We start from the raw sequence: 72,089 nt of genomic DNA on the forward strand, positions 1-72,089 counted from the left end.
GTAGTGGTGTTGTTAGGATTGTGCAGAAAACACCTAGTCATAAAGTTTGTGATGTCTTTATGAGAAGACCGTACGATGGAGCGAAAAACAACCAACACATACATGAGTGTAATTTTTGAGGTACCACTGCACTTATACACATTAGACCCTGTATGTGGGACACCCCCCCATGAACCATGGACCTTGCCGTTGGTGGGGAGGCTTGCGTGCCTCAGCGATACAGATAGCCGTACCGTAGGTGCAACCACAACGGAGGGATATCTGTTGAGAGGCCAGACAAACATGTGGTTCCTGAAGAGGGGCAGCAGCCTTTTCAGTAGTTGCAAGGGCAACAGTCTGGATGATTGACTGATCTGGCCTTGTAACAATAACCAAAACAGCCTTGCTGTGCAGGTACTGCGAACGGCTGAAAGCAAGGGGAAACTACAGCCGTAATTTTTCCCGAGGGCATGCAGCTTTACTGTATGATTACATGATGATGGCGTCCTCTTGGGTAAAATATTCCGGAGGTAAAATAGTCCCACATTCGGATCTCCGGGCGGGGACTACTCAAGAGGATGTCGTTATCAGGAGAAAGAAAACTGGCGTTCTACGGATCGGAGCGTGGAATGTCAGATCCCTTAATCGGGCAGGTAGGTTAGAAAATTTAAAAAGGGAAATGGATAGGTTGAAGTTAGATATAGTGGGAATTAGTGAAGTTCGGTGGCAGGAGGAACAAGACTTCTGGTCAGGTGACTACAGGGTTATAAACACAAAATCAAATAGGGGTAATGCAGGAGTAGGTTTAATAATGAATAGGAAAATAGGAATGCGGGTAAGCTACTACAAACAGCATAGTGAACGCATTATTGTGTCCAAGATAGATACGAAGCCCACGCCTACTACAGTAGTACAAGTTTATATGCCAACTAGCTCTGCAGATGACGAAGAAATTGAAGAAATGTATGATGAAATAAAAGAAATTATTCAGATTGTGAAGGGAGACGAAAATTTAATAGTCATGGGTGACTGGAATTCGAGTGTAGGAAAAGGGAGAGAAGGAAACGTAGTAGGTGAATATGGATTGGGGGACAGAAATGAAAGAGGAAGCCGCCTGGTCGAATTTTGCACAGAGCACAACATAATCATAACTAACACTTGGTTTAAGAATCATGAAAGAAGGTTGTATACATGGAAGAACCCTGGAGATACTAAAAGGTATCAGATAGATTATGTAATGGTAAGACAGAGATTTAGGAACCAGGTTTCAAATTGTAAGACATTTCCAGGGGCAGATGTGGACTCTGACCACAATCTATTGGTTATGACCTGTAGATTAAAACTGAAGAAACTGCAAAAAGGTGGGAATTTAAGGAGATGGGACCTGGATAAACTAAAAGAACCAGAGGTTGTACAGAGATTCAGGGAGAGCATAAGGGAGCAATTGACAGGAATGGGGGAAATAAATACAGTAGAAGAAGAATGGGTAGCTTTGAGGGATGAAGTAGTGAAGGCAGCAGAGGATCAAGTAGGTAAAAAGACGAGGGCTAGTAGAAATCCTTGGGTAACAGAAGAAATATTGAATTTAATTGATGAAAGGAGAAAACATAAAAATGCAGTAAGTGAAACAGGCAAAAAGGAATACAAACGTCTCAAAAATGAGATCGACAGGAAGTACAAAATGGCTAAGCAGGGATGGCTAGAGGACAAATGTAAGGATGTAGAGGCCTATCTCACTAGGGGTAAGATAGATACCGCCTACAGGAAAATTAAAGAGACCTTTGGAGATAAGAGAACGACTTGTATGAATATCAAGAGCTCAGATGGAAACCCAGTTCTAAGCAAAGAAGGGAAAGCAGAAAGGTGGAAGGAGTATATAGAGGGTCTATACAGGGGCGATGTACTTGAGGACAATATTATGGAAATGGAAGAGGATGTAGATGAAGATGAAATAGGAGATATGATACTGCGTGAAGAGTTTGACAGAGCACTGAAAGACCTGAGTCGAAACAAGGCCCCCGGAGTAGGCAATATTCCATTGGAACTACTGACGGCCGTGGGAGAGCCAGTCCTGACAAAACTCTACCATCTGGTGAGCAAGATGTATGAAACAGGCGAAATACCCTCAGACTTCAAGAAGAATATAATAATTCCAATCCCAAAGAAAGCAGGTGTTGACAGATGTGAAAATTACCGAACTATCAGCTTAATAAGTCACAGCTGCAAAATACTAACACGAATTCTTTACAGACGAATGGAAAAACTAGTAGAAGCCAACCTCAGGGAACATCAGTTTGGATTCCGTAGAAACACTGGAACACGTGAGGCAATACTGACCTTACGACTTATCTTAGAAGAAAGATTAAGGAAAGGCAAACCTACGTTTCTAGCATTTGTAGACTTAGAGAAAGCTTTTGACAATGTTGACTGGAATATTCTCTTTCAAATTCTAAAGGTGGCAGGGGTAAAATACAGGGAACGAAAGGCTATTTACAATTTGTACAGAAACCAGATGGCAGTTATAAGAGTCGAGGGACATGAAAGGGAAGCAGTGGTTGGGAAGGGAGTAAGACAGGGTTGTAGCCTCTCCCCGATGTTGTTCAATCTGTATATTGAGCAAGCAGTAAAGGAAACAAAAGAAAAATTTGGAGTAGGTATTAAAATTCATGGAGAAGAAGTAAAAACTTTGAGGTTCGCCGATGACATTGTAATTCTGTCAGAGACAGCAAAGGACTTGGAAGAGCAGTTGAATGGAATGGACAGTGTCTTGAAGGGAGGATATAAGATGAACATCAACAAAAGCAAAACAAGGATAATGGAATGTAGTCTAATTAAGTCAGGTGATGCTGAAGGAATTAGATTAGGAAATAAGGCACTTAAAGTAGTAAAGGATTTTGCTATTTGGGGAGCAAAATAACTGATGATGGTCGAAGTAGAGAGGATATAAAATGTAGGCTGGCAATGGCAAGGAAAGCGTTTCTGAAGAAGAGAAATTTGTTAACATCCAGTATTGATTTAAATGTCAGGAAGTCATTTCTGAAAGTATTTGTATGGAGTGTAGCCATGTATGGAAGTGAAACATGGACGATAAATAGTTTGGACAAGAAGAGAATAGAAGCTTTCGAAATGTGGTGCTACAGAAGAATGCTGAAGATTAGATGGGTAGATCACATAACTAATGAGGAAGTATTGAATAGGATTGGGGAGAAGAGAAGTTTGTGGCACAACTTCACCAGAAGAAGGGATCGGTTGGTAGGACATGTTCTGAGGCATCAAGGGATCACCAATTTAGTATTGGAGGGCAGCATGGAGGTTAAAAATCGTAGAGGGAGACCAAGAGATGAATACACTAAGCAGATTCAGAAGGATGTAGGTTGCAGTAGGTACTGGGAGATGAAAAAGCTTGCACAGGATAGAGTAGCATGGAGAGCTGCATCAAACCAGTCTCAGGACTGAAGACCACAACAATAACATGTGGGACACCCACGCAATCTCGTCATTTCGCCAGGAAATGATTGGATAGGCATTCATCAACACGCCGCGAAATTTCGACGAAGCCTCATCAGTGCCAGTAACATTCACGCACTGGTACAAAACATTTAGAAGGTCAAGAGAGAAAAATGACGAGTAAGTATTATTATTATTCCCAGCCAGATCTTTGAAACTCGTAATGTTATTCTGTAATGTAAAGAGCTTTGATAATAACAGAGAAAAGTAAAAATTCATTTGAATCTGCCACGAAACAATAAAAAAATTGGACTTTAAAATAGGTCTACTTCAACGAGATATTAAATTATTCATTACCACAGTGGTATTTAGTATTGCAAAATTCTAAATTTAGGAACCTGTGGTATAGCAATGAGGGAGAGTACTGTAGTATACTAGAAAGTAGGATGCTTTCTGGGTCCTACATCTGAATAAGTGTCACAGGAACAGTCCATTGTTAGTAAACTTATTTCTTTCCGTAATAAGTAATTTATCATATATGTATTGTTTCTCTTAGATTCTAAATACTTTTCTTCACAGATTTAACGTCCCACTGTCCCTTCCCCCACCCCAACCCCTGATTAGTTAAGGAATGAATCTCCCATGTATACAACATCTTCATCATTACTTTACAAATGAGTTAATATTTTCCATATTGTGCTAAACATTTAATGTAAGAATAGTCGTACACGCCTTAATGACTTTATTATGACAGCATTTTAAATATCTCAATAATTACACTGAATATTCGTAATCAGTTTTTTGTGTATATTATGAGAATTTTCACGTGCAATGTACATTGTGTCTTAGAGCTAAAATAACTGACTAAAAATAATCAAGAAATAAATAATGATAAAAAAACTGCCATAACAATCGTTGCTCCTGCTATGTCACCCAATAACAGGTTCTCACTGCAGGCATTCAAAGTGCTAACTCCCTGGTAGTTCCCTGCCCGAGTGTGTGTCTCTCATGACATGAATATGAGCCTATGTGGTGATACATAATCTTTGGATAGTTAATTCCGATAGTACAAAGCATAGTAAAGTATAATATTGACGCCAAAGTGTTTGAGAAAGTACAAAATACTGAAGTACGGAAACAAAGAAATTATGGAGCAGAAAAAAATTGTGTGGGTTTTAGTCTTCTGTACTGATTCGACTGTTCCTGCAGTGGCTGTTAACCTGACAGCCACCTTAAAAATATTGCTTCCTTAAAATGTTACTTCCATCCTACGCTACATCAATTTCAGACCATTTCATTTTTAAATGTTTTAATCAATGTTTTTCTTGTTCATTACGAACCTACAACTGAGAGACAGGCCAAACATTCTGCGTCGTTTCTCACAATCGCAATTTACATATCTGTCACCTCCGAGATGTTATTGTGGTGATCAGGAATGCCGAGCAAAGCGCAATAAGAACTTTCAGCCATAACTGACGAGGCAAATGGACTACGTGTTCTTGTGAAATAGGTTAGTGCTTCCATGGATAACAATATTCAATAACGAGTAATGTGGCTTCTCCTCCTATTTGTAGTCCTTTGCGGGTGCTAAATTTGAGTTTATTGAGTTGGCAGGCGACGATGTTTTCGTCAACTAAAGCTTATCTCCATCTGCTGAAGCAGTAGGCAAACAATTTTTTTTTATTTACCAAAGCTCGAATACCAATCAACTGAAAGAACATTACTCAAAACAAAGAATACTTATAAGAATCAAAGTGTAAAGCAGATTGTCAGTGTACTCGTCGCCACAGAATAATACTGCATTTCATTGCGCATTCAGAGATGTTCTTCTGGCGACTCCCACAATGTCTTCGATCTCCAGGGTCATGTTCAGTTTATTTTTGTTTAAAACTGGGAGTACGTATCAGAAACTTCATTATAATCACATGAAACAGTAATAGCATACATAACGTAGCTTCAAACAAATGACAGTCGCCGATCGCTCTGTGCTGAAACTTGTTTAACTGCTGTTGAATTGAGAATGAATTCAAAATAATTGTAGGTGAAGTCTAGTATTTTTAAACCAAGCAGCCTCAGATGTAAAATCGTAGCACTTCAATAACAGCACATATTAAAATCCATAAACAACGAAGCTGAACCAGAGATTACTTTTGATTCTGTTTTATTTGTAGCTCATATGTAACGAAACTTCCACAAATAACATTTTTTAACAACAAACATAAATGTAACTGACATTCTAACTGGGAGAGTGCTAATAGAACAAAGGATATCGCTGCAGTCTAAAACATACACTTATACCACCAAAATCAAAACACTGAACAATGTAACGCCTACTTGTTATTCTGAAGCCGTTAGCTTCTTTGAAAAATCTAAATTATTTTATTATTGTTGTGGATTGGCAAGACAGCCAACCCACTATGAGGAAGCCGAAAGGCACGCGTTTAAGCTCACGCAGGCTGGCGTGAGGTCTGGAACAGGACACGGAATTTATAGTAGCAAAGAACGTACGTATCTGCTGGAATACTTAACTTTAATCCATATTTGGTGAACATCGCTCTTGACGGTACATGTTTTACAGCATCAATAGTAACTGGTAATGGCGCCTTGCTAGGTCGTAGCAAATGACGTAGCTGAAGGCTAGGCTAACTATCGTCTCGGCAAATGAGAGCGTATTTTGTCAGTGGACCATCCCCAGCAAAGTCAGCTGTACAACTGGGGCGAGTGCTAGGAAGTCACTCTAGAGCTGCCGTGTGGCGGCGCTCGGTCTGCAATCACCGATAGTGGCGACACGCGAGTCCGACGTATACTAACGGACCGCGGCCGAATTAAAGGCAACCACCTAGCAAGTGTGGTGTCTGGCGGTGACACCACATTCCTCCCCCGCAAATCGGCGGACGGTTGTGGCATAAGGCTTCCGCCCGCCGTGGAGAGGACCCCATGTTTTCGTATGCGACGAGGTGGGGAGCCTAACAGCAGGCGAGACTGTGCCACCCGCACCCTGCCATTCGGACCGAGGGGAGCTAGAAAACGCCTGAAAACCTGCTTCAGGGTGCACGCCAACATGCGGTGTATGCGCCGGTAGAGAGACAGGAGGAGCCGAAGGGTCGACCTCCATCGGGCTGGGGCACCCGACGGGCGAAGACGACATATGGTCCGGAACGGGTAAGAGTTCCATGGCGGAGGACAACTGGTCACGGGAAGAGATCGGCGGTGCGTGACCCAGGGAGGCGCCTGGCGGTTGCAGCGACGCGTCCACTGCGGGCGTCGCCGGCGGAGAACAGGCGGCGGCGGCGTGTCGCCATTGGGCAAAATGGAAGGCAGCGTCGGTAATACCTGGGGCTGAGGCGAGCCAGTACATGGGTCCCCAGGGCGCTGACCGGACGGCCCCGTCGCTGAAAGCAGACGGGGAGTGGCAGATCCCGTGCGACGAGAGAGGCGCAGCTGATTGAGATGCCGACGCATCTCACCAGAGGCCCCCAAAACCAAATACATAGTGCGGCCGAGGCAGCGAAGAATGCGCCCTTCGAGCCAACGCCGTGAACCTCGATAGTTGCGTCATTAGACAACGTCGCCTGGGGCAAAAGCAGGTGTCTGCCGCTGCACAGGAACCTGATGCGGCGGATGTAGCAAAAACATCAAAGTTCGATTATGACGACCGTGCAACAACTCAGTCGGCGAGCGACCATCTCGGGGCTGAGAGCGATGCGAGGACAAAAAGAGCAATAACGCGTCCTCCCGAGAATGCGACTCTTTCAACTTCAATATCTGTAACTTGAAAGTCCTGACCAATCGCTCAGTGGCACCGTTTGACTGTGGCGAAAACGGAGCGGACGTCAGATGTGGAATACCATTGGCATTGCAGAATGACTGAAATTCTGGGGACACGAATTGTGGGCCATTGTCGGAAACAATAGTCTGTGGAAGACCTTCAATGCAAAAGATAGCGGACAACGCTTGGATGGTGGCAGATGACGTCGTGGAAGACATCCGGACAACAAAAGGAAAATTACTGAATGAATCTACCACAACCAACCATCGAGCATTACAGAATGGACCAGCAAAATCGATGTGTAAGCGTTGCCAAGGGGAAGTGGCTTTAGGCCATCCAAAGAATTTCCGCGGCGGTGCGGATTGTTGTTCGGCACACGCCATGCAAGAAGAGCACATATTCGTAATCACAGCATCGATTCCGAACCAAGTACAGTGCTGACGAGCAAGTTGTTTCTTTCGCACTATACACCAATGCCCTTGGTAACTGTAACGAACGTGGGACCACGACCCTGGACTGATCATTATCTGAACGCAACAACAAAACACCACGTCCTACAAATAGTCTCTCCTTGTGAGCAAAAAATCGGCGAACCAACGGATCCCCGATCCGTGACTTTGACAAGGACCATTGCGTAGCAACAAAACGCAGAACGGTAGCAAGGACAGGGTCAGCAGCTGTGGCTGTAGCTACACGACGAAAATCAATCGGAAACGATTCGACCACGTCATCGGTTTCCGAATCAATGAACATACAGGCAAGTTCGGAGGAATCGAATACTCTATCCTCAGCAACAGCGCATCAGCGTTTCCGTGCTTAGCAGTGGACCGATACAAGATATCGTAGCGGTACTGCGAGAGGAAAACAGACCAGCAAATGAATTTCTGCGCAGTACGTGGAGGTACAGGCTTGGTCGGATGAAAAAGCGATGTCAAAAGTTTGTGGTCGGTGATGATGGTAAAGTGACCACCATACAAGAAATCATGAAACTTTGTAACACCAAAGACGAGAGCCAATGCTTCTTTCTCGATCTGTGAATAATTTCTTTGCGCAGACGAGAGCAATTTGGAGGCAAAGGCAATAGGGCGATCATGCGATCCATCTTTGTGCGCAAGCACAGCACCGATCCCGAAATCCGATGCATCCACCATCAACAAAAGGGGTTTCTGGTGATCGAATGGCGTAAGGCAAGTATTGGAAAGCAACGCCGATTTCAACTGGCGAAAGGCGCGTTCGCATTCCGTCGTCCAGACGAACGGTACACCTTTACGGCGTAAGCGATGAAGCGGAGCTGAAATGGAAGAGGCTTGGCGCACATAGCGATGATAATAATTTATTTTACCCAGCACACTCTGTAGCTGCTTCAAATTCTGCGGCGAAGGCAAGTCTTGTATGGCACGGAGGTGTTCTGGACTGGGATGTATGCCTTGGGCATTGAGTACATGTCCCAGATAGGGTAAGTCAGGAGCAAAAAACACACATTTGTCCTTCTGCAAGCGAAGACCATTTTGTCGCAAGACCTGAAATAATGTTCTGAGATTGGCTAAATGTTCTTCCGTCTTTCCGGAGATCACAATATCGTCCAGATAGTTTGCTGTAGTAGGGACCGACGCACAAACAGTTTGTAGATATTGCTGAAACAATACAGGGGCGGATGCACACCCGAATGGCAGTCGTTAGAATCGGTACAAACCAAGATGCGTGTTAACCACCAAAACGCGCTGGGATTCTTCGTCCACCGGTATTTGCAAGTACGCATCTGCTAGGTGCAACTTCGAAAAATATTTACCCGGGCACAGTTTGTCAAAGAGATCTTCCGGGCGGGGTAAAGGAAAAGTTGAAGTCACTAGTTGTGGATTCACTGTGGCCTTGAAGTCCACACAAAGTCTCAATTTTCCCGAAGGTTCTTGCAAAATTACTAAGTTTGATGCCCAGAGAGACGCCTGCACACGTTCAATTACACCTTGTGATTCCAAATCGTGTAATGTTTTTGCGACCTCATCACGCAATGCGTGGGGAACATTGCGCGCTCTGAAAAACTTCGGTTGTGAGCTTAGTTTCAGTTCCAAATATGCTTTATAGTTCTTAGCGCAACCGAGGCCCGGTGCAAAAATGTCTGCAAATTCTTCACATAGACGAGAAACACAGTCTGAAGGCACAGTCTGGTTCACTGATAGGACCTGATTTACTATAGAAAAGTTAAACAACTGAAATAAATCGAAACCAAACAAGTTCACTGCAGCAGAAGAACGAAGGACGTAAAATGACACAAGTTTTGTGTGTCCCTTGTATGTTGCAAGAAGGTTGCACTGTCCTAACACAGGGATCGCTTGTCCTGAATAACTGCTTAACATTTGCGGCATGCAAAGGAGGTGTGCCCAGCTGTTTATACGTGTCGTGATTGATCAGAGAAACTGCAGCTCCGGTATCGAGCTGGAACGGTATCACATTGCCGTGAATCTCCAAGTCCACAAAAAGTTTATTGTCCTGCTGACGACAAGAGCGACTGTCTCGTGCAATGTGAACTGACACTGGTACAGAATCACTTGCGACTTGACGGTATTTCCGGCGATGTCGAAACACACTATTTGTGGGACGAACACAGTCACTGCTAGAGAGAGTGGCACTGGGCAGAGTGGAATGAACTACATGAATTTCCCTAGGCGAAGTTTCACGAGCCTGAGTATCCTTGGTCCGATTTCGGCGCGAAGCAAAGGGCCTGGAATGGTTGTGGGTGTCTGATCTGAGCTTTTTCTGGCAAACACTCTGAACATGTCCTGTTTTATTGCAGAAAAAGCAAATAGCCAGGCGTGATGGGCAATTCTCTCACGAATATCTAGTAGCACACCGTGGGCATGATTTCACTGCATCTGCGTGCTGGTGCGGTACACGTGGCTGAGAACGAAGCGGCTTTGGCGCGGCCGGGCGCGAGGACTGTTTACTGTTCCCTGCAGCTCGCCCGGCAAGCCGGTTAACCTGACACACGGGTGGCGAAGTTACAAATGATTCCTGAGCAAAGTCAAGTGTGTCCTGCCGATCCAATATGTTCATCACTTGTTGAAGGGAGGGATTGACTAGTTTCAAAATCTGTTCCCTTATACGAACATCAGAAACATTCTGTGCAATTGCATCACGCACCATAGTATCTGAATAAGGGAGTCCACATTGACACTCAAAAGCACAATCCCTAATAGGGCCTTGCAAAGTTGCAACCCACTCCCTATTAGTCTGACCGGTCGTACGTTTTGTATGAAAAAACGTATATCGTTTGGCAACTACATTGACTGATTCTTTGAAATATGCATCTAATGCAGACAAAATTTCGTCGTAGGACAGAGTTGCTACATCGCGTTGGGGAAATAATTTGAGTATCACACGGTACGTGTGGATGCCTACGAAGGAAAGGAGATAAGGCTGCCGCTCATTACCTTGAATTCTGTAGGCGGCGAGATGGAATCAAAATTGGCGTGACCACTCCGTCCAGTTTTCCAGTGCCCCATCAGAAGGACGAAAAGGTGGTGCAACTACGTGTTGTGGCTGCATGAGCAGTGGAGCAGCGGCCGCCGCATCGTTTTGCATCGCACGTTGACCCTGGACGAGCTGTCCAAGGGCATCCAGTAAGGCCTGCATCTGCTGGTTCTGTTAGCGATAAAATTCGGACTGTACATCTGGAGATTGTGGCGAAACCATTACACAAGTAAATGAGGGCAGTATAGTTACGAACGCGAGTTGGCCTCATCGCCAACTGTTGTGGATTGGCAAGACAGCCAACCCACTATGAGGAAGCCGAAAGGCACGCGTTTAAGCTCACGCAGGCTGGCGTGAGGTCTGGAACAGGACCGGAATTTATTGTAGCAAAGAACGTACGTATCTGCTGGAATACTTAACTTTAATCCATATTTGGTGAACATCGCTCTTGACGGTACATGTTTTACAGCATCAATAGTGACCGGTAATGGCGCCTTGCTAGGTCGTAACAAATGACGTAGCTGAAGGCTATGCTAACTATTGTCTCAGCAAATGAGAGCGTAATGTGTCAGTGAACCATCCCTAGCAATGTCGGCTGTACAAATGAGTCGAGTGCTAGGAAGTCACTCTAGAGCTGCCGCGTGGCGGCGCTCGGTCTGCAATCACTGATAGTGGCGACACGCGGGTCCGACGTATACTAACGGATCGCGGCCGATTTATAGGCTACCACCCAGCAAGTGTGGTGTCTGGTGATGACACCACAATTATATTAATAAACTTACAAATTTAAAACAAAAATCGACATAATAACTCAAACAAAAATGAGTATTTCAGTTACTATACTATGAAAGAGTGCCTTCAATAGCCCCCTTGAAGTAAATTTTGCGAATTACATTAGCAAACTTAGTTCAGGAGAGGCACAAAAAAATGAATATCGCTGAGTGCTCTAAACTATATGACCCTAAAAATTCTGCTCTTTGAAAATATTTGATAAACTTTTAAGTAATTAATACCAATAATTATTTTTTGAAAGAAAATTACTTAAATATTTTAGTGAAGAGCTGAACAGGAGGGCTCATATATATAATTCAAAAAATTATTCATGCAGTATTTTAATGAAATTTATGTAAGTAATTGCTCAATTAATAAAATAACAAAATTTACATCATGTCTTTTGACAAATTTTATTTTGTTGTCTTCATGATCGACTGCTGTAGCTGTTATGTTGGAGATGTTTTGATGGCCACATGGCATGACCTACTAGGATGTAGCTGGTGGGTTGAAAAACCCAAAACCTAGTAGGACAATGTCTCGAGATTTGCCATGAAACAATATAAATAACATATATAAGACACTTATTACTGACATATTGTTCCTAGAAACACAAAGTAGATGTTTGTTAATTCCTCTGTGTTCCAGGTGTGCACTTCTCACTATTATGATTCGTCAAATTCATGTTTAATGACAACTGTTGTGTATCGTGAATTTATTTATTGTTGTGTATCACTATACTCACTGTTCACAGACATTCTATCAATGTAATTACAGTTCGTATATATCTCTCAATAGAATAGTCCAATATTGTCTTTTGTGCAGATATTTTTTCATCAGAGTCCCATCACACAATCACACTTCAAGCATTAATTACAGTTCATTACATATCACGATTTCCTTGACATGATATCAAATATACATGAGTGGATACTTTTCACATAATCATATGGTGAGTACCCATAGTAACAATGGTATTATAAGTATTTAGTGAGAGCTTAGCTGTTACTGACAACTGCGTCTGGTTCTTGCCTCAACCATACGATAACCACTAGCTGCGGTTTTTAAAAAGGAAGTTTATTCCTGATGAAATCGCGAGAGGCTGATATATACCGTCTTTTTTTGGGTAAGACGATTTCAACTTGTAATTGGGTCAGTTTACAGGATTTTCTGTTTTTTTTTTATTATTATTATAAAGAGTTAACTACATATGCGAATTTGGTGTTAATGCACAAATGGGTTTATGTGTGAACATTTCGTTAATACTATACCTAATAACACTATAATTACTAGCTAATTGAAAGAACAACATAAAAGTGATAAATTACAGTACTATAACTGCAACTGTTTAATAAATCTGATTACATACCGCATATTGTAACATTTTCTCGTTATTAATTGGTAATAAAGATCTTTAATTGTGAGAATAATGACTCAAAATTGAAATTCTTAAACTGTCACAAAATAACTCATTATAAGGAAGAATTCTAAATTTAATCAGAAAAATTAAAAGATTAACTTCAAAACATGTATTGCAGCCCTTTTGTTAAATATTACGAATCCAGTTTATCAACTGTGAGAATAACAACTTGCCAGACTATAACTTTAGCTCGCAGTGGAACATGACAAAATCGAAGCATTACCTTACTTCTAACAGAACAAAACTTACATCTAAGAAAACACATTAAAAGAAGACAAACTTAGATATTTATTATACACAAAAAATTAAGCCCCCCCCCCACACACAAAGATATTCACACAAAAATTTACAATATTATTATTGAATATAAGGCATCACTCATAGAACTTTTTCAGGTCCTTACGATGATATAAACCCTTCACCTTTCTAGTTTCAGGGTCTTGTAATAAATAGCTACCTTCATGTAGTTTATTACTTATTATGTAAGGTCCAGAATAAACTTTTTGACACTTCTTATTCTGTATCTTCATTAAAGATGACTTCAGGTCGTTTTTTAACATTATCTTATTGCAATACTATATACTAAAAGAGTACCCATTTCAGTATTATATTTTGCCTTTCTTTTTAGAGCAGCAGATTTTAACTCCTCTAAGACTAGTTGGATAGTGTCTTCTTTGCGTCTTGCCATTTCAGGAACTACGGGTATGGGAGTAATGCACTCGTTCTTTTCAGGTTCATTAAGCATCAATTCAACGGGTGTATGATTGGTAGATATATGCGGTAGGTTATTCAGTACATTTTCGAATACAGATACATGGTCTATCCACTTATATAGTTGCCTGGGAGCACATGGCCAAATAAATCGATTGAACTCTCTAAACACTCTCTCGACTACGCTGGATGCAGTCAACTTATTAACACGTGTTTGATCTTATTCCCTGTCATATAGTGTTTCCATTTATTTCTAATGAAATATGAAGGATTATCAGATAATATTATGTGCAATAAGTAATTTTCAGGAATACATGCCTTCCATATCCTAAAGTTGTTGTTCCTCTTATAAAGCATCATTATACAACTTATATTTAACAGAACAGTTTTCTCTTCATTTATCATTCGATCTCTTATTTGTTTCTAGTACATGTCTCCCTTTTTTAACGGCCCTATATTTTTACACATAGACAGATATTGACTTTTGAATGGAGAATTCTTAACTATTAGTGTTCTAAAAGCAGATGATTGTTCAACAGTTTCATTTAAACCATTTAGGCTGTGTGGCAGTCACGATAGGGGATCAGGCACTACATTATCTTTTCTGCTAATGTGTATTAATTCTGTATCATAAACCTGAAGCACTAACGCCCATCTTACAAGTCTAACATGAAGTAATTTACAGGTCAATAGAAAGCATACTGACTGGTGGTGTGTATATACTTTCAAGTGTCTTCTATAAACGAAATTATTGCACTTTTGCAATGCCCATTTTACAGCCCACACCTCCAGTTCTGTTACAGTATAATTATGTTCGCTGGATGATAGAACTTGACTCACAAATTCAATTACTCTAATTTCTTTCTCATCCACTATAACCTGGAATGAAGGTGCGCCTAACCCAGCTAACGCTGTATCAGTGAATAGACTAAAGTCTTCAGTTATATTAGGATGGTACAAAATACAAGGGTTGGCCAAAATATTTTTGATCTGTTTATATACTTCTGCACAATTTGTTGAACAGTACCAAGGAGTATTTTTTAGAAACAAATTTAGTATATTATCATTACCCAGTAGATGGTTGGGTACAAATTTTCTAAGAAACGAGGCCAAACCTAGAAATGATTTCAATTGCAATTTGTTTGTTGCATGTGGTATGTTTCTTAATGCATCCAGTTTTTTTGGATTGGGTTTGATTTCCATAGGTCATATAATGTGACCAAAAAATTTAATTTGATTTTTACCAAACTTACACTTTTTCAAATTAGGTGTTACACCATAATCATTGAATTTCTTAAATACCTTTTCTAAGACTTCGATATGTTCTTCTCAAGGTTCAGCAGCGAGTAGAATATCATCTACATATGATGTAATTGATCTAGTAACTCAGGTCCCAGCACTGTATCGAAGAGTGCTATGAAAACTCCACCGCTTATGTTGAGCACAAAAGGCATTACCTGAAACTGGTAGCATCTTCCAGAAAATTTAAAAGAATTACATTTTCTGAATTATTCATGAAGCTTTATTTGGCAGAACGAGGTCTTAAGTCTATGGAACGTACACATTTCATACTATAAAATTTTTGTAACAACTCTTCTCAGTTCTCTAGTCATGTTCTAACAGGCACAATAATGTTATTTATATCTAAAGCATTCATCATGAGTCTAATGCTACTGTCAGGTTTGCTATAGCTAACATAGGACGGCTGAGGGGGAATTTGAAGGTTCTACAATATTCCATTCAAACATCTTACGAATTTCTTTGGATACAGCTTCTTTCTTAGACCAATGTATGGAATATGATGACATACAAAATGTTTTATGATATATTTCCAGATGACAAACATAATCTTTTATCACAAATGATTTACTATAAAAAATACTGATATACCTTGTTAATAAATGACTTAACTATATCTGTTGGTGTTCTGTAAGATAAGACTCAGCTACTTTTTCATTAATGTGATCACTGAGCTCTGTGTTCATTGCATTAATGGACTGAGTATGCATTTCATCACACTAACCTACACTATTAGGCATGATATATTTTATATTTATGCCAATGCCAAACTTTAAAAGATGATACACATCGCTTACCAGATTTAATGTAATCATGTTACCACTATTATCTACTGTAATAGTACCTAAATATAGGTTTGTCACCGCTTTCATTTTAGATAAGAATTTTGATCCCCAGATACACTGAACTGATAATTTATTCATGGCCAGGAAGTTTCACTGTAGTTCATGCTTCTCGACTTTAATATCGACCATGATCTGGAACTTAATTAATTGAATTTGCCTCCCAAACGAGCTAGTAAAATTACATTTCTAAATAGGCCATATTGGAATCTTTCTAAGCGTATTCATTTGTTTCTATAGCTTACAATCTATCATGGACATAGTGGCACCGGTATGAACAGTAATATCAACAGGTATATCATATATATGAGCTTTAATTACAGCTTGGATTATCTTATTATCAGATTTATCCTCAACACATCTTGAATCTTCTCGCCGGCACCTGTCTGATCACTAGCAACATGTTTTGTAAATTGCTTCCCTCTGCCTGTGCGACAAGCCTTGGAAGGCTACAATTGGTCGTTATAACATTTCTGATTTGTTAGTACCATTAGGTGGTTCATGGGTAATGTCTGTTATACTAATTGAATGATTTTGTTCTGACCACACCTTTGATGTGATTGCCTTCAAATTTTGTACACCTGCGTATTTTCTTCTAATTATTCCAGTCATTTATGAAGTGAATGACGTTGATGATACTGGGGACTGCTTGTACCTGTAAATAAGGAATCATGAACAAGACAGCACTGGGAATAAAGATAGAAGAAAAAAGATTTTCCATACTTATGAGAAAAGAAACTAATTTTTAGTATGTAAGAACTGAGAGGTATTTGTGTAATATTTCAGTTCTGCAGGAACAGAATAATATTGAGGCTTCACTTGTGATGTGATGAGTGTGTTACATTAAAGTTTAAAATATGGATACCCATAGGTTTCTGGGACAATTTTATGCATTGGGACATGGTGATTACTAAACCTCAACCAGGAAAAGGAGGTTTTGCATTGAGTTATGAAAAGTGTGTGGCATCAGGGTTGTTGGTACTGGGGTTGATTGACATAAACTGAACAACAGAGAATTACTTTGTTTACACGTTACTGGGATAGTAGCAAGCGCAAATGTACATCATTAGCCCTGCTGGCATTAGAGAAGTCAAATTATCTTTCCAGACATATTTATGTCAAGTGACTAGTGTTTCTTATTAGTTAACATGACAACCGTTTTTTCACACATCCGACATACACTGACTTCTTAGCACGTTTCATAGACATTAGCCAGTAACATATGTAATCTTGAGGCAATTAGATTTGGTTATTATGTAATTTTCAATGGCAGTGTGCTTTACATACAAAGATAATGATTAACTTTGCGATATAACAGATTACATAATTTCAATCCCAAACAATGCTATCTATGTTAACATATTATTTAGAGAAAGGAAATTATTTCAACATGAAGCATATAGAATAGCATTGGTTAAATTTACTATGAATATTTCTGGTTTGATCTGTTCGTTCAAAATAATGTCTGGTTGTTTCATCATATATATGAAACTTCCTATTTCATGTAAGATATTTAGCACATATCTTTTTTTATTGGTCGGTTGAACTGACAAGCGTTGTGTAATTTTACTAAACTTGTTGTTTAGCCAATGGGGAGAATTTCATGCCAATGAGATTCAGATGTGTTATAAATATTGTTTTGAAAATTCCTTATGTCTATTCTGATGTATATTTGGTTTTATCCCACATATGTTAGCTTATAAACACTCAGTCGAGTAAATTTACAGGGCTGACCTAGAGAATGGCAAATTTGTGATCATATTATGTTGTGTATAATGATGTTTTTTCTCAGACTTGTTTTTTTGAGCTGTAAGTTTAATTTGCACTGCTATTTTTCCTCAACATAGGAAATATTCTCACTGTTTGACAAAAAATAGGAACTTTAAATGACAAATTAGTAGAACCGACAAATGGAATATGGCAGGTACATGTCCAAAAAAGACTGTATGAAAAGAATGCTAAGGTTATTTGGCAAAAAACATAATTCACATAAAAAGATACCTAGAAAGTCGATTCCATCTTATTTGAAAAAGGAACTTAAGGGAACATGTTGAATCCATCTTCACTTAAACTGTGGACCCAACCAAAAATAGATATGAAAGCAGCCCTATCAATCCAAAAGTAAAAAACACAATAAACTTGCATTACTAACAAGTTTTATGTATGTTATTCTGGTGTTTGCTTTCGGTGTCAGAGTTGATTGTGTGTGCTAGGGTACACCATGTTTGGAGTTCCTTTTGTGAAACCACTGAACCCCATTTCCTTATCTTTGTTTAAGGGTAATGTTGGGCATGATAATTTAGTGCCTTTAAGGTGCCCATTTTGTAATTTCTCTGGGCACACATAGCCATATACCACAGCTGTAGAAGCTACTTGTTCTGAATGTAGGCGAATTTGTCATCTCGATAGTGACTGTACTAAGTGCAAATCGTACATGATTCGCTGGAAGAATAAATTTGTGGCTAGATTCCTGTGTGTGGTTTTCTAAACACTTGAATTAGGGTTCAAATACGGTACAAAAATTGGTGGAAACACGAGCTACCACTAACACGAAAGCAGTTGCTGCCTTAACTCAGCGAGTGCTAAGGTTAAAAGAGGAAATGGAGCACGAGAGGCAGAGAAATTTGGAACTTTATAGTGAGGTAGAAGCTGGGAACGCGATTCAGGTTCAATCGCAGCTAGACAGAAACAGCTCCCAGTTCTAAATTTAACGTATTTAAATAACACACTCACCCTACAACTCATGTACTCGTCAGACACATTAATAGAGTCCCAGCATGGGAGAATTTCGATGGAACAAATGTGGCAGCGTATTACACCATTTCCCAGGACAACAGTAGCACGAAGTGTTAGTATTAAGCGTTTCGACTGACATTTGTGGCGTTTTTCTTGCAGGCCTTTGCGTACTGCATTACTGGATAATATGCAAGAAGGCATACTCTGAACCACGCCAACACATCAATTACGTGAAGAATTGTTGACCAGCTTTGGCTGGGGAAACAATTAGTTCGCACTTAATTAGTGTGTAAGGGCATAATAGGGCTACGTGGCAGTTAGTTAAGGCTGGAATAAATGGGTGGGGAGATGTTGAGTGTGGGGACACTACACTATGAATTGGGGGGGGGGGGCGGGGAATATCCTCAACGTGTAACTAATTAGTTTTTAGGTAGTTTAGTGGGAACCGTTTACTAAAGACTCGTGACGAATCTTCTCGGAAAGGACGAGGAATGTTGCGCCACGAATAAGTTTAGTCATGTATTTAGGGAACTATTCAAAATTTTGGTCAGTCATGACCGGAAGGCAGAGCTTACGGGAGCGACGGACACGTCAGGTAGGAGGCATTGGCAGTGTTGTTATTAAACAACCGGTTCTGCGAGGCAGGTTTACGACACCACTCACAGGGGAGGAAGCATTGCAGGCACTATAATCAAATGTGGAGAAAGGTGTGGAGGAATCAGGTCCAACAGAATAATAAACACACACGCATTCACACAAGCACAACCCATACAGACATGGCCATTGTCTCTGGGCGCTGGAGTAATACTTAGCATGACTCAGGCCCCAGTCATCATGATTTGTGTTCTGCCAAAAGGCAGGTTTTCACCTGGTAGTTCTCCAGGCTGTCTGGTCTTCTGCCATCCTCTTCAGGTCCACATAATTCATCTTCACTTTATGTCGTCTATCATGTTGCATCTCCTTCTTCCTCTCAGTCCTTCCAAAGCTTCAGTTAGCAAGCAGTCCCTGCTCAGTGAAAGTCCCAACCAGTTCTTATTCCTTTCTCTTTTTCCCTTATGACTTCCAGCAATCATGTTCTCTCACGAACCCTTTCCAATACTCTTTCGTTACTCTTTCCATGCAGCTTATCCTCTCCATTCTCCTCCACATCCACATCTCAAATGCTTCTGACCATTTTTCATCCTCTAGTCTTATCGTGCATGCACTTACTTGGCTAATGGTAGCTTGTCCTATTTTAATACTGGACAGTCTGCGTCTTCTATCTGATGACCATTCTCTTTTCTTTTTTTTTGCTGTGTGTATTTGCTTCCCATGTTCCACACAAGCTTCATTCAGATATTCTATTCTTTTTCCACCAATACATATTCCTCTTTTTCCATTCAAGCTTTTCGCAATAAGGAATTCATTAAACAACAGTGGGGACTAACTCGTCGTACAATGCTGCTTGCTTCTGACAGTTGATTTCCAGTCCTTATCCTTAATTTCTGGTGTACATATAGATTCTGTATCAGCTGTCTCTCTTTCCATTCTCCTCCTTTCCTCTTCAATACAACCATCAACTGAAATCTGTCAAAAGCGTTTTCTAAATGTGTAAAAACAGCAAAGATTTCTCTACCTTTTGCATATATCTTTCTCCTATAGTTCTTAACAGGCCAATAGCATCTCTTGTTCCTTTTCCTCTTCTAAATCCGAACTGCTCCTCTGCAATCCCTCTATCCAGCTTGCCATATAGTCTTCTACTCAACACTGTCAGCAACACTTCAGCTGCATGAGAAATTAGACTGATGGTCCTATGTTCTTCATATTTTTTAGTGTTTCTCTTTTTCTCTGTTGGTATCATAACTGTTGTCAGGAAGTCCTCAGGCCATTCCCCTCTGTCATATATCTAATTACAGAGGTAGACTACTTATTTTCTTGCATTGTTTCCCAGTCTCTTCACCAGTTATGCCGGCATATCATCAATTCCACATGGCTTTCTATTCTTCATCTCCTTCAGCGCCTTTTCTACTTTGCTTCCAAGATGGTGAATCCCTCTCCATCTTCCGGTACATATTGCTCATCTTCAACATTAATTTCGCTTCGTATTTCATCCCACTTGTACAGACATTCAGTATATTCTTGCCATCTGTTCAAAAGTTCCTGTGGTTGTTCCGCTAGAGTACCATCCGCTCTTTCTATTTCCATGTTGTTCCTCTTTCTTTTACGTTCAAAAACTATCTTACTGCCAGTCTATACATCACTTCCCCTTGCTTTGTTAGTTTCTCTTCTTAATTCATTATTCAGTTTCCTGTACCCCTTTTTGCCTTCTTGAGTTTCTACATTTTTGCACTTTCTCCGCTCTTCTATCTTTTTCAACATGTTTTCTGTTATCCATTCTTTCCTGGTACTTTGGGATACTCTAATTCGTAGTACTTAGTTGGCTCAGTCCATGAGTCCTTCCTCATTTTTTTTCCATTTGTCATTAACACTTTCATAAACACTACCTCTTTCACATTTTTTCATGGATCTTTTTCCAAATCTGATGCCTTTCCTACCTCTTTGTGTCTTTCTATTTTTGTCTTTCTTTTGCTTCACCTGAACTTTACTTGTATTTATCACACTACTAGATTGTGGTCTGAATTTATATCTGCTCTTGGATAAGCTTTGGCATTCTTCAAACAGTTCCTAAACCTCAGTCCAACTGATATCTTTCCCTCTCCAAGTGTAAAGTTTCCTTTTGTGGTGTTCAAATAATGTGTTATCCATTGCTTATGAACTTTATTTACAGGAACTAATTAGTCGGTCCCCTCTCTCATTTCTTCAGTGCCCAGAGACATTGGCCATGTCAGCGGGAGTTGTGTTTGGCTGAATACGTGTATGATTTCTATTTTGGAAGGAGAACTTTGTCTTAAAGCTCAGTACTTAGACTGGTTTTTCATTGTGCATGTATGAAGCTCAGTGCCTCCTCTATATGGTGAGTAGCAATCTGTTCTTCCCATATTGTTATTCCATTGTTTGAACTCACACAAACATATATTTACACTCGAGCATAAACACAATAATAAAATAAATTTTTACGTCTACTGTCATAGCAAAAAATAGCAGAAAACGATTGCTACTATCCCACATTACACAAAAAAACTTATATTAAAAAGTTAAGACAGCTTTACGTTAACATGGAAACATGATAACGGAAAAGCTTAGTTTACCGTCATCCCATATTGGCAAAAAAAATTTCGACAAAATCTGAGTTACTAAACTCGTGTATCGCCGAAACTGAATATGAATTTCCATTCTGCCACATGATTTAGATTTGCTTGGCTTAACTACATGATTGTCGACATTACTCCTTCAAGTGGCAACCATCACTTCCCTCTCCAGCTGATTTAGTGCGCCGTCTGTAACGGTCCCGATTACGATCCAATATTTCCTCTTAATTTTTCTTGTTTACTGACTTATTTATTTTCATTTATTTTGTTACTTTACCCAAAATGTTTAAATCTTTCTGGCTCTGTCATAGGTGTAAGCAAGACTTCTTAAAGATATTCGTAACAGTAAATTTTGCAACGAGGTTGATAGATGGCTTTTGCGTAACAATAAAAATACTTGCGGCAATTAGTAGATGTATTACGGCAAGGTCAGATAGCTCACTTTCTTAAATGAACATAAGAACTTATACGATCAAACAACCAAAATTTACCTACACATCATACTCAAGAAATTATGAGTGATTTGAGTTCACATTGTTCACTATTTTCGTTGTAGAGGTGCGGCAACTGTACTGGATGGTCAAGTTCGGTTTTGTAATAACTGTTGCATCTTTGTATCGATTTCAGATGTCGAAAAATAGAGGCTATCAAGGCGCTGTTTGATCATTCCTATGTTTACTCCATGAGTCAACGAAAACTCATTTGTCGTTGAAGTGCTATCTTAAGGCTGAATGTACTCTGTTAATCAGTCACATGTCGATGTTTTCAGATTAATTCTCTTTCTAATGCAAGCGTCTTGCTTACTATAAGTGGAGAAAATTTTTCTTTCATAGCAGGTAACGAAGGTATCCTGGAGTTCTAGCCGATGTAGAAATGGCGAGTAGAAGAGACCTCTTAAGATCAGTAGCACCATACTACGCCACCTGCAGGATTTTTGGGTTGACGCCGTTCACAGTGGACACAGAAGTGTGAGCTACGGAGGACACGTGCTGGTACACTGTACGCAGCTGTTGTTCTCGTCATTAACGTGGTAATAGCAGCACATGTGGTAAGCTGGTTGCAAGCTATAAACGCGAGAAAGAAAGGATTCCATCACTTTTGTGTGGCTGGTTTGCCTATATGATGACATTTTATGCCACCAAGGTGCCGGCGGCCGCCGCAGACTTGTTTCGAAACATCCACAAGTACCAGAGGATCCTCAGCCTTTTGTCTTATCGGGACAGTGGTACCCTGGTGTCACGCCATTTCTCCAGTGCGGCGGTGAGGATCTCCAGCAAAGTGGTGTTTGCAGGCTCTCTCGCGCTACTTGTAGCTGCTGTGACGTTGAAATCTGAGTATCGAAATGAAATAGACATATATGTTAACACTGTTCTCAAGTTGTATTGTACTTACCGCTGTTTTCGGGTATGTTGGCCTCGTTCTTCTTGTGAGGAGTGACTTACGCTAGCTCAACCAGTGTCTGAGAGCTACAGCCCGAGTGAGATGCCAGCGGCGACCACTTGCGGACCGCTACCGGAAGCTGAGGAGAGTCTACTCCCCACTGTGCAACCTGTCCCAGGAGGTCCTTTCGGCCCACCAGATATTCTTAGTTTTATTCATGGTGACGGCGCTGTGCATTATATCTTGGAATGCAGATGCCGCTGTTTTATTACAGCACCAGAGACACCTAATGGTGAGACATATTTTGCTTACATCGTGGCAGTCGTCACGGGTGTTAATGGTGTCAGCGGCCTCACACGCGCTGTCCAGGGAGGCGGTGCAGACAGCGCCTGTCCTGTGCCGGCTACTCCTGGGTTCGTGTCTTCGCAGCTCAGAAACGGCAGAGCTGCGCCACTTCTGCCGACTCGCCCGCATCCAGAGTCCCACTCATCAACTTTACGGCGTCGTTCCTTTGGATACGCGGATGTTGGTGGCCTCCTTCTCATTCGTTACAACTTGCACCGTGGTTTTGTTAACTTTCTGGATAGTGTTCTAAAAAAGAAAATAAAAAGAACAGTGAACTGAATATTATTACAACAGTAGTGTGAACATGGGTTGTTCTGCAGTAAAATTCTATAACAGTTTTGCTATGATTACGAGCTTGTAGAATACATGCATATTATATGAATTTTTATCAGAATCTCAGGTAATTATTGAAAGTGTGAAGTGTTGTAAATAATGAGACCCTATATCTTCAAAATTTTCCCTTGCTCAGTATTGCGCAACACAGCCAAGGGGTACAAAAATGGATGTTATCAAGTCTGTTGTGCAGTATATTTAGGTACAGTGTCACTACCTTCACTCAAAACCAACATGTAGCATTCCATCGGTGAAAACCATAGGAGACAAATATATATATATATATATATATATATATATATATATATATATATATATATATATATATATATAAGGTGTTGCAAAAAGGTACGTCCAAACGTTCAGGAAACATTCCTCACACACAAACAAAGAAAAGATGTTATTTGGACATGTGTCCAGAAACGCATTATTTCCATGTTAGAGCTCATTTTAGTTTCGTCAGTATGTACTGTGCTTCCTCGATTCACTGCCAATTGGCCCAATTGAAGGAAGGTAATGTTGACTTCGGTGCTTGTGTTGACATGCGACTCATTGCTCTACAGTACTAGCATCAAGCACATCAGTATGTAGCATCAACAGGTTAGTCTTCATCACGAACGTTGTTTTGCAGTCAGTGTAATGTTTACTAATGCGGAGTTGGCAGATGCCAATTTGATGTATGGATTATCACGGGGCAATAGCCGTGGCGCGGTACATTTGTATCGAGACAGATTTCCAGAACGAAGGTGTCCCGACAGGAAGACGTTCGAAGCAATTGATCGGCGTCTTAGGGAGCACGGAACATTCCAGCTTATGACTCGCGACTGGGGAAGACCTAGAACGACGAGGACACCTGCAATGGACAAGGCAATTTTTCGTGCAGTTGACGATAACCCTAATGTCAGCGTCAGAGAAGTTGCTTCTGTACAAGATAACGTTGACCACGTCACTGTATGGAGAGTGCTACGGGAGAACCAGTTGTTTCCGTAACATGTACAGTGTGTGCAGGCACTATGAGCAGCTGATTGGCCTCCACGGGTACACTTCTGCAAATGGTTCATCCAACAATGTGTCAATCTTCATTTCAGTGCAAATGTTCTCTTTACGGATGAGGCTTCATTCCAACGTGATCAAATTGTAAATTTTCACAATCAACATGTGTGGGCTGACGAGAATCCACACGCAATTGTGCAATCACGTCATCAACACAGATTTTCTGTGAAAGTTTGGGCAGGCATTGTTGGTGATGTCTTGATTGGGCGCCATGTTCTTCCACCTACGCTCAATGGAGCACGTTATCATGATTTCATACGGGATAGTCTACCTGCGCAGCTAGAACATGTGCCTTTACAAGTACAACAAAACATGTGGTCGATGCACGGTGGAGCTCCGGCACATTTCAGCCGAAGTGTTCGTACGCTTCTCAACAACAGTGAGACCGATAGATTGGTAGAGGAAGACCAATTCCATGGCCTCCACGCTCTCCTGACCTCAACCCTCTTGACTTTCACTTATGGGGGCATTTGAAAGCTCTTGTCTAAGCAATCCCGGTACCAAATGTAGAGACTCTTCGTGCTCGTATTGTGGACGGCTGGTATACAATACACCACTCTCCAGGGCTGCATCAGCTCATCAGGGATTCCATGCGACGGAGGGTGGATGCATGTACCCTCGCTAACGGAGGACATTTTTAACATTTCCTGTAACGAAGTGTTTGAAGTCACGCTGGTACGTTCTGTTGCTGTGTGTTTCCATTCCATGATTAATGTGATTTGAAGAGAAGTAATAAAATGAGCTCTAACATTGAAAGTAAGCGTTTCCGGACACATGTCCACATAACATATTTTCTTTCTTTGTGTGTGGGGAATGTTTCCTGAAAGTTTGGCCGTACCATTTCGTAACACCCTGTATATATATATATATATGAAACAAATACCAACTTATCACATCTTTATATGAGATTTTCCATAATCATACACTCCTGGAAATGGAAAAAAGAACACATTGACACCGGTGTGTCAGACCCACCATACTTGCTCCGGACACTGCGAGAGGGCTGTACAAGCAATGATCACACGCACGGCACAGCGGACACACCAGGAACCGCGGTGTTGGCCGTCGAATGGCGCTAGCTGCGCAGCATTTGTGCACCGCCGCCGTCAGTGTCAGCCAGTTTGCCGTGGCATACGGAGCTCCATCGCAGTCTTTAACACTGGTAGCATGCCGCGACAGCGTGGACGTGAACCGTATGTGCAGTTGACGGACTTTGAGCGAGGGCGTATAGTGGGCATGCGGGAGGCCGGGTGGACGTACCGCCGAATTGCTCAACACGTGGGACGTGAGGTCTCCACAGTACATCGATGTTGTCACCAGTGGTCGGCGGAAGGTGCACGTGCCCGTCGACCTGGGACCGGACCGCAGCGACGCACGGATGCACGCCAAGACCGTAGGATCCTACGCAGTGCCGTAGGGGACCGCACCGCCACTTCCCAGCAAATTAGGAACACTGTTGCTCCTGGGGTATTGGCGAGGACCATTCGCAACCGTCTCCATGAAGCTGGGCTACGGTCCCGCATACCGTTAGGCCGTCTTCCGCTCACGCCCCAACATCGTGCAGCCCGCCTCCAGTGGTGTCGCGACAGGCGTGAATGGAGGGACGAATGGAGACGTGTCGTTTTCAGCGATGAGAGTCGCTTCTGCCTTGGTGCCAATGATGGTCGTATGCGTGTTTGGCGCCGTGCAGGTGAGCGCCACAATCAGGACTGCATACGACCGAGGCACACAGGGCCAACACCCGGCATCATGGTGTGGGGAGCGATCTCCTACACTGGCCGTACACCACTGGTGATCGTCGAGAGGACACTGAATAGTGCACGGTACATCCAAACCGTCATCGAACCCATCGTTCCACCATTCCTAGACCGGCAAGGGAACTTGCTGTTCCAACAGGACAATGCCCGTCCGCATGTATCCCGTGCCACCCAACGTGCTCTAGAAGGTGTAAGTCAACTACCCTGGCCAGCAAGATCTCCGGATCTGTCCCCCATTGAGCATGTTTGGGACTGGATGAAGCGTCGTCTCACGCGGTCTGCACGTCCAGCACGAACGCTGGTCCAACTGAGGCGCCAGGTGGAAATGGCATGGCAAGCCGTTCCACAGGACTACATCCAACTTCTCTACGATCGTCTCCATGGGAGAATAGCAGCCTGCATTGCTGCGAAAGGTGGATATACACTGTACTAGTGCCGACATTGTGCATGCTCAGTTGCCTGTGTCTATGTGCCTGTGGTTCTGTCAGTGTGATCATGTGATGTATCTGACCCCATGAATGTGTCAATAAAGTTTCCCCTTCCTGGGACAATGAATTCACGGTGTTCTTATTTCAATTTTCAGGAGTGTATATGTATATATATATATATATATATATATATATATATATATATATATATATATATCAGAAATTTTCCCTGAAAACTAACATATATCTCTTTTTGTTACTAAATGGCCATCTCTAATTACCTCAAAATCAGTGAGGAGTTATTCTTGTCTTAGACCAGATAGAATTCATGCAGGGTCAATGGAGACCTCGGTGTATGGTACTTTGGCGGTACCATATTTCCTGATGTTCAGGTGTCTAGTGTAACATATCTAGTGTTTGTGCTTATGTTCTAGTTAAGTTTCTTTGTGTGACCAGGTTGTTCTCTTTTGAGTATATTTTAACGTTTAAGGTTACTTTGCATGAGTGAGGTATTAGTCAAGTGTATAGATGGTTTCTTCCATATGAGTGCCAATATATCTGTTGTGACTTGGCAAGGCAGCCAATTCACAATGAGAGGAAGCCGAAAGGCACGCGCTTAAGCTCACGCAGGCTGGCGCGAGGTCTGGAACAGTTAAGGGAATTAATAGTAGCAACTAAAGTACGTAGTTGATATAATACTTAACTTTAATCCACAATTGGTGTACATCGCTCTTGACGGTACATGTTATAATCTCAATATCAAATGCTATGGCGCCTTGCTAGGTCGTAGCAAATGACGTAGCTGAAGGCTATGCCACTATCGTCTCGGCAAATGAGAGCTTATTTGTCAGTGATCAGTTGCTAGCTACGTCGGCTGTGCAACTGGGGCGAGTGCTAGTAAGTCTCTAGACCTGCAGTGTGGTGGCGCTCGGTCTGCAATTACTGACAGTGGCGACACGCGGGTCCGACGTATACTAACGGACCGCGGCCGATTTAAAGGCTACCACCTAGCAAGTGTGGTGTCTGGCGGTGACACCACATTCCTCCCCCGCAAATCGGCGTACGGTTGTGTTATAAGGCTTCCGCCCGCTGTGGGGAGGCCCCATGTTGACGTATGCGACGAGGTGGGGAGCCTAACAACAGGCGACGCTGTGCCACCCGCACCCTGCCATTCGGTCCGAGGGGAGCTAGGAATCGCCTGAAAACCTAGTCCAGGGTGCACGTCAACATGCGGTGTATGCGCCCTTAGAGAGACAGGAGGGGCCGAAGGGTCTACCTCCATCGTTTTGGGGTACCCGACGGGCGAAGACGACATCTGGTCCGGAGCGGGCAAGAGGTCCATGTCGGAAGACAGCTGGTCACGGGAAGCGATCGGCGGCGCGTGAACCACGGAGGCGCTTGGCGGCTGCAGCGAAGCGTCCACTGCGGGCGGCGCCGGCGGGAGAACAGGCGGCGGCGGCGGCAGTGGCGGCACAGCGCAATGGGGCAAAATGGAAGGCAGCGTCGGTAACACCTGGGGATGAGGCGAGCCAGTAGATGGGTCCCCAGGGCGCTGACCGGACGGCACCGTCACTGAAAGCAGAGGGGGGCGGCAGAACCCGTGCGACGACAGAGGCGCAGCTGATTGAGATGCCGACGCACCTCACCAGAGGCCCCCAAACCAGATACATAGCGCGGCCGAGGCAGCGAAGAATGCGCCCTTCGAGCCAACGCCGTGAACCTCGATAGTTGCGATAGGAGACAACGTCGCCTGGAGCAAAAGCAGGTGTCCTCCGCTGCACAGGAACCTGATGCAGCGGATGTAGCAAAAATATCAATGTTCGATGATGACGACCGTGCAACAACTCAGTCGGCGAGCGACCATCTCGGGGCTGAGAGCGATACGAGGACAAAAAAAGCAATAAGGCGTCCTCCCGAGAATGCGACTCTTTCAACTTCAACATCTGTGACTTGAAAGTCCGGACCAATCGTTCAGCGGCACCGTTTGACTGAGGCGAAAACGGCGCGGATGTCAGATGTTGAATACCATTGGCCTCGCAGAATGACTGAAATGCTGTGGACATAAATTGTGGGCCATTGTCGGAAACAATAGTCCGTGGAAGACCTTCAATGCAAAAGATAGCAGATAACGCTTGGATGGTGGCAGATGACGTCGTGGAAGACATCCGGACAACAAAAGGAAAATTACTGAATGAATCTACCACAACCAACCAGCGAGCATTCCAGAATGGACCAGCAAAATCGATGTGTAAGCGTTGCCAAGGGGAAGTGGCTTTTGGGCATGCAAAGAATTTCCGCGGTGTTGCGGATTGTTGTTCGGCACACGCCATGCAAGAAGAGCACATATTCGTAATCGCAGCATCGATTCCGAACCAAGTACAGTGCTGACGAGCAAGTTGTTTCGTGCGCACTATACCCCAATGTCCTTGTTGGAGAAGCTGTAAGACAGAGGACTGTAACGAACGTGGTACCACGACTCTGGACTGATCATTATCAGAACGCAACAGCAAAACACCACGTCAAACAAAAAGTCTCTCCTTGCGAGCAAAAAATCGGCGAACCAACGGATCCTCGATCCGTGACTTTGACAAGGGCCATTGAGTAGCAACAAAACGCAAAACGGTAGCAAGGACAGGGTCAGCAGCTGTGGCTGTAGCCACACGACGAAAATCGATCGGAAACGATTCGACCACGTCCTCGGTTTCCGCATCAATGAATATGCAAGCAAGTTCGGAAGAATCGAACGCTCTATCCTCAGCAACTGGCAAATGGGACAACGCATCAGCGTTTCCGTGCTCAGCAGTGGACCGATACAAGATATCGTAGCGGTACTGCGAGAGGAAAATAGACCAGCAAATGAATTTCTGCGCTGTAGGTGGAGGTACAGGCGTGTGTGGATGAAAAAGCGATGTTAAAGGTTTGTGGTCTGTGATGATGGTAAAGTGACGACCATACAAGAAATCATGAAACTTTGTAACACCAAATACGAGAGCCAAAGCTTCTTTCTCGATCTGTGAATAATTTCTTTGCGCAGACGAGAGAAATTTGGACGCAAAAGCAATAGGGCGATCATGCGATCCATATTTGTGCGCAAGCACAGCACCGATCCCGAAATCCGATGCATCCACCATCAACAAAAGGGGTTTCTGGGGATCGAATGGCGTAAGGCAAGTATCAGAAAGCAACGTCGATTTCAACTGGCGAAAGGCGCGTTCGCATTCCGTCGTCCAGACGAACGGAACACCTTTACGGCGTAAGCGATGAAGCGGAGCTGAAATGGAAGAGGCGCTGCGGACATATTTGTTATAGTAATTTATTTTTCCCAACACACTCTGTAGCTGCTTCAAATTCTGCGGCGAAGGCAAGTCTTGTATGGCACGGAGGTGCTCTGGACTCGGATGTATGCCGTGTGCATTGATTACATGTCCCAAATATGGTAAATCACGACCAAAAAACACACATTTGTCCTTCCGCAAGCGAAGACCATTTTGTCGCAAGACCTGAAATAATGTTCTGAGATTGGCTAAATGTTCTTCTTCTGTCTTTCTGGAGATCACAATATCGTCCAGATAGTTTGCTGCAGTGGGACCGACGGACAAACTGTTTGCAGATATTGCTGAAACAATGCAGGGGCGGATGCACACCCTAATGGCAGTCTTTTGAATCAATATAACCCAAGAAGCGCGTTAAGCACCATAACTCACTGGGATTCTTCGTCTACCGGTATTTGCATGGTCGCATCTGCTAGGTCCAACTTCGAAACATATTTACACGGGCACGGTTTGTCAAAGAGATCTTCCGGGCGGGGTAAAGGAAAAGTTGTAGTCACTAGTTGTGGATACACCGTAACCTTGAAGTCCACACAAAGTCTCAATTTTCCGGAAGGTTTTGGCAAAATTACTAAGGGTGATGCCCAGAGAGAAACCTGCACACGTTCAATCACACCTTGTGATTCTAAATCGTTTAATGTTCTTGCGACATCGTCACGCAATGCGTGAGGAACATTGCGCGCTCTGAAAAATTTCGGTTGCCGTTTACTTTCAGTTCCAAAGTGCTTCGTAGTTCGTAGCGCAACCAAGGCCCGGTGCAAAAATGTCTGCAAATTCTTCACATAGACGAGAAACACTGTCTGAAGGCACAGTCGGGTTTACTGATAGGACCTGATTTACAATGGACAAGTTAAACAACTGAAATAAATCTAAACCAAACAAGTTCACTGCAGAAGAAGAACGAAGGACGTAAAATGACACAAGTTTTGTTTGTCCCTTGTATGTTGCAAGGAGGCTGCACTGTCCTAACACAGGGATATTCTGACCGGAATAGCTATTTAACTTATCATTTGCGGCACGCAACAGAGATGTGCCCAGTTGTTTGTACGTGTCTTTATTGATCAATGAAACTGCAGCTCCGGTATCGAGCTGGAAAGGTATCACGTTGCCATGAATGTCCAAATCTACAAAAATTTTATTGTTCTGCTGAGGACAAGAGCGACTGTCTCGTGCAACTAGAACTGACACTGGTACTGAATCACTTGCGACGTGACTTGATTTCCGTGGATGTCGACGCGCACTTTTTTTGGGGCGAACACAGTCTCTGTGAGAGAGAGTGGCACTGGGCGGAGTGGAATTAACTACATGAATTTTAATGGGCGAAGGTTCACGAGCCTGAGTATTCTTGGTTCGATTCTGATGCCAGCGTGAAGCAAAGGGCCTGGAATGGTTGTGAGTGTCCGATCTGAGCTTTTTCTAGCAAACACTCTGAACATTTACTTTTTTATTACAGAAAAAGGAAATAGCTTGGCGTGACGGGCAATTATCACGCGAATGTCTAGTAGCACACTGCGGGCATTATTTTAGCACTGCATTTGCGTGCTTGCACGGCACACTTAGCGGAGAGCTTGGCGGCAGCTGCGCGGACGGGTGCGAGGGCTGTTTACTCTTCCGTGCAGCGCGCCCGGCGGGCCGGTTAACGTAACACACAGCTGGCGAAGTTTCAAAGGATTCCTGAGCAAAGTCAAGTGTGTCCTGCCTATCCAATATGTCTATCACTTGTTGAAGGGAGGGATTGACTAGTTTCAAAATCTGTTCCCTTATACGAACATCAGAAACGTTCTGTGCAATTGCATCACGTACCATTGTATCTGAATAAGGGAGCCCACATTCACACTCAAAAGCACAATCCCTAGTAAGGGCTTGCAATGTTGCAACCCACTCCCTATTAGTCTGACCAGCCGTACGTTTTGTACGAAAGAACGTATACCTTTTTGCAACGACATTGACTGATTCTTTGAAATATGCATCTAATGCAGACAAAATTTCGTTGTAGGACAGAGTTGCTACGTCGCGTCGGGGAAACAATTTCACTATCACATGGTGGGTGGACGCACCTACACGTGCCAGCAAAAAAGGCTGCCGCTCGTTACCCTGAATTCTGTAGGCGGCGAGATAAAATCCAAATTGGCGTGACCACTCCGTCCAGCTTTCCAGTGCCGCATCAAAAGGACGAAAAGTTGGTGCAACTGCGTGTTGTGGCTGCGTTAGCGGTGGAGCGGCGGCTCTCGCATCGTTTTGCATTGCACGTTGACCCTGGACGAGCTGTCCAAGGGCATCCAATAAGGCCTGCGTCTGCTGATTCTGCAAGCGATAAAATTCGGACAGTACATCTGGAGATTGTGGCGAAGCCATGACACAATGAAATCAGTCTATCAAGAAACACAAAATCCTCTTTTGAGACTCGTCGCCAAAAATGTTGTGACATGGCAAGGCAGCCAATTCACAATGAGAGGAAGCCGAAAGGCACGCGCTTAAGCTCACACAGGCTGGCGCGAGGTCTGGAACAGTTAAGGGAATTAATAGTAGCAACTAAAGTACGTAGTTGATATAATACTTAACTTTAATCCACAATTGGTGTACATCGCTCTTGACGGTACATGTTATAATCTCAATATCAAATGCTATGGCGCCTTGCTAGGTCGTAACAAATGACGTAGCTGAAGGCTATGCCACTATCGTCTCGGCAAATGAGAGCTTATTTGTCAGTGAACTGTTGCTAGCTACGTCGGCTGTGCAACTGGGGCGAGTGCTCTTAAGTCTCTCTAGACCTGCCGTGTGGTGGCGCTCGGTCTGCAATTACTGACAGTGGCGACACGCGGGTCCGACGTACACTAACGGACCGCGGCCGATTTAAAGGCTACCACCAAGCAAGTGGGGTGTCTGGCGGTGACACCACAATATCCAACAGTCTTGCCGCATTGGATCTCACACAGCCAACAAAGTTCAGCAATGTCAGGTCTGGTTAGTACTTGGGTGGGTTATCTTCTGGATATTCCAGGTGCTATTGGATTTGAAAGACTGGTACTTGGTTGTTGCACAATGTGACTATTATTACTGTAGTTGCAACATGTGATGAAGAATTTGGTACTCTTCAGTAATACTATTGATGAAAGAGTGTACAGTGATTTTCTTAATTATCAGGATGAGTGAGACAGTGTGCTGTGTTCTTACACATGATTTGTTTGCAGATGTGGTTATCATGTAGAGGGTGTCCACTGATCGTGACCGGGCCAAATATCTCACGAAATAAGTGTCAAATGAAATAACTACGAAGTACGAAACTCGTCTAGCTTGAAGGGGGAAACCAGATGGCGCTATGGTTGGCCTGCTGGATGGCGCTGCCATAGGGCAAAAGGATATCAACTGCTTTTTTAAAAATAGGAACCCCCATTTTATTACACATTAGTGTAGTACGTAAAGAAATATGAATGTTTTAGTTGGACCACTTCTTTCGCTTTGCGATAGATGGCGCTGTAATAGTCACAAACATATGGCTCACAATTTTAGACGAACCGTTGGTAACAGGTAGGTTTTTAAATTAAATACGGAACGTAGGTACATTTGAACATTTTATTTCAGTTGTTCCAATGTGATACATGTACCTTTGTGAACTCATCATTTCTGAGAACGCATGGTGTTACAGCGTGATAACCTGTAAATACCACATTAATGCAATAAATACTCAAAATGATTTCCGTCAACCTGAATGCATATGGCAATAGGTGTAACGACATTCCTCTCAACAGCGAGTACTTCGCCTGCCGTAATGTTCGCACATGCATTGACAATGCGCTGACGCATGTTGTCAGGCGTTGTCAGTGGATCACGATAGCAAATATCCTTCAACTTTCCCCACAGAAAGAAATCTGGGGACGTCAGATCTGGTGAACGTGTGGGCCGTGGTATGGAGCCTCGACGACCAATCCACCTGTCATGAAATATGCTATACAATACCGCTTCTACTGCACGCGAGCTGTGTGCCGGACTTCCATCATGTGGGAAGTACATCGCCATTCTGTCATGCAGTGAAACATCTTGTAGTAACATCGGTAGAACATTACGTAGGAAATCAGCATACATTGCACCATTTAGATTGCCGTCGATAAAATGGGGGCCAAATTATCCTTCCTCCCATAATTCCGCACCATACATTAACCCGCCAAGGTCACTGATGTTCCACTTGTCGCAGCCATCGTGGATTTTCCGTTGCCCGATAGTGCATATTATGCCGGTTTACGTTACCACCGTTGGTGAATGACGCTTCGTCGCCAAGTAGAACGCGTGCAAAAATCTGTCATCGTCCCGTAACTTGTCTTGTGCCTAGTGGCAGAACTGTACCCGACGTTCAAAGTCGTCGCCATGAAATTTGTGGTGCACAGAAATATGGTACGGGTGCAATCGATGTAGATGTAGCATTCTCAGCACCGACGGTTTTTGAGATTTCCGATTCTGGCGCAATTTGTCTGCTACTGATGTGCGGATTAGCTGCGACGGCAGCTAAAACACCTACTTGGGCATCATCATTTGTTGCATGTCGTGGTTGACGTTTCACATGTGGCTGAACACTTCCTGTTTCCTTAAATAACGTAACTATCTTGCGAACGGTCCGGAAACTTGAATGATGTCGTCCAGGATACCGAGTCGGCCGATGTGGCCGAGCGGTTCTAGAGGCTACAGTCTGGAACCGCGCGACCGCTACGGTCGCAGGTTCGAATCCTGCCTCGGGCATGGATGTGTGTGATGTCCTTAGGTTAGTTAGGTTTAAGTGTTTCTAAGTTCTAGGGGACTGATGACCTCAGATGTTAAGTCCCATAGTGCTCAGAGCCATTTCAACCATTTTGAACCAAGATACCGAGCAGCATACGTAGCACACGCCCGTTGGGCATTTTGATCACAATAGCCATACATCAACACGATATCGACCTTTTCCGCAATTGGTAAACGGTCCATTTTAACACGGGTAATGTATCACAAAACAAATACCGTCCGCACTGGCGGAATGTTACGTGATACCACGTACTTATACGTTTGTGACTATTACAGCGCCATCATCACAAAGCGGAAAAAGTGGTCTAACTGAAACACTCATATATCTTTACGAATATGTAATAAAACATGAGGGTTCCCCTCTTTTTTTTAAAAAAAAACGTAGTTGATGTAGTGACGTAACAAGACTGTTACGCCACACGGTAGTAGCCAAAAGAAAGGCACGCTAGACTAATGCTGTGGCAGATAGTGCACGCACTACAGCAGACGGGCGTGAAGTCTGGAACATGAGAACTTATAAATGAATACGAAGAAAAGTATGTAGATGCTTTTTACTTAACTTTTATTTATTCCTTGGAATACATCTCTCTTGATTACTCGTAAGCTATAGGCACTGATACCAATGGCTCCTTGCTAGTTCGTAGCCATTAACTTCTGATGGCTATTCTGTCTCTCGGCTAATGAGAGAGAAAGGCTTCGTACAACTGGGCGATAGCTAGGTTCGCGTACAACTGGGCGGTGGCTTGGTTCTCGTACAACTGGGGTCGAGTCCACTCTCGTATCACGAGACCTGCCTAGGTGGTGGCGCTAGGTCTGCGATCACAGTGGCGACACGCGGGTCCGACATGTACTACATGGACCGCGGCCGATTTAAGTTACCACCTAACAAGTGTGGTGTCTGGCGGTGACACCACATTCCTCCCCCGCAAATCGGCGAACGGTCGTGAGATAAGGCTTCCGCCCGCCGTGGGGAGGACCACATGTTGACGTATGCGAGGAGGTGGGGAGCCTAACAACAGGCGAGGCTGTGCCACCCGCACCCGGCCATCCGGTCCGAGGGGAGCTAGGAAACGCCTGCAAAACTAGTCCAGGGTGCACGTCAACATGCGGTGTATGCGCCCGTAAAGAAACATGAGGGGCCGAATTGTCGACCTCCATTGCGTCGGGGTAGCCGACGCGCGATGACGTCATGTGGTCCGGAGCGGTCGGGAGTTCCATGGCGGAGGACAGCTGGTCACGGGAAGCGATCGGCGGCGCGTGACCCTGGGAGGCGCCTGGCGGCTGCAACGAAGCGTCGAATGCGGCCGGCGCCGGCGGCTGCTGCTGCTGCGGCGGCGGCGACGGCGCGTCGCCATGGGGCAAAATGGAAGGCATCGTCGGTAACACCTGGGGATGAGGCGAGCCAGTAGATGGGTCCCCAGGGCGCTGACCGGACGGCACCGTCGCTGAAAGCAGACGGGGAGCGGCAGAACCAGAGCGACGACAGAGGCGCAGCTGATTGAGATGCCGACGCACCTCACCAGAGGCCCCCAAAACCAAATACATCGCGCGGCCGAGGCAGCGAAGAATGCGCCCTGCGAGCCAACGCCGTGAACCTCGATAGTTGCGATAAAATACAACGTCGCCTGGAGCAAAAGCAGGAGTCCGCCGCTGCGCAGGAACCTGATGCGGCGGATGCAGCAAAGACATCAAGGTGCGATGAGGACGACCGTGGAGCAACTCAGCCGGCGAGCGACCATCTCGGGGCTGAGAGCGATACGAAGACAAAAAGAGCAACAATGCGTCCTCCCTAGAATGCGACTCTTTCAATTTCAACATCTGTGACTTGAAAGTCCGGACCAATCGTTCAGCGGCACCGTTGGACTGAGGCGAAAACGGCGCGGATGGCAGATGTTGAATACCATTGGCCTGGCAGAAAGACTGGAATTCTGCGGACATGAATTGTGGGCCATTGTCGGAAACTATAGTCTGCGGAAGACCTTCAATGCAAAAGATAGCAGACAACGCTTGGATGGTGGCGGAGGACGTCGTGGAAGACATCCGGACAACAAAAGGAAAATTACTGAAGGCGTCGACCAGAACCAACCATCGAGCATTCCAGAATGGACCAGCAAAATCAATGTGCAAGCGTTGCCAAGGGGAAGTGGCTTTTGGCCACGCAAAGACTTTCCGCGGCGGTGCGGACTGTTGTTCGGCACACGCCGGGCACGAAGAACACATATTCGTAATTGCAGCATCGATTCCGAACCAAGTACAGTGCTGACGAGCAAGTTGTTTCGTTCGCACTATACCCCAATGTCCTTGATGAAGAAGCCGTAAAACAGAGGACTGTAACGAACGTGGGACCACGACTCTGGACTGATCATTATCAGAACGCAACAACAAAACACCACGTCGAACAAAAAGTCTCTCCTTGTGAGCAAAAAATCGGCGAACCAACGGATCCTCGATCCGAGACTTTGACAAAGGCCATTGCGTAGCAACAATACGTAAAACAGTAGCAAGGACAGGGTCAGCAGCTGTGGCTGTAGCGACACGACGAAAATCAATCGGAAACGATTCGACCACTTCATCGGTTTCCGAATCAATGAACATGCAAGCAAGTTCGGAAGAATCGAATGCTTTATCCTCAGCAACAGGCAAACGGGACAACGCATCGGCGTTTCCGTGCTTAGCAGTGGACCGATACAAGATATCGTAGCGGTACTGCGAGAGGAAAATAGACCAGCGAATGAATTTCTGCGCTGTACGTGGAGGTACAGGCTTGGTCGGATGAAAAAGCGATGTCAAAGGTTTGTGGTCTGTGATGATGGTAAAGTGACGACCATACAAGAAATCATGGAATTTAGTAACACCAAACACGAGAGCCAAAGCTTCTTTCTCTATCTGTGAATAATTTCTTTGCGCAGACGAGAGCAGTTTGGACGCAAAGGCAATAGGGCGATCATGTGAGCCAACTTTGTGCGCAAGCACAGCACCGATCCCGAAATCCGATGCATCTACCATCAACAAAAGGGGTTTCTGGGGATCGAATGGCGTAAGGCAAGTATTAGAAAGCAACGCCGATTTCAACTGGCGAAAGGCGCGTTCACATTCCGGCGTCCAGACGAACGGAACACCTTTACGGCGTAAGCGATGAAGCGGAGCTGAAATGGAAGAGGCATTGCGCACATATTTATGGTAATAATTAATTTTACCCAACACACTCTGTAGCTGTTTCAGATTTTGAGGGGAAGGCAAATCTTGTATGGCACGGAGGTGCTCTGGACTTGGATGTATGCCTTGGGCATTAATGACATGTCCCAGGTATGGTAATTCACGAGCAAAAAACACACATTTGTCCTTCCTCAAGCGAAGACCATTTTGCCGCAAGACCTGAAATAATGTTCGTAAATTCGCAAGATGATCTTCTTCTGTCCGTCCGGAGATCACTATATCGTCCAGATAGTTTGCTGCAGTAGGGACCGATGCACAAATAGTTTGTAAATATTGCTGAAACAAGGCAGGGGCGGATGCACACCCGAATGGCAGTCTTTTGAAGCGGTACAATCCAAGATGCGTGTTAACCACCAATACGCGCTGGGATTCGTCGTCCACCGGTATTTGCAAGTACGCATCGGCTAGGTCCAACTTTGAAAAATATTTTCCCGGGCACAGTTTAGCAAAAAGATCTTCCGGGCGGGGCAAAGGAAAAGTAGCAGTCACTAGCTGTGGATTCACTGTGGCCTTGAAGTCCACGCAAAGTCTCAATTTTCCGGAAGGTTTTGGCAAAATTACTAAGGGTGAGGCCCAGAGAGAAGCTTGCACACGTTCAATTACACCCTGTGATTCGAGATCGTGTAACGTTCTTGCGACCTCATCACGCAATGCGTGGGGAACATTGCGCGCCCGGAATATTTCGGTTGCGCGTTGACCTTTAGTTCTAAATGTGCTTCATAGTTTTTAGCGCAACCTATGCCCAGTGCAAAAATGTCTGCAAATTCGTCACACAGCCGAGAAACACTGTCTGTAGGCACAGTCTGATTCACAGATAGGACCTGATTTACAATAGACATGTTAAACAACTTAAATAAATCTAGACCAAATAAGTTCACTGCAGAAGAAGAACGAAGAACGTAAAATGACACAAGTTTTGTTTGTCCCTTGTATGTTGCAAGAAGGCTGCACTGTCCTAACACAGGAATTTTCTGTCCGGAATATGTAGTTAGCTTAACATTTGCGGCACGCAACGGAGGTGCGCCCAGTTGTTTGTATGTGTCGTGATTGAGCAATGAAACTGCAGCTCCGGTATCGAGCTGGAATGGTATCACTTTGCCTGCAAAGTCTAAGTCCACAAAAAGTTTATTGTCCTGCTGACGACAAGAGCGACTGTTTTGTGCAATGGGAACAGACACTGGTACAGAATCACTTGCTAATTGACGTGATTTCCGGCGACGTCGGCGCACAGTTTTTGTGGGACGATCACAGTCACTGTTAGAGAAAGTGTCACTGGACGAAGTGGAATTAACGACATGAATGTCCATAGGCGAAGGTCCACGAGCCTGAGTGTCCTTGGTTCGATTCCGGCGCGAAGCAAAGGGCCTGGAATGATTGTGACTGTCTGATCTGAGCTTTTTCTGGCAAACACTTTGAACATGTCCTTTCTTATTGCAGAAAAAGCAAATAGCTTGGCGTGACGGGCAATGTTCACGCGAATGTCTAGTAGCACACCGCGGGCATGATTTCACTGCATTTGTGGGCTGGCGTGGCACACCTGGCTTAGCACGCGGCGGTCGCTGTCTCGCCGTGCGCGAGGCCCGGTTACCGGGCCGCGCTGCGCGTCCAGCGGGCCGGTTAATGTTACACACGGCTGGCGAAGTTTCAAAAGATTCCTGAGCACAGTCCAGTGTGTCCTGTCTATCCAATATGTCTATCACTTGTTGAAGGGAGGGATTAACTAGTTTCAAAATTTGCTCCCGTATGCGAACATCAGAAACGTTCTGTGCAATTGCATCACGTACCATTGTATCTGAATAAGAAAGACCACAGTCACATTCAAAGGCACAGTCCCTAGTAAGTCCTTGCAATGTTGCTACCCACTCCCGATTAGTTTGACCGGCCGTACGTTTTGTACGAAAAAACGTATACCGTTTTGCAACCACATTAACTGTTTCTTTGAAATAGGCATCTAAGGCAGACAAAATTTCCTCGTATGACAAAGTTGCTACGTCTCGTCGGGGAAACAATTTCACTATCACACGGTATGTGGACACACCGACACAAGAAAGCAAAAACGGCTGCCGCTCATTACCTTGAATTCTGTAGGCTGCTAGATGAAAGTTGAACTGGCGAGACCACTCGTGCCAGGTCTCATCGGCTGCCACGTATGGTCGAAAGGGAGGTGCAACAGCGTTCAGTGGCAGCGGTAGCGAAGAAGCGGCGGCGGCCGCATCGGGTGGAATGGTACGTTGACCCTGGACGAGCTGTCCAAGGGCATCCAGTAACGCCTGCGTCTGCTGATTCTGCAAGCGATAAAATTCGGACAGTACATCTGGAGAATGTGGCGAAGCCATGACACAAATAAATGTAAGCAATCAGAACACTTTAAAGCGGCGCCAACGTGGCAAATGAATTAATACAAACTCTTTTTCTCGTCGCCAATCTGTAGTGACGTAACAAGACTGTTACGCCACACGGTAGTAGCCAAAAGAAAGGCACGCTAGACTAATGCTGTGGCAGATAGTGCACGCACTACAGCAGACGGGCGTGAAGTCTGGAACATGAGAACTTATAAATGAATACGAAGAAAAGTATGTAGATGCTTTTTACTTAACTTTTATTTATTCCTTGGAATACATCTCTCTTGATTACTCGTAAGCTATAGGCACTGATACCAATGGCTCCTTGCTAGTTCGTAGCCATTAACTTCTGATGGCTATTCTGTCTCTCGGCTAATGAGAGAGAAAGGCTTCGTACAACTGGGCGATAGCTAGGTTCGCGTACAACTGGGCGGTGGCTTGGTTCTCGTACAACTGGGGTCGAGTCCACTCTCGTATCACGAGACCTGCCTAGGTGGTGGCGCTAGGTCTGCGATCACAGTGGCGACACGCGGGTCCGACATGTACTACATGGACCGCGGCCGATTTAAGTTACCACCTAACAAGTGTGGTGTCTGGCGGTGACACCACAGTTGATATCCGTTTTATCTATGGCAGCGCCATCTAGCTGGGCAATCATAGCGCCATCTCGTTTCCCCTTTCAAGCTAGACGAGTTTCGTTATGTGTAGTTTTTTCGTTTGATGCTTATTTCGTCAGATATTTGGCCCGGTCACTATCAATGGACCACGCTGTATACCTCAGCTCTGCTTACAACTAGCAGCCAGTTTGGCTACAGCAGTAGAAAGTTCATCACAATTCTCTGTTTCTTGAAATGCTACTTTCTGTGTTGGCCTTCAGTACACCTGCTTCATGTTCAAGCTATTAAAAAGCTGTTGCATGACTACTTGTTTGTTAACCTCACTCGCTATAGTCTGACTTGGAGCAGCTCCTAGCCTATCCTGTAACTCACGTTTTTTCCTTTTTCCACAAACATTATTCTCCTGTTCTAGCACTTGTTTTCGACTAGTTATTGACAGTTATAATTGTCTAAGATTTCTCCCTTCAAGTGCAATGAATCTGTTTAATTTTATCATTTCTTTGTAGTCCAGTGCAGTCTGTTATTGTAACATGGAACCTTCATCCCATAAAAATTTCCAAAAAAACATCTGAAGAGGGATAACTGAGGGAGTGAAGTAACATAAACCACATTAAGTTGAATCCAGTCCACCTACCCAAAACAAAACAATATTAGTTTCTCCCCAGGTGCGCAGTAAAAGGCTGAGTAATAAATCACCAAGTAAAGTAGCCTGAGACGTTTTAGATTTCTGACATTAACTTGCTCATTTGACAACACTTACAAAGTTCAGTATACAACTCCTCTGGAGAAGTAAATTTAATGAAGTCATTAAATCCATGTATCGCAATGTATGCATTTAGCATTCTTAAGAAATTTGAAAATTATGAACTCAACTCTTCAATTTCACAGTTAATATCATAGTGAGGGTGGGGAGGCGGAAGGGCCAAAGGATAGAAGGGTGGGGACTGGTCCAACTCTCCACTCTACTATGCTGAAACTTTTACCGCTGCAAAGTAAAACGATGAAATTGGCAGTCAGACTTACTCCTACTGCTCAATTCTAATTAAACTGGTGTGTTTCAACGGCCAGCAGAAAGCTAGTAATAAGTTTCGTTACATGTACTAAAATCTCCAACAGGCATCAGATGAACTGCAGGTCCATAAGAATGCTCAGTGGCATAGACACAGCTGCAGCAAATCAGTTTGGAAACTTTCTAGGATAGGATCCCATATAGTTGGGTACATTTCAAAGACAGCAATATTTCATACAATTTCCAGAAACAAGTTTTTGCACTCATAACATCAATATAGATCTCCAATGAAGCGTGCAGCTCCAGAAATGTATACCAGAAACTTTTTCGTAGTGCGAAACTAAGATAGTTGTGATTTTAGAAATTCAGAAAGTATAATCCAATGTCAGTAGTATCACTCATGAAGTTCCACCTATCGAAACATCACTATCTGACAAACTTCACCTACCAGTACCACTAACTTTGCTAATCCTAATAAATTCCTTGAGCCGTTCACAGTTCCAAAATATCACTTTCGTACTAAACATTCAAAAAATCTTAAAGTCCACCAACTTGACAAATAATCTCTGCAGGACGTAGTGAGCTAGCAACTCACATCTGACAATTCAGTACAACTACAAGTTCCTTTTGCAGCAAGGCACAGGAACATTTGCCCATCCCAACTGAACACAAGTAGAAAACATAAAAATGTACCAGTACACACTTACCACTTCAGTAGTGTTATGCACAACCCTCGTTTCATGAAATCAACCTAACATGTTAATATGTCAACCGTATTGGATAGTAATTTCTCTACACACAAAAAAATGGTACCACAAATGAAGAGAAAGACAGTAGTTTATCAATAAGCAACGTAATTGCACTTCGTCAGATGAGAATGTAACATTCCCCTTAGCGTGCACTCGAAAGACTCCTCTAACAACTTGAGAACAGGGGTCCATGCACATGTGTATCAGCTATTGTGTCAGTATTTAATGAGCAACATAGCAATAAAAACATAACTAACATGAGAAGTAGTGTAAGGATCGAATTAAGATGCTTGAGTGTAACAGTTACTGACTAGAGTATATTTCAAGGTGTATAAATTACCTTTCACTAACACAGACCAACTAAAATGAAGTTCAAACATCAGATGAAAAAAGAATGCACTGTAAGAGAAACGCTATATTGTAAACTATGTATTGCATCGAATAAACGGGACATGTTCTGTGATATTTTTTTCACAAAAATTGTTCTTCTTGTAGGTGCAGAATCATTGTATTTTAAAATATTATTACGTATGTTTAGTGGGTTACAATAATTGTTTTCGAGTAGATCGACGTCTACACTAGAAGCTGCAATCTTCCGAATATTATTTCGCACTCAAGTTACGAGAAAAAAGAAAATGAATAACAACGGCAATCGTCAACTCGGCGAACTTGTATCGCGCATTGTTATTCACGTAAATACATCCCCAATTTCAGAGACAAAAATTAGATAAAATTTAAAAGCCTATACGTAAAAGCAAAGTAACTCTATCACTAATAGTAAATTCTAAAGTATTCAAATAATTTAATTATAGCACAATATTACTATAGTAAGTTCTACAAATTTTCGTTGTGATATTAGATACGTTACATTTATGAAGTTTATGTTTCCTTGTCTGAAGCAGTGGAAATATTGAGTGGAAAATACCAGATGGTCATAACTAAAGTGCAGCTGCCCGTTGAGGTGCAGTGTGGACTGTAATTATCGTACGGCGGTGAAACTTGTGAGATACTCTAATGCGCTTACTTCGAACTGACTTACGTCGGAAAAAGAATTAGTTCCACTTTTGGTCTCCAGGTGCAAATGTGAGACTGTGATTGCGAGAAAGACTTGTAGAAACGTTTCCATATACCATGGAGTAGTGAACCTGGCAATGCCTCACAATTGCTAAATGTAATGACTGTCATTGGGACAGGTCAACACAGAATGCTGTGTAGTGTGAGGGTTAACCGAGCAACAGCATTATCATTGACAGTTTGCATGATGAAAATTAATTTGTACCAATTTAACCAGTGAGTGCATGGACACAAAAAAAGCAAATTTCTTCCTGTATGAACTTCGAACTACACAGTAAACATTTTTTAGCTAAGAACAATACATCACGACACACTGTAAAATAGAATTTCAGTAAACTTTAAGATTCTTCCACAATCCTTCACACCTACAAATCCTTGATCAGTCCCATCCTTTGTTATGCCAGCGTTGCCTGGATTTCCGCCCCTGCCAGATTCTACACTCCTGGAAATGGAAAAAAGAACACATTGACACCGGTGTGTCAGACCCACCATACTTGCTCCGGACACTGCGAGAGGGCTGTACAAGCAATGACCACACGCACGGCACAGCGGACACACCAGGAACCGCGGTGTTGGCCGTCGAATGGCGCTAGCTGCGCAGCATTTGTGCACCGCCGCCGTCAGTGTCAGCCAGTTTGCCGTGGCATATGGAGCTCCATCGCAGTCTTTAACACTGGTAGCATGCCGCGACAGCGTGGACGTGAACCGTATGTGCAGTTGACGGACTTTGGGCGAGGGCATATAGTGGGCATGCGGGAGGCCGGGTGGACGTACCGCCGAATTGCTCAACACGTGGGGCGTGAGGTCTCCACAGTACATCGATGTTGTCACCAGTGGTCGGCGGAAGGTGCACGTGCCCGTCGACCTGGGACCGGACCGCAGCGACGCACGGATGCACGCCAAGACCGTAGGATCCTACGCAGTGCCGTAGGGGACCGCACCGCCACTTCCCAGCAAATTAGGGACACTGTTGCTCCTGGGGTATCGGCGAGGACCATTCGCAACCGTCTCCATGAAGCTGGGCTACGGTCCCGCACACCGTTAGGCCGTCTTCCGCTCACGCCCCAACATCGTGCAGCCCGCCTCCAGTGGTGTCGCGACAGGCGTGAATGGAGGGACGAATGGAGACGTGTCATCTTCAGCGATGAGAGTCGCTTCTGCCTTGGTGCCAATGATGGTCGTATGCGTGTTTGGCGCCGTGCAGGTGAGCGCCACAATCAGGAATGCATACGACCGAGGCACATAGGGCCAACACCCGGCATTATGGTGTGGGGAGCGATCTCCTACACTGGCCGTACACCACTGGTGATCGTCGAGGGGACACTTAATAGTGCACGGTACATCCAAACCGTCATCGAACCCATCGTTCTCCCATTCCTAGACCGGCAAGGGAACTTGCTGTTCCAACAGGACAATGCACGTCCGCATGTATCCCGTGCCACCCAACGTGCTCTAGAAGGTGTAAGTCAACTACCCTGGCCAGCAAGATCTCCGGATCTGTCCCCCATTGAGCATGTTTGGGACTGGGTGAAGCGTCGTCTCACGCGGTCTGCACGTCCAGCACGAACGCTGGTCCAACTGAGGCGCCAGGTGGAAATGGCATGGCAAGCCGTTCCACAGGACTACATCCAGCATCTCTACGATCGTCTCCATGGGAGAATAGCAGCCTGCATTGCTGCGAAAGGTGGATATACACTGTACTAGTACCGACATTGTGCATGCTCTGTTGCCTGTGTCTATGTGCCTGTGGTTCTGTCAGTGTGATCATGTGATGTATCTGACCCCATGAATGTGTCAATAAAGTTTCCCCTTCCTGGGACAATGAATTCACGGTGTTCTTATTTCAATTTCCAGGAGTGTTTAACGCTCTCCAAATCCTTGAACACCATGCAATCCGCCTTGCCTTTTGTTTCCACCTCATGCCCCCACAGAGATCCTCTGTGACCTCATTCCCTTCCCACACCATCTCCTTTTCCTCAAACACATCTGCATCCTGTACATCATCCACCAACTCGATCCCCCAAATCCGCTGTTGTCTCTTGTCCTCTCTACCCTCAGCCTGTTGTCGCGCCTTTAACCACCCTCTCTCATGTCCACACCTTCCACCTCCTTTCCCAACACAACGTCCAGCACTTATCCCTTCCAGGTGATAAGCTTCACCCTGATCTCCACCCCTCCTACCAACTCTAACCCTACGTTCCCCCTTCCTACTCCTCAGGGCTTCCTCTCCCCTCCTTTTCCCTTCCCCTGAGCGCCCCCCCCCTTTACCATGCTGCCATTCTGTGTCTCTGTGTCACCTGTTGACTTGCCTTCCCCCCTCCAACTCCCATCCTTCTTGACTCCTGCCCCTTGGTGTGCTCCCCAACCACCCTTTTTCTTTTCATCCCACCCCACCCAGCCACCCCCCCCCCCATTCCACCGACCCTCTTTTTCCCTCCTCTCAGGCCTCCTACCCTTGGCAGGCCCATCCTGACAGATCCTATCCCTCATCACATGTGTCTAATCACTTACGCTGGTTTTTTTAAGTGTGTTCATGCTGGAGTGGCCAACTTTTAACTTGTGCATGTGTATTTTCTGTGCTCCACGAAACACCAACTGTATTTTTTTAACTTCCTTCGAAATATTTTACCTGTCCTTCAATGAACATCTTCAAGTAAGTGTATATTTTAATCTCCATTGTCTCCACTTATTTCGGTTCTTATGTCCCACTTTTTATCACATTTCATGTGTGTCATTTCATCTTTTTATACGTAGTGTCACTTGGCTGAAGAGTGGCGGACTGTGGCACTGACAGCCGTCTCCTGCCCATAAGTGGGCGGGAAATGAAATTACAATAAAGACAAAACAATTACGGAAGATGCTCCTGCTAAGTTCTCTTTCCCTATCTTCGTGCCACCTGCTAGGCTGCAAGTCCACCATGGACACCCCAACCACCACGATTATATACACCCCTCCTTCCTCTGCTCCCAGCATTACCTCTGTAAGTCTCTCCTCCCAGCTTCCCCCATCTGCCCCACCTCTTCTCTTCACAGCTTCATCCCTGCCATATCCACCTATCCCCTGTACCCCCAACTGTTTACTGCCTCTGCTTCTGCTCATCCCCCTGCTCCTGCTCATGCTCCTGCCGCCATTCCCGCCACTACCACGTGTAGGGATGACTCTCATGAACTCCCCACTCGCCATGCTATGACTTCCTCTACTTCCCCTGTCCATGACATGGACCATCGCTCCACAGTCGCCACCACAGACACACACCCTCCCTTCAAAGTGCTTCCACCTCTCATGAGGGCCCTGCCTTCCGCCACCTCTCCCAGTCCCTCACCCTCCTTCCAGGCCACACCTGCCAAAAAACCTCCAAACACCCAAGTGCTGACCCTACCTCCACCCCCTCTTCCAAGAAACCACTGCCCACCCCTCTTGCATGCCCAGCCCCCACCATACATACATTCGTCATTTCCAAACCCTCACTGCCTAAACACTAGAAATCTGCAAGTATACCCCAGTGCCCCTATTGCTCAGCTTATGCCCCACAGAGGCTCTGTCCTTATCCACTCCCCTTCTCATTCCACACTGACCTCTTCCAGAGACTTCTCCATATCACCTTTAGCCCACATGTCTCTCACATCTTTACTTACCTCCTTTTCTTGTCAATCCTAAGGTCCTCATCATCCAGAAACCCTCACCACTGTGATTGCAAAGCTCATCCTTGTGGTAATTAAGGTGAAGTTATTGGCAGAATTGAATGCCCACCCTGCCCTGGAAATCTGCTCAGCCTGATGTATCTGTAACAACTCCAGCCCTACCCTTTTGGCACATGTGTTCACAGAGTCCACCTCCTCCATACATCACCTTTTGCCACCCCATTAATTCCTTCCTTTCTCCTATTCAATGCTATCACCGCCAATGCTGTCTCCTCTATGATGGCCACATCACCCAAAGCTTCAACCACCTTTCCCCCATCTGCCCCTACTGTAAAGTCTCCCACTTCCTCAAACAATGTCCTAACCTCGCCTCCCCTCTTTCCTGCAACACCGGCAATGAATCCCACCCCATCTACACCTCCAAATGCAAGGCCAAACTCCTTCCCACCAACCCCAAACTAACTGTTCCCATTCACACCATCGATCAGCCCATCCAATCCATCAATTCCCTCTGCCCATTCCAGACAGCTGACCACATCATCTGTTTCCTGACCATCATACTCCAGAATATCCACCCCTTCCAACGCCCCCACACCCTCCAGCAGATCTCCCTTGCCACCCGATCCATCTTTCATTTCAATACCTACACTACATACTCCCACAACCAGGCCCACCTCATCTTCACCCACCCAGACACCCTCATTTGAGCCCCTCTCTTACCTCCACTCACTCTCCACCTTGCCCCCATGGCGCGCCAACAGTATCATCTCTTATACATCAACATTTGCTCCCTCCCTGCCAACAAATACCTCTTCATGCGTACCCTGTCCCATCAGCAGGTCAACTCCTTCATCCTTAGTGAAACCTTCCTCCAACATCATCATGTTGTCCGCACCTCTTTGTACCTCATTCACTCCACTGACAATCCCCTTTTGCTAGAGGGAGGTGGGGTCACTACTGGACACCTGAAGCATATATCTATGTCCCTGTCCTACCACAACCCCTGCTCAATGACAACCGAACACCTCATCCTCAACATCTTTCTCCTCCCCCCCCCCCCCCCATCATCACCTGTGCAACTATCCACTATCTACATCTAACCCACAGCTCCTCTTCCCTATGAGTTCATCTCCCAATATGGCCCACCTTCTACAACTATGTTATTACCACATACCTCAACATTGTCAACTGTGACCCTGATACCTTCAGTGGTGGCATCAGTTCCTCACTACCCTCCATGGTAATCTAGTTCCCCCCACCCCACAGATCACCCATTCTAAAAGTAACTCCATCCCAGGTGTCATCATCACTTGCCCTTACCTCCTTGGTCGTATTGCCACGGATATCCTTGACCCTTTTGGTACCAATCACCTCCCAGTGGTTCACACCATCTCCTCAGCACATTGCCTCAATCCAGCCCCTTGCTAGCTGCCCTGCCAAGTCCATGACTACCAACGAGTTGACTGGGATGCATACTGGGAATCCATTGCCTCACAGGTCAAAAACCACCATCTTGCCTACCACCATCCCGCTGACATCACACATGCCTCTTCGTTACTTCAGTAGACCATCACTAATGCCGTAGAGGTCCATGTTCCTAACAAACTTATCCACCGTCACCACCCTACGCTTCCTCCACACACTGTCCTTCTCCTCCATGGATTCCACAGGCTCTACTGCTCCTTCCTCTGCACCTGTGACTAAGATACCCTCCCAGACACTGGCAAGTACACATCTGCAACCTCTGAACAGCAAAGAAACAGCAGGACTGGCGACTCACATGTACATGAATCAGCTCCACCATCCCTGTCAACTCCTCCTCTGTCTTCCACCACCTAACTGGTAGTCATCCTGCCCCACAGTACACCCTTCTCCACCATGACCACCTTTTCTACGACAACCTCAGTAAGGCTAACCATTTTGCTTCCCATCTCTCCAAGTTTTTCTCCTTTCCCAACGATCCTCACTTTGATTACTCCCTCTTCCCCACCAGCCATGAACACTCTGATGCCTCCGTTCTGCCACTCGCCTACAGTTTCTAGTATTTGGACCCTCATCATACATAAACATTCCCATTGCAGCAAATGACATCAAACTCATACTCCAGTCCAAGTGCAATGCCATCACTTGTCACAACAGTGTCACCTACTGCCACCTCAAGAAATCCCCCCTCTTCGTCCTGGCTGTCCTTGCTACCTTGACAACATCATTCTCTCCACTGGCTTGTACCCTGACATTTGGAAAACTTCCCACATCCTGCTGTTCCCTAATCCCGACAGACCACCCTCTATCATCTCGCCTCCCTCACCTCCATGTTCATTAAGGTCTTTGAGTCTATCCTCTCCTGACGTGTTCATCACCACCTTAATCAGCACCACCTCTTTCCCCTTACCCAGTGTGGTTTCCAATCCTCTTCCTTAGCCAATGACCAGCTCTTTAATCTTATCAGTCTTCTTTCCCTACAACGTAAATCCTATTCTTCCTCTTTCTATGTCTCCTTCGACCTCCAGACTGCCTTTGACCATGTCTGGCATCCCAGGCTACTCCTTAAACTCCAGGGCTTTCTCTGTCTCGTTGCTTCCTTCCTCTCCTGTCGTTCCTCTTATGTCACTATCCACAATACCAACACCTATGCATTCTATCCCTCCATGAGCGTGCCCCAAGGCTCCATCCTTTTCCCTCTCCTCTATCTCCTTTATGCTGCAGATATACCCAAACCTATCCTGCCTCACATCTTCTACCAATTTGCTGCCAATTTGCTGCCAATTTGCTGATGACACCGTCTTTCTGGACCTATATCCTCCCCTTGAACAGGGCCAAAGTATTCATTCAAACCCACCTCAATCAGTTCACTGCCTGGTGCAACGAGTGACTCTTCACATCAACTCTTCCAAGACCCAGGTCATACCACCCGCACTTTCTGGCTCCACAATTTTTACCACACGTTTATGGTTGTCCTATCCACCTCCCTCATACCTCACCCTCGACCGTCACCTCACCTGGACTCCCCATCCTCTTATGATCCAATACAAAGCCCACAACAGACTCCACATTCTGAAACTGTTGTCTTGCTGGACATGGGGCCTGCATTCTTCCATTATCCTTCACACCTACAAATCCTTGATCGGCCCCATCCTTCGTTATACCAGAGTCACCATGATCTCTACCACACCCATATTCAATAAAGCCTTCTAAATCCTCGAACGCCATGCACTCCGCCCTGCTTTCCACATCAGTCTCCCGTCCCCGATACAAATCCTCTATCACATCAACCCCTTCCCACATCTTCTCCTTTTCCTCAAACACATCCACACCCTGTACATTGTCCACAGACTGGATTGCTCGGACCCCCTGTTGTCTCTTATCCTCCTTACCCAGAGCCTGTTGCTGTGCCTTTACTGTTTTGTGCCACCCTCTCTCCATCTCCACGTTCTCAGCCTCCTTTACTGACGTGCCTTCCAGTGCATACCCCTCCCAGATGATAAGCTTCGCCCTTATGTCTACTCCTCCTACGAACTCTAACTTCACCATCCACCCCCTCCTCATGGCTCCTACTCCCATTCTTTTGCCTTCCCATGAGTAGTTCTTTCCTCCCTGCCACGCCCTCTCCCTTTCTAGTGCATCTCTTCCGCATCTCTGCACTCCCTCCTGACTTGCCTTCTCTCCCCCCTTCCTATCCCGCTCGTCTCCTGGCCCTTGGTACGCCCTGCGCCCAATTTCCTTTTCCACTACCTTCTCTAGACGCCGTCTACCACTGCTCTCTTTTGTCCCATCTTTCCCTCCTCTCAGGATGTCCCCTCCCTCGGCCGAATCCTCCTGGCACTGTTTAATCTTTGTCGTGTGTCCTTCATCTCGTGCTGTTGTTAAAGTGTCATCGTTCTGGCGTTTTGTAAGACTGTGGCCAACTTTTGACTTGTTTGTGTGACTTCCGTGTATTTTGATGTGTTACAAAAATCGCCAACTGTGCTTTTTTATCTTTATGTGGACCTTTTTAGCTGTCCTACAATTAACGTCTCTGTGTAAGTGTATATTTTAACCCCCATTGTCTCTCCTTATTATGTTTTTATGTCTCCCATCTCATCGCCTTTTGTATGTTTTATCCTTTTTAACTGTATCATTCGGTTGAAGAGCAGCGGATTGTGCCACTACCAACCCTCCCTTACCCATATGGGGCCGTAGGAATGAAATTACAGTATAGAAAATAAATTACGAAAGGTGAAGTTTTGGGTTTCGCTAGCAACTCAAAGAGCTTATTTTGTTATGTATAGCTCTACAATCCCATACTGTTATACACGATTGCAATGCATTCCGTATAAGTCCGAAACAGTATGACCAATATTACGATTGCCTAGGCATCAGTTTTTGTCACCAAATGATCCTAACTTTACATCTTTGGTCACAATGTGCTAGGACGTTTTGGATATCCTCAGCCGTCAGCTTAAGGAGAGTTGTTATACATGCACGATCTAACACTAAGTTAAATAGTATTGAAAAACAAAAAATATCCATTTATTGCGTAATACTTCTTTCATTTCAAGTTGTAACCACTAATCTTAGCTCATCTAAATGAGTCTGTTATGTCATTTCATTACAATTTGTGACAATTACGTACATTTACTTTGTGATGCTTGTGAACTTATTCGTTATTATTCCTTCTCTACTTATTGCTCATATTGATTTTACATTTATATTTTACCTCACCAGTTAATGGCTAAAATTGTCTTCTATTTCGATTACTGACTAAAGACTACCTCTGCAACGTTTTTTACGATGTTACCTAACGACGCACTTTTCATGGCGTTAGTATGAGTATCTCTTCTATAAGAGTTACAATTTTTTTGTCAAATTTGTTCACGCGATGCTGGCATGTATTTAATCGCATTAGTAAGTAAACTTACTGTTTGATTTGCATTCTTCAGTCAATGCTAGCACCACCTACAGGCCATCGTTTACCTCTCGTAAGTTCAGTCGCCACACACTGTTTGGCACTGGTTCGATTCTATAGACGATGGGACTGAAAAATATGCCTACATGACATGAGATTTCTACTGTATTCAGTTTATGTGCTCGCTTTGGTGAACTTGAACTAAAATTTGTTTTTTATGTAAGTACGATACTATTTGGAATATCTGTGTACTGGAATACGTACTTAGATACACGCTTATGTATATTTTCTGTCATTACTTTCTTGTACAGTTCATTCCACAGCTTCAGTCTGACGATAAAATATTTAAACGCATGACGCTTAATAAAGGATTGTGCGATCAGGACTTCTCTACATTCCAGAGTTGTGCCAAATCTGAATGGTCATCTCCCTCTCCTATAAAAGTATTTCTAAACAAAATAATGGATAATGAACTCGACAACAACTGTCTTTGCTTGTTTCTTGTGTAAGACCTTGGTCTTCTCTCTATCCATTTGGGTCCCGCCAGTAGAAACCAAATACCAAGAAAAGAAATCTTCTACTAAGCTAAATTAATTTTGGAAGGCTTAACAGCAAGACCAGTGGCAAGAATTCGGCACAAAACCTCCTCCAGGTGTTTCAGATCTTGTTGGAAGGTAATACTGTAAATTACAACGTCATCTAAGGTTTAAATTTTACATCTCCGGAAACGTTATCCAAAAGTCTAGAGAGAACAGCAGCCCAAGTTGATATGCCAATTAGTATACCGATAATTTCGAATAAATTCCAATCCATACAAAACGCTGTCACCTGTCTACAGTTTTGGCTAATGGGGTCTGGTGGTAAGCCTGATTAAGATCGAGAATAGGAGAATACCGAGCACCAGAAAAGCAGGTGAAACAGTGGTGCAAGTTGGATAGTGGCATAGATTCACGAACACACTTCTTATTTAATAGTATGATCAACCACCAGTCACCCTTTGGAACTAGAAAGATAAGAGAGGCGTAAGGTGAGTTAGGAGACTTAATAACCCCATCACAGATCATCCGCTCCACCAGCTGACGCAATATTTTCATTTCGGGTGGTGTCAATCTATATTGGGGTTGACGCACTGAAAATCGTCAGCAAGGCAGATTCTGTATTGTATCGTGTTGATAACACCTGGTTTGTCAGTTAAAGACTCCGAAAACTCGTCCAGAAGGAGCAGCATCGCCTCAGCCTCACAATCACCAAAATGACCTGCCTTAAATTTACAATCCTGCACAGTAACGGCGTTGGTTCCTTTGACAGGAAAACACCGGTACAGTTGACGTTTTAGTTGCGGTAAAATTTAAAAGAAAACGTCCTGTCTACATAATAGAGGATAAAACCAATAAGCTGAATTCAGTCCCAGCCCAAAAGATCCTTAATCCTCAGCTCACAAGGTGTGGTCTCCCAGATGGCGTGAAAATTTTCGAACTCTCTCTGTAAGTTCAGCTGTAATGGAATGCTTCTATACTGTCCCCAATCCCCCATAAACTGCCAACTTTACAATGTTTTACAGTCGGTTGCGTTATTGCGTTCTTTGTTTGTTGTTACACGTGTTACTGACAGGTGTTAGGGTCTCCTAGATCTAGCCTCGCGAACTCAGTGCCTGTTTTCTTCAGTACGGTGCGTTACAAAATTTGGTCGCAGGAACGTGACACTTTTAATTTCCTCGAGTTTGATGAAATTGTTAGTCGGTGGATAGAGAAATGTGTCACTGATACAGGTCAAGAAATAGACGAAAAAGATGATCACAATTCTGCTGTGGAACAAGAGCATTATTCAGAGGAAGAACCTCAGGAAAACTGTGGCGGCGATTTGTCTGTTTCTCCAATTAAATACTTAGTGTGTCAGTTAAAATCAAATGCAGTTCTGTAGAACCCCGCATTTAATATCCATAGTTGGGAGTGCAAGAAGGGGGCGTACGTTATCTTCGATCAGAAAGATTTTCAACATATAGTAATAAAATGGTATTTATTAAATACGAAGAAATACTCGACTTAAATGATGCTTCTTCATGTGAAATGTCCAGCACAATTAGACATTTGAAATTATTGCAAGTCCTGTAAAATATTGAAGTTCTGTCACTGTGCCTCTGAGTGACGCCCATGTAGAGTCCAGACGTGGTCTATGATGCTTTTGGAGCCTAAATTCCGGAGACGACGGACGAACAGTGCAGCTTGTAGACGCGGCGGTAACTGGAAGCTGTACACGACTCGGCGCACTGAAGAGAACTGCCTGCTATAGCTTTTTTTCCCTTCCTCTCTGGCATACAGTCCCTCGGTGGTTTTTATTCTACATGAGTGCTCCATCGTTTCCAGTGTTTCCTTTTTTTTTTTTTTTTTTTTTTTATTACTGTCTCGCTCTGTGTGATATTTACACTTTTCAATTGTACAGGGGGACACAAGGACACAAGATGATAGGGATATCGAATCGGTGGACAATGTACAGGGTGCGGATGTGTTCAAGGGAAAGAAGAAGGTGGGTAAGGGGATGAAGTCATAGAGGATGAGCATGAGGGGCGGAAGGCGTTGTGAAGTGCATGGTGTTCCAGGATTAGGAAGGCTTTATAGAATATGGGGGGGGGGGGGGGGGGTGCAGAAATCCAAGTGACACTGGCATAACAAAGGATGGGGCAGATCGAGGACTTGTAGGTATGAAGGATGATGGAAGGGTGCAGCCCCCACTTCCGGCCAGACAGGTATCTATTGTGGGCTTTGTGTTGGATCATAAGGAGATAGGGAGTCCAGGTTAGATGACGATCAAGACTGAGGCCAAGGTATTTTAGGGCAGGAGTGAGGTGAATAGTACGATCATAAATGGTTAGTTAGAAATCATGGAGACGGAAGGAGGGGGTGGTGCAGCCAATGATGATTGACCGTGTCTTGGAAGGGTTGATACGAAGGAACTACTGGTTGCACTAAGTAGTGAACTGGTCAAGGTGGGTTTCGAGTGTACATTGAGATCTTTTCCTTTGAAGGTTAAGATAAAGGGCCAGGAAGATGGTGTCATCACCAAATTGGAGGAGATGGACAGGTAGGGAAGGTTTGGACATGTTGTCAGAATTCAGGAAATAGAGGAGAGGGGGGAAGAATGGAGCCTTGGGTCACTCCAGTGGGCTAGAAAGTACAGGAGTGGGAATTGTGGATATTGACATAGATAGGGGGAAGGGAGAGCAAGGAAGCAACGAGACAGACGAAATTGATAGGGAAAGCATAAGTATGGAGTCTGAAGATGAGCTTGGGATCCCAGGCATGGTCATAGGCATTCTTGAAGTCGAGGGAAACAAAGACAATGGAGCAGCGGGAGTTAAGATGGAGGGAAAGAGGATTGGTAAGGTTAAGGAGTTGGTCATTGGCTGAGAAGGAGGGCCAGAAGCCACACTGGGTAGGGCGAAGGAGGTGGTGCTACTAGTTTAGGTGGCGATGAATCTGGCAGGAGAGGATGGATTCTAAGACCTTACTAAACAAGGAGGTGAGGCATATGTGACGATAGGAAGAGGCGTCAGAGGGGGGTTTGTTGGGTTTAGGGAACGGCAGGACACAGCAAGTCTTCCACAGGTCAGGGTAAAAGCCAGTGGAGAGGAGGACGTTTTACAGGTTAGCAAGGGGACCAGGAAGGACGGGGGGGATTTCTTGAGGTGGCTGTAGGTGACATCATCGTAACCAGGGGTGGTGTTGCATTTGGAGCAGAGGCCGAGTGTGACGCCATGTGCGGTGATGGGAGTGTTTATGTCTGAGAGGGTAACTGATCCAAGAACTGGAAACTAGGAGCGAGCTGTGGGACAGAGATATCAGTGCATTCACGGACGGTGGGGAAGAGGGAGTAATCAAAATGGGGATCAACAGGAATGGAGAAGACCTCAGATAGGTGGGAAGCAAAATGGTTAGCCTTACTGAGGTGTTGTGATTTTCGTGGAGGACAGAGTAATGTGGGGTACAATGGCTACCAGTAAGGCAGTGGAAGACTGAGCAGTACTTGGAGGACTTGACATTGAGAGTGGAGTTGAGGCGTGTACGCGTGTGGCGCCAGTCCCGGCGTTTCTTTGCTGTAAGAAGGTTACAGATGTGTCGCTGTAATTGCCACTGGCGGAGGAGTGTATCTTTGTCACAGGTGTGGAGGAAGGAGCGGTAAAGCCTGCAGGAATCACAAAGAAGAAGGGCGGCCCGTGGAGGACACATAGGGCGGTGAGCTTGAATGAGTCTGACAGGAACTGGGGCCTCCACAGCGTCAGTGATGGCGTTCTGGAGGAAGGAAGAGGCATGGTTGATGTCAGTGGCGCGGTGAAAGGTAAGGGTGTAACTTCCGACCTGTGAGGCAATGGATTCCCGGCTGCCATAGCTCAGTGCTCCGGTGTTTAACGGGGCATCGACCAATCTCCATCCACACACCTGATGCCCATGTTTGGCAGCTGCAGCCAGTGGCAGTCCTCGGTGTAGTACCAACCCATACAGCTGGTGCACTGAGTGTTCCGAGAGCGAATTATCGATTGTGGTGCGCTACTCTCTGGAGTCGTGAGTATCATCACCTCAACCATTTTGTAGACTTTGTTTTTGTACCTATCGAGAAAAATTTTTACGTCCAAATTTAAGCATTGGAATTTAGTTTTGTATGGAAATTTACTTGCTACAGACACGTATAAGGTTTCAGAAAATTTAAGTCAGCTCTCTAACAGTCCATTTATGTGTATTATTTTAAAAATCGCAAAGAAGTATGTGATTTTGTGTGATAAATAGTGAAATTCTACATGCTTTATTTAGAGGAGTAAAATAAACAAGGAGAAGTCAAGCATCACTTTAGTAATGCTTGACAATAACGAACTAAACGGGCCGAGAAAACCCTTGCACAGAAATACTCGCCTTACAGCGACCATTCATAAGCAACACTTACCCACTGGCAGTACGACATCCCTGCAAGACCGGTTGTAGGCTAGGAAACTTACAAATGCTGCGATTACAAATATCATACTCAAGCAGTGAGAGGCTACTGCCTGAATCAGTTCCTGATTTACTACAGTGTAAACACGGGGCAAAATGAACTGACGGAAGGTCTAATTCCGCTGTAGCATGAAATAGGAAGTTTGAATTTCAAAGCGCCCGCACGGTTCTGGCGTCAGCTGGCCACACACGCGTTACATGGTGTAGGACACCGATTCACCAACTGTCTGGGATCACCGCAACGGAGTGCCTGTTCGGTCTTAACCAAGCCAGCGTACCGTCTACGCTCTGCTCCCTGCCCACCGGTCGGTTTTTCTGACAACCGATCCCGGCCCTCCTTCCCACTTCGTATCGACATAACGAAAAGAAAAAAAAGAATTATGTTAACCACTAATCCGTCTAATTCCGGAAAAGTCATCGGCTTATTTCAGAGCTTTCAAGTGCAATCGATCTTCTGGCTTAACCCCATCGAGAATGCAGTAGCTCTAATCGCCTCCTCCTCCTCCTCACTCACATCAACCTCTAAATCCATAGTGGCATTACAAACCACTTTTCCACTGACGAGCCAAAGAAACTGGCACATCTGCCTAATATCGTGTAGGGCCTCCTCTATCACGCAGAAACGCCGTAACACGACGTGGCATGGACTCGACTAATGTGTGAACCAGTGCTGGGGGGAGCTGAGACTATGGATCTTAAAATTAAAGTTTACAACAGTCTAGATTGCAATCTTGTTAAAATATCTTTTATTGGAGTGAGTGATCGGTTTCGACTCTATGAAAGAGTCATCTTCAGACTCTATAAAGATATATTGCCAAAGTAGTATAGACGTTATAATAAGCATGTAAAATATATATATATATAAATAAGGTAAATAGTAATAAGTTATAGCCAGAGCGGTGGATGGACACTGCTCGATGAGGTCCGTCGTCCTTGGACGCTCGTGTAACAGCTGACTGTGTATGAATTACCACTCACCACGGAGGAACTACAGAAAGAGAGACTAATATTGAAGCAGATTGCTAGTGTAAATGATTTCAATCCCAATCACATTGACTTCATGTTTAATAAGATACAGGATACACATAGTGCACCTGAATCCGGTCATCGAAAATAGTCCCAAACTACATACATTGGGTGTATCTCCGATAAAATAAATGAATTATTTAAAAATATCGAGCTCACAATAGCATTCGTCACCAATAATCAGCTTTAAAATAGACTCAGACACAATATTAATAAAAAAAACAACACTAAATATCAAAATTCAATAATGTATAAAATACAATGTGATGGCTGCGAAAAACAATGTAGCTGACAAACTGTCCGTAACTTTGCTATTCGTTTTAAAGAACATATGGCTGGTACCAGTCGTAGTAAATCCTTGTTTGGCCAACATTTGCATGACTGCAACCATTCCGAAGTATTAATTCATGCGAATTAAAATCCTTCACTCTGCCCCAAAAGGACCGTTACTTAATGCATTAGAGAAAATTGAAATCTATGCACATCGTAAAAGTGAACTCCTAGCTCTACTCAGTGAAAAGCTAGACTTTAGGGAAAAATATTTTTATGATCTTTTTGAAGACCTATTATAAAGAACTGCTCTTTTGTTTTCGTATTGATGTAGTTGTGGTCTTCAGTCCTGAGACTGATTTGATGCAGCTCTCCATGTTACTTTACCCTGTGCAAGTTTCTTCATCTCCCAGTACTTCCTGCAACCTACCTCGTTCTGAATGTGCTTAATGTATTCATCTCTTGGTCTCCATCTCTGATTTTAACCGTCCACGCTGCCCTCCAATGCTAAATTTGTGATCCCTTGATGCCTCAGAACATGTCTTACCAACCTGTCCCTTCTTCTTGTCAAGTTGTGCCACAAACTCCTCTTCTCCCCAATTCTATTCAATACCTCCTCATTAGTTATGTGATCTACCCATCTAATCTTCGGCATTCTTCTGCATCACCACATTTCGAAAGCTTCTATTCTCTTCTTGTCCAAACTATTTAACGTCCAAGTTTCACTTCTGACGCTTGTTTTATCATTAGTATTTTACAACTACGTTTTTAACTATGTGGATCTCATTTTTCTAATGGTTTTTATATTAAAAACCACAACACAACAACATGTAAAATGTCACTTCACACTTTTCTTATTTTTATTTTGTTATCCATATTTTACCATCAAAGGATGCTAGTCGTCGCTTATTTTTGATGTCCGCTTTGTACTTCGCCATAGCGAAATCAGGCACCTGGTTCCCACCGACCACCATACACACTCATTAGCATCCTGTTGCCAATATTACAGCCTATACTATGTCCAACCTGACATAGGCAATTTCTTGTGAACAGATCTTAGAAAATAACGTAATTTTAAGCTTTTATGACGTATAATTTTGTCATTATGACGTATACTACGCTAATATTGATAAAAGGCGTCAAATTCCGGCAATTATAACCTTGTTACAGCACCATAGATTGTCGCAGTGAGAATAAGACGCTATTTCCATGGCAACCGCCGACATATCTACGCAAACACTGTTTGCGTTGTCGAATTGTCAACCCTTGAGATATCTTTCGCAGTACCCAATAATCTCTGATCATCTGATGCCTACCTCACCGGGCTAGGACGCCGTTTCCACGGCAACTATCGATGCACTTTAATAACATCGTTCCGCTGTTATTACAGAAAAGTTGGTGTGGTTCCGCGATAGTACAATTATTTTCCATGGCGCTGACATCAGAAGAGAGCAAAAATCTGTGGTGTCACCGCCAGACACCACACTTGCTAGGTGGTAGCCTTTAAATCGGCCGCGGTCCGTTAGTATACGTCGGACCCGCGTGTCGCCACTATCAGTAATTGCAGACCGAGCGCCATCACACGGCAGGTCTAGAGAGACTTACTAGCACTCGCCCCAGTTGTACAGCCGACGTAGCTAGCAACAGTTCACTGACAAATAAGCTCTCAGTTGCCGAGACAATAGTTAGCATAGCCTTCAGCTAAGTTATTTGCTACGACCTAGCAAGGCGCCATCACCAAGTTATATTAAAATGGAGATTATATCTGTACAAGAGCGATGTACACCTATTATGGATTAAAGTTAAGTATTCCAGCAGCTACGTACTTTTCTTTATAGCATTCATTACGTATCCTGTTTCAGACCTCACGCCAGCCTGCGTGAGTTTAAGCGCGTGCATTTCGGCCTTCTCTAGCAACACAGTGTTGGCTCTTCTGCCAACTCTACGAAATCCACGAAAACGCTGGGGCAACGACAGTCTTTTCGCAGATTTTGTAGTTCTGAGTTTAGAAGGCAGGCAGCATGCTCTAAGACTTATTTCATACCAATGAACCATTTTAATAGCATAATTTATATTCACTGACGATTAATTATCAATAATTTACATTACGATTTACTCCAACTGTAAATGTTCCTTTGTAGTTATGTTTTAAGTTATGTAATCATGAACGTGTTTTCTGATGTCCTACTCAGAACGGTGTTTGTGACCAGCCCTATTAATATCCGTTCCCTCCATGCACAGTCAGCAGTTGCAGGAGCGTCGAGGGTCGACGGAACTCATCGAGCAGTGTCCATTCACCGCTCTGGGTGTAATTTATTACTATTTATCTTATATTTATATATATTTTATGTGGTGTCACCGCCAGACACCACACTTGCTAGGTGGTAGATTAAATCGGCCGCGGTCCATTTAGTACATGTCGGACCCGCGTGTCGCCACTGTGATCGCAGACCTAGCGCCACCACAAGGCAGGTCTCGTGATACGAACAAGCACTCGCCCCAGTTGTACGGACGACCTAGCTAGCGACTAGATGTACGAAGCCTTTCTCTCTCATTAGCCGAGAGACAGAATAGCCTTCAGCTAAGTTAATGGCTACCAACTAGCAAGGCGCCATTAGCCTTACAGTGATTGTAATTAAAGTCTCCTGTGTATAGTCAAGAGCGATGTACCACAATGATTGATTAAAGATAAGTATTAATCCAGCTACGTACTTTTCTTCATAGCATTAATTACGTAGCCTGTTCCAGTACTTCACGCCCGTCTGCGTTAGTCTAGCGTGCATTTTCAGCCATCTCGATCTACAAGGTGTTGGCCCAGCTGCCGACACATCATTTTATATGCTTAATATAACGTCTCTACTACTTTGGCAATATATCTTTACAGAGTCGGAAGATGACTCTTCCATAGAGTTGAAACCGGTTATTCACTCCAATTAATAAGTATTTTAATAAGACTGCGATCAAGACTGTTGTAAATTTTAATTTTAACTACTTTCAAGATCGCTGACTATGTTTTCTAAAATCTGACCATGAATCTTGGAGGACTGTCCATAAATCCGTAAGAGTAAGAGGGGATGGAGATCTCCTCTGAACAGCACGTTGCAAGGATTCCAGATATGCTCAATAATGTTCTTGTCTGCCGAGTCTGGTGGCCAGTAGAAGTGTTTAAACTCATGAGACTGTTCCTGGAGCTACTCTGTAGCAATTCTGGAGATGTGGAATGTCGCGTTGTCCCGTTGGAATTGCCAAAGTCCGTCGGGATTCACGATGGACACGAATTGATGCAGGTGATCAGACGGAATGTTTACGTACGTTTCACCAATCAGAGAGGTATCTTGACTTATCAGGTGTCCCATACCACTCATACTGCAGACGCCCCACACCGTTACAGACCCTCCAATAGCCTGAACAGTCCCTTGCTGACATGCAAGATCCATGGATTGATGAGGCTCTGTCCATACCTGTACACATCCATTTGCTCGGTGAAATTTGTAACGAGACTAGTCCGATTAGGCAATATGTTTCCAGTCATCAACACCCATTGTTGATGTTTTTGGGCCCAGGTGAGACGTCATCAAAGTAGACGAGTGGGTCTTCGGCTTCAAATGGCTGTGAGCACTATGGGACTTAACATCTGAGGTCATCAGTCCCCTATAACTTAGAACTACTTAAACCTAACTAACCTAAGGACATCACACACGTCCACGCCCGAGGCAGGATTCGAACCTGCAACCGTAGCGGTCGTGCGGTTCCAAACTGAAGCGCCTTCGGCTCCGAAAGCCCATATCGACGATTTTTCGTTGAGTGGTTCGCACTTTGACACTTCGTGATGGCCTAGCGCTGAAATCTGCAGCAACATTGGGAACGGTTGCACTTCTGTCACGTTGAACGATTATCTTCAGTCGTCGTTCGTCCCATTCTTGGAAGATCTTTTTCTAGCCACGGCGATAACGGAGATTTCATATTTTACTGCATTCCTGATATTTACGGTACCCTCGTGAAATGTTCGTCCGGGAAAATCCTCACTTCGTAGTTACCTCGGAGATGCTGTGTCCCATCGCTCGCGCGCCAACTATAACACCACGTTCAAACTGACTTAAGGGAGGTAGGACGTCAGACACCTTGGAACAGGAGAGGCACCACAGGACATTTTAATTTCTACCGTCTATACTTTTACAAATAAATTCATAAAACTTTGCCAGCATGACCAGAAAGGATTCAGGATTCATACTCATAGCAGAGGAAGTTCAAAAAAGTAACAAAATAAATTTTTTAACATATGAAATTTCGTAATTTTATCACTTACCATTTGCTGCATTTGTTAGGATAGGTACACTTTTCTTCATAAGTAAGAGAGATTCTTCGATGAATTTTGCACAGCATACAAACCATTCTAACAGGTGTATGAAACTCTAGAATTTTCCAAATCTATTAAAAACTGTGGAAAAATTGAGATAATTAATTATAAAATTTGACTTTTTTTCTAAACATGAAGTTTAAAATGTAACAGCTCATTCAGTATTTCATAAATTAAATAAATTCTAGAGTTTCATACACCCTTAAGTATGGTTTGCATGCTGTGCAAAATTCATCTAAGAATCTCTCTTACTTATGAAGAAAAGTTGTTACTTTTTTGAACTTCCACTGCTATGGGTATGAATCCTGAGTCCTTTCTGGTCATGCTGGCGAAGTTTTATGAATTTATTTGTATAGACAGTGGAAATTAAAATGTCCTGTGGTGCCTCTCCTGCTCCAAGTCGGCCCGTCTGACGTCTTACCCCCTCCCTCCCCTTAAATATTGATAACCTGCCATTGTAACAGCAGTAACAGATCTAACAACTGCGCCGGACACTTGTTGTCATATATAGCGTTGCCGACCACAGCGCAGTATTCTGCCTGTTAACATATCTATGTAATTGAGTACACATGTCTATACGAGTTTCTTTGGCGCTTCAGTGTGTGACATTCCTTAAGAGTGTCGCCACAAATAGGTCGCTATAATGCAGCACAGCATCTCGCAATGGTGGATGGAACACATTATGCGCCGTCGCCTGGGGCATAAAGACAAATCAGCAGCGGCTAAACACAGCCTCGGCGAGGGGCGTACGTTCGAATTTGAGAAATCAGATATGTTGTGTAGAGTTAGTGGGTTTTTGGAGAGTATCAATAAAGAATTTAGTGAAATATGACTTCAGAACCGTCTCGTCAATAGGCGAGGGCTATCAGATATAAGAGGATACCATCGGCTTAAGGTGGCTGATCATCAAAAATGTTCATTGATGTCAGTTTTCCAGAAACCTTCTCTATAGGCTGCAAAACTTGTAATCACGTAATGAAATACCTACCACCAGTATGCTTCCGTATTTACATTAGTTAGTCCAGTTAGATTACAACTAAAAGTGTAGGATACTAACGTAACCCATACTTTCGGAGAAATGACGCAAAACGGACTTAAGAACACAACCATTCTCTCTGGACGCATTCACATTTGCCAGATAGAAGGTAGATATCGCGTATAACGCAAACTGGCGTGGCCCATTAAAAGGGAAAGACAGACGAAATGCAAGTAAATATTCTCAAGCAACTGCGTGGCTGCAGTAATTTTATACTGTAATATAAAAACTTGTGACAAGTACGTAGGAAAATAAAAATTGTAATGAAACTGTCAAACATCTATCTAAAATGGAAACGCAACAAATTTAGACTTAAAAATACGTCTGCTTCAGCCTGATACTACTCAGCTCGCTACAGCAGTCACCTACAGTGTGACGTAGAATCGTAAATTTAAAAATCGTTGGCGCAGCAGAGTGGGAGGGCACTGCAGCATCCTGGCATGTGCTCTGCTTTCCCGATTCTTGACGCGCATGTGTCTGCATGTCGAAGGGCAACCCATAATAAGTAAACTAATTAATTGTCATTACCAGAAAGTAATCTTGATTCCCTTATTCATAAACACTCTTCTTTTTCTTCTTTACTATTAAATAAATGGATACATTTTAAACTTTTTATTAGTATATTAGTGTAATATGGGAATTTTAGTTTAAAGAAATAAATGAAAATTTAGAAGTGTCATGCCAGTCACACATTCGTTATGTGTTCTAGTAGAAGGTTGTCGCTCTATGCATTAAAAGTGCAAACTCTCTACTGGGTACTTCGCTGGGCGGTTATATTTCCGGTAGTATGCTGCGGGGTTAAATACCTGACTGAAGGTAACGTCTTTGAGAAAAGATGATGTATGGAGTAAAGTACGCGATCAAATGAATTGAATAGCAGAGAAAACGTATGGAAAGGCGTTTACCTCTTCGTATTGATTCCATAGTCCGTGCGAAGGCTGTTAAAGTGACAGTCGCCTGAAAAAAATGACCTCCGCTCTCCGCCATGTCAGTTTCTGACTATTTCCACTTTCTGTATAAATCATTCTCATTCATTACAAATGTACAGCTGAGTGATAGCCCAAACGACCAGCGTCGTTGGCCAATCGAAACATAGATATCTATCTGCCGCCAGCTTTTATGCCTTATTTCTGCGATCACAGCTGCCGAGGAGCATGGAGTAAGGACACAAAACCTTTAACTGTGGAGCAAAGGGGCTCTCTGGAAACAGGTCAGTGCCTTTCGTAAGAAGTAATATTCAGCGATAATTACCACCCATGTTCCGTTTAATTGAATACTTTAGATCAAATGTTCGCCTCTGGCACTTTGAATTGCTGCTTTTAAATGAAGTTGATTTCCATTACAGTGCAAAAATACAATGTAAATAGCACAAACGCCAGCTGCATTCTGTGTACAAGGAAAGGTAATGCAAACGGTTTCTTATCCAAATATCGAATGTTGGTTGCTGTACGTCGTATAACAAGGAGGACTGCCTACCAACACATCTGCAGCAGTATCATGACCTATCGGGTCTGCAGCTACGCAGTGTTACTGCACGCATTGGTTGGTATTCAACGATTGCCACGTAAATACGAAATTAGTACGTCTTAACTCAACACCACGCAAGATCTCAATGGTAGCATGGGACTAGAGCGCGTGAGAATTTGCGCGACCCTACAGCATCGCACTGCAACATCACGTGCCCTGAGTCAAGAAATGGGCCTGCTTCCAGCAAGGCAAGAATGTATAGCATACTGCGACGACATCTGGAGCATCATGGGATTGCAGCACTGTGACCATGGTTGGAGCAGCAGAGAGGGATACGCCAGTAGAGGTATGGCAGTAATAGACACAAGAGTGACATTACGGCATTTTTTGATACGAGTCTCTATTCTACGTGTAGTGACCCCATGACGTTGTATCTAAACAAGATACTACAAAACTGCAGTCTGCCAGTTCCATCATGACCTACGATGATACTGTTCGAATGTAACCATTGTCCAGCTCAGCATGGTCTGGGATGCGTCACTCAGTGATGAGTTACCGAGAGACTGGCATGCCGTCGTCATTAACCAACCACAGTGGTAATGAACTCCAGGACAAAGTGGAAGCACGGTGGAATGACGTACATCTGTCATCCAACTCCATTTCGACCCGGTAACCTGAGAGTTTAAAGCCATTGTTGCCATTAGCGGTGGAAGCTCTGTGCTCTAAATGTCACTCTTTTGTTGTGTCACGATTTCATTGCATGTCTTGTGGCAGAGTTTTTGTCAGATTAGCTGGAGAAAGAAGGCCGCCGATGCGTTCTTTGTCAACAAATTCTGGATGGCCTGGTATCACAGCAAAAGTCACCATTCAGGCCTTGCCATATACAAATTCACCTCACATCTAGGACTCGCTGCCTCCATCAGAGCCGAACACTGCTGCAGTAAAGGAGACAGTCTGTAGCAATGCCGACCCGCGTTACCAAATGTCACGGCGCGACGCCTAGCTATTCCCTGTCCCAAATTACAAGATATGCTGCCTCAGAAGACCATTCGTGGGTAAAACCTCCATCAATGCTGCCCATTTTTGCCAGGCAGCATTAGCCACTGCCGGCAGATTTCGAGAAATCGTCAATGCCCCTCACCAGCCAGATATGGTTCATCTGGCTGCCACTACAGGACGTGGCCTCCATTAGCTGCTACAGGCCGGGTCTAGGTCCGATGCTGCAGAGCGTCGACCTGGCATCTTCAGCCAGGGGACCACCCACTGGCTGACTGCTGGCGACTTTACGACGCCCAGCCGAGAGATCAGGGTTCTCACCTCAGACTGACCGGCTGATGAGTCACTCCGTCCCTACTGCCTGCACACTCGGCTGCTCTCTTTTGCTGGGTCGCTTGTTCTGCAGGCCACTGTGTTGCTGCCCACGCTGGATATCTCAGCGCACTCACTGTATCGCGTCTACGTCTCCTTCCTTCCTTAGGAGAGTGACCCTGGGCCAGGAGCCTGACTCTGCACTTCTCCACCTGCCGAAGTACTGACGCCACGACTCCTCACCTGGGTCTAACGACACTGTAAACTGGCCTGTTTGTGAAGGCTGCTTGCTGAGTTCAGCCCTTTACTAACACTCTAGGGCCAACGTCTGACACTCGTTGCTGAGAGCGACAACACATCCGCTATAACTAATGGAATAAATAAATGAATGTTTCTGCCACGCTTCCCTGACTTACCAACTGGCATCCCTTGCCTCTAATTCTGCTGTCCAAACAAAAAATACTCACCATCACCATAATCGGTAGCAGGGTACCAGAATACTAGCCCCATCCTGCCGCCACTCTGTACCTTGTGTGTCCTCAAATAATGAACAAATTTGATCAAATATTCGTCTGCCATACTGTATTCGTTCTGTCTCACTACAAACAGAATTAAATGATTTGCTATACTTCCTGTTCTACTGTTTTTAATGCCCAGCAGCATATTAGTAGTACTTAGAATATAGCCAACCGACCGAGTTAGTACAGTGGTTACCACAATGGACTTGCATTCGAGAGGACGGCGGTTCATTCCTGATTTACGTTTTCTGTAATGTCCTTAAATCGCTTCAGGCAAGTGCCTGGATGGTTCCTTTGACAGGGCACTGCCGACTTACTTCATCATCCTCCCCTAATCCGATGAGATCGATGACCTCGCTGTTTTCTCTCTTCCCCTAAAGCAACTCAACCAGTATAGGTATGATACAATGAGTTCCTAATATCTTATAAGAAACGACCATACTTTCTTCACCGCCTCACTGTATTATTGTGGCTTGTATGTTTCTCTGATACTTTCATTGAGAAACAGTCATTACTAAGACTCTTAGCAGGCTTCAACGTATGGAAGCAGTTACCAGTTCACATCCAATTGGCTTCAAATCCTCCATCTGGGTAAACAACGCTAATGATCACTATAACTGGTAGTGAGGTACTTGATCCAAGCCCCATCCCCATGTTCCACTACAACTCTTGTGAGAAGTGCTGGAGCCATCGCCACAAATGATGACAGAATTATTGGAACATGTCTACAGTCGCATCACACGTCGTCATCACGACTGTAGCGCCAGTCCAGAGACTGTTCTTTCGCCTTCTCGGGTTGATGGCAAGTGTGATGGTTAAACTTTAGTTGGCACTGGAATTTAAGGGTAGCGTATAGTATGCCAGAGTCACACATTAGGGTGCCTTAGTTTTGGGAGAATACTGGGGAGGAACATCAAGGCATGTGTCCTGTGTGGTGTGCACCATGTAAACTGTTAGGCTACAGTGCTTCCTGTACACTATCAGCCCCGGTGATGTGTTGTACATGCCATAGGCATGGTCACAATGGCTGCGACATCAGTCTGAATGGCTTATGGCCCGCAACAAGCATTGGAAATAGTGCTTGAATCTTACTATTACCTATATATTAAGTCTTCATGTTGGTATTTACTGTTTTCTCCGATCGAGTTTTGTTATCTTTATTGTATAAAAACCACGCAATGGTTGAATGAGCAACACAGACAGTTACCACTGAGGAAGCACATCAGTTCTTGTAGCAGCACCTAGCTTATTTAAGAGAAGAGAATAAAGAAGTACATAAAGAGTTGAGTACAGCAAAGGAGGAAATAATCTCGTCTTTTGGACTGCTCCTGGCAGGAGAGGATGTATTGGCATTTGTAGGTAATCTACTAGCGGTTGCTAATACGGGATTCTGGACTGATGCGCAGTTGTTAAAGATCATCAAGTTGCGTTACCACGATGGCTTAAGAAGCTAGGTTTGAGGAACTCAAGAAAAGTGGGTACAATGGTATAAGAAACTGGATAACACGAGATTCTACCAGAGACATTCAACGTTGTATCACAAAAGCAGAAGGAGTCTGTCGAAACCTGTAGATAAAATATGGAGGATCCATGTTGATACCTCCCAGTGGCCGTGCGGAATTAGCCGAGCGGTCTGGGACTGTGCGGCTGGTCGCGGCGGAGGTTGGAATCCTCCCTCGGGCATGGGTGTGTTTGTCCTTAGGAAAATTTAGGTTAAGTAGTGTGTAAGCTTAGGGACTGATGACCTTAGCAGTTAAGTCCCATAAGATTTCGCACACACACACACACACACACACACACACACACACACACACACACACACACACACACACACATTAGTGTAGAGATAATGTTGAGGCAAATGGAATCATTCAAAAGCAAGCAGAACATAAACAAATAGTGGCGTTCTTATGCAGACTACCACGTAGTGCGTTAAGGATGGTGAGTGAAGTATTTCTGAAGGACCTGACTAATCCTGTTCACGTACCCAGTATACTGGAAGAAATAGGTATAGCGACAAAGGTCCTCGATAGGAGATATGCATCCTCTACTGATGTGAATTTCTATCGCTGAGAACGTTTGGGTCATATGTGAAAGGAATGTCGCCAGCCACAACGTATAAAATGTGGGCAAGTGGAACACTGGAAGTTGGACTGAAGGAGTAAGACCTACAATGGTAGAAGATGAAGTGCAAATAATCAACTGTTAAATGAGAGTGGCAACTTCAAATCCACTGAGTGACGTTCCCAGTAATATTTGATGCTGTAAGAAATGGGGCGTTTCTTGACTAGCACAACAGACAGAAGGTTCATATGTCAGTGGTGAGTCGACCTTACACGTTACACGTTCTGTGGTTTGAGGATTATAATGTGCAATCACGAGAATCAGCAATGTTATGCTTTTAGGTAGGAGTGGAACGATGCAAAGGTTGGGGATCAGGGAGTGTAGCCCCACAGAGGTGAAGGGTCCTGCACATCATGCTAAAGTTGATATTTGGAGACGCATGGTGGAAACTGGGAACCATTGTCACTATTAGAGGAAACTACTGTCAATGATGTATAGTTTCAGAGTTTATCTGTCATAAAGGAAAAACGAATTAAATTCCATGCATAGTCATTAAGGTTAGTTTATGTGGTAAGGTACCACATAATACAAGGGAGCTACTTTGAATGAATGTAGGAACAGAGCTAATTGCAAAATTATTGTGTGTGCTACAAACAGTGTGGACAGCTATGGGTATGGAATGATGATGTAGAAAAGTGTTGGGATAAATTTTGCCTGTAAAAGGAGGTGCGATACTTATGCCGGTAATAATAGATATCTAGCGTGTAGTAACAAGGAGAAATGTACCCACCCGGATATCCGAGTGCGTTAATGCACCGCTTCAGTTTGCCGTGAAGGTGACCCAGTCTCAGATCGAATGCTCCTCGCTCTTCAGCCAGCCAGCCCAGAGGTGGCTTTTATGCGGTTCCCCACATCAACCGAGATAAATACTGGCCAGCAGCCTCTGTCCCGCGCCATATACCTGCTACGTAAGCATTTAGGAGAAACTTCTCACACTTGAACATGAGCTGTACACTAGATGCAGACAGATCTGGTAAGCAGACTCTGTCCACAGGGAGTGGTGGCGTCAAGAAGGGTATCCAGTCACCAACAGTTACCAACATTGCTTCAACCCACGTAACAATGTCGATCCCCTAGGGAACTAGTAAATGGAAGAAGTGAAGAGGAAGAACTAGGAGATACGCGGTATTTCAGTTCTGTGCAGGAGAAGTGATTGAGGTCTTCGCTCTTGACGGGACGAGTGTGCTGTATTAATGTTAATATGATGCTTTGCCCTGTGGAATTACTTTTTATCTTGTAAGGTGCAGAGTAATAAAACTGAAGTGGAAAAAGTTTGTTATTTGTTGGGATACGAAAGATGAATGGAATGTGCAAATATAATAAGGGTAGAAGAACAAACTTGTCAGGGACTGGTAAGAGAACGAGACTGTCATAAATTGTCCAATATATTGTATTCTTATTTATTTCCAGACTCGAATTGAGACACACACCCACTAACTGTGGCACTGGCGCTGAAGAATACATTTACCTCTGGGGTACAGTGTCACATATCAGTTAATTTTCATATGAGAATCAAGTTATGTATACTTTTTAGCATATGCCAAAAACCTATGTTAATAATTTACATGTTATCACCTTAGCACATGTCTGTGGTATTCAGAATATACAGGGTGAGTCATAACTATGTGAATACTTTTTGGGAGAATAGGGTCCCAACCTTATCAACACGATTAAGGCACTCATTCAACGTTCAACAGTACAGTTTAGTGATAATTGTCTGCTACTAATCCAGTTACTACAAACCATCTGGTAAACGAGTTGGTGACCGTCTACTTCGAAATCGTTCTGCAAACCTTCGCCACTTTTTTCGCCGGCAGCACAATTTCCAGTAAGCTTGCAAACATTCATCTCTGCAAAAATGAGAGTCTATCAGCAATAGGCTCTAACAATCTGGATTAAAAAACGGGACAAAGTTAAGATTCTTCACCGCCTGCTGTGGCCGAGTGGTTCTAGGCACTTCAGTCCGGAACTGCGCTGCTGCTACGGTCGTAGGTTCGAATCCTGCCTCGGGCATGGATGTGTGTGATGTCCTTAGGTTACTTAGGTTTAAGTAGTTCTACGTCTAGTGGACTGATGACCTCAGATGTTAAGTCCCATAGCGCTTAGAGCCATTTGAACCATTTTTAAGATTCTTCACATAATTTTGACTCACCCTATAGATTTGGTTAATATTTAATTGTCAAACGTGAAGTACTTTATATACAAAGGTAAAGATTACCTTGAATGATCTCAGATTCTACAAAATCATTTGTATGTTATCTTTGTTAAGACAATATCTTACATGGGAATGTATTTCAACAACAGACATTTATAAAAGCATTCGAAAAAGTTCGATGAATTTCTTTCACTCCGTCTCTTTGTTCCAAGCAATGACAGGATGTTTTGTCCAACATGTGAAACTTCATATTTCATCTAAAATATTTAGTTGCCTATGTTTTTCACCAGT

This window comes from Schistocerca piceifrons, chromosome 3 (genome assembly GCF_021461385.2).
Source record: "Schistocerca piceifrons isolate TAMUIC-IGC-003096 chromosome 3, iqSchPice1.1, whole genome shotgun sequence".
Taxonomy (NCBI): Eukaryota; Metazoa; Arthropoda; class Insecta; order Orthoptera; family Acrididae; genus Schistocerca; species Schistocerca piceifrons.